Consider the following 72,089-nt stretch of genomic DNA (forward strand, 5'->3'; position numbering starts at 1 on the left):
GGGACAGGGGCAATAAGAGGCTGGAAAAGTTAAAAGGTACAAAAAAGGAACAGCTGGAGGACCAAATTGTAACTCATCTCATCTCATTATCTCTAGCCGCTTTATCCTTCTACAGGGTCGCAGACAAGCTGGAGCCTATCCCAGCTGACTACGGGCGAAAGGCGGGGCACACCCTGGACAAGTCGCCAGGTCATCACAGGGCTAACACATAGACACAGACAACCATTCACACTCACATTCACACCTACGGTCAATTTAGAGTCACCAGTTAACCTAACCTGCATGTCTTTGGACTGTGGGGGAAACCGGAGCACCCGGAGGAAACCCACGCGGACACGGGGAGAACATGCAAACTCCACACAGAAAGGCCCTCGCCAGCCCCGGGGCTCGAACCCAGGACCTTCTTGCTGTGAGGCGACAGCGCTAACCACTACACCACCGTGCCGCCAAATTGTAACTCATTAGGTCAATTGGCAATAGGTCATTAACATGACTGGGTATAAAAAGAGCATCTTGGAGTAGCAGCGGCTCTCAGAAGTAAAGATGGGAAGAGGATCACCAATCCCCCCAATTCTGCGCCGACAAATAGTGAAGCAATATCAGAAAGGAGCTTGACAGTTTAAAATTGCAAAGGAGTTTGAACATATCAGCATCTACATTCCATAATATCATCAAAAGATTCAGAGAATCTGGAAGAATCTCTGTGCGCAAGAGTCAAGGCCGGAAAACCATACTGGGTGCCCGTGATCTTTGGGCCCTTAAATGGCACTGCATCACATACAGGCATGCTTCTGTATTGGAAAATCACAAAATGGGCTCAGGAATATTTCCAGAGAACATTATCTGTGAACACAATTCACCGTGCCATCCGCCGTTGCCAGCTAAAACTCTATAGTTCAAAAAAGAAGCCGTATCTAAACATGATCTAGAAGCGCAGCCGTCTTCTTTGGACCAAGGCTCATTTAAAATGGACTGTGGCAAAGTGGAAAACTGTTCTGTGGTCAGACAAATCAAAATTTGATGTTCTTTATGGAAATCAGGGACGCCGTGTCATTCGGACTAAAGAGGAGAAGGACGACCCAAGTTGTTATCAGCGCTCAGTTCAGAAGCCTGCATCTCTGATGGTATGGGGTTGCATTAGTGCGTGTGGCATGGGCAACTTACACATCTGGAAAGACACCATCAATGCTGAAAGGTATATCCAGGTTTTAGAGCAACATATGCTCCCATCCAGACGACACCTCTTTCAGGGAAGACCTTGCATTTTCCAATATGACAATGCCAAACCACATATTGCATCAATTACAGCATCATGGCTGCGTAGAAGTAGTATCCGGGTACTGAACTGACCAGCCGCAGTCCAGATCTTTCACCCATAGAAAACATTTGGCGCATCATAAAACGGAAGATACAACAAAAAAAGACCTAAGACAGTTGAGCAACTAGAATCCTACATTAGACAAGAATGGGTTAACATTCCTATCCCTAAACTTGAGCAACTTGTCTCCTCACTCCCAGATGTTTACAGACTGTTGTAAAGAGAAAAGGGGATGTCTCACAGTGGTAAACATGGCCTTGTCCCAACTTTTTTGAGGTGTGTTGTCATGAAATTTAAAATCACCTAATTTTTCTCTTCAAATGATACATTTTCTCAGTTTAAACATTTGATATGTCATCTATGTTCTATTCTGAATAAAATATGGAATTTTGAAACTTCCATATCATTGCATTATGTTTTTATTTACAATTTGTACTTTGTCCCAACTTTTTTGGAATCGGGGTTGTATAAATAAATATACATAATATATAAAACAAACAAACAAACAAACAAACAAAAACAACACTTAAAACCTAGGAGAAGGGCTATGCCTTATGAAATTTCACTTTGTAGATTTACTTTAAAGGTCATCGGCAACGGTCGGAGGTGAAACGTAGAATATCAACTTTGTCTAGAAGAACGACCCAAAAAGCGAATTCAATCTTCCTAGTGTCTAATGTGCACCCTAAAATTGAATAAAACAGTTAAAATATACTGGTTTGCCCAATTTCTGAAGGTTTGTTTACATCTCACTTATGCGCACGTTCACCGCCAGGGGATCGTCGTCGTGATGTCACTTAAGTGAAACAGACCAGGAGCAGTTCTGTGTTTACTTGTGAACCGAGCACAAGTGTACAGACTTTAGTCGTGAGAGGTTGTGTAAAATGTCTGAAAGCAATAGCGATTTTGAAGTAGGAACTCTCCAAATTAAATATCGAGAGGTGAAACCATATATGCATGAATCTATGGCTGTTGCAAAGCAATCGGTGAATGTGGCTCACTTGTTTGACCGTACAGCTTCGGAATTAGACAGGGACTTGGCTGACTCTGATCATGGTGACCCTGGACCTCAACAAGACTCGTGCCCAAATGATTTATCCTGGTCGTTACAATAAATTCTTACTTTCATCATAATACTAAATAAGAGCCCTTCTGAAGAATAATTAAACCGCCCTCCCTAGTGGATATAGGTAACGATTACTTGAGTGCGCGCTGGTAGGCCACATTAGCCTGCCATCCGTGGCATTACTATTTATAGCCTACTCTCAGCAAGGAAATATCCCTTTGTCTCATTTCCACAATGATTGTACAGGATCCCTCAGGATTCTTGACTTGTCAATTGCAAGCAAAAGTAAAAATGTTTACCTCCAATCTTCTCCTTTTTGCTTGAGCATCGCTGGTCCGTTTCTTCTTTGACTGCTTGATTTTGTTTCACGCGCACAATCCACTCTCTCCGCCTCATCTCCTCTTCCGGAAAAAAAACCAACTCTAGCTTCACGCACACAATCCACTCTCTCTGCCTCAGCTCCTCTTTCGGAAAAAGCCAACCCACTCGCTCTGCCTCTTCTCCTTTTTCAGAAAAAGCCAACCCTCTCACTCCGCCTCTTCTCCTCTCTCGGAAAACGGTAAAAACTTCTTCCTGAACCAGTTCACTGCACAACAATAAGGCATGGTTTTTCTTTGGAAATTCCTGAACGCACATCTGCACTCAAGCCAAACGGCAATGTAAGTAAATGGAAGTGGACTCAACTCAAGCGGCTGGTTTGGCTTAAATGACGTCATGCACCGAGTGGTCACGAAAATAACCGAACAGAAATTCGCCACCATCTGCGCCAACTTATTTTAATTATTACTTATTAACAATACTTCTTGGGACCAGAAGAAAATTACAGAGGGTTTAACATATAAAGTTTCAAATGTGCATAAAATTAAAACCATTGCCTCGGAGCTTTAATAGCATTTTGGTTTGCAATAAAATACTGGCTGGAACGATTTGTCAGTGGCAATTGTAATTTGGTTTCATTTTATAATCCAAATGAATCACATGACTTTTAAAGGGGTTGAATACTTTTGTAAAGCACTGTACATGTGACGAGTCAGGGAATCCACGGACACATGTCGGCCGAAACGAACCCGAGAAAATCGCAAAAGAAGCATTAATTAATTAATTAAATCAATAAATCAATCAATTAATTCATGCTTCTTTTGCGATTTTCTCGGATTCGTTTTGGCCGACATGTGTCCGTGGATTCCATGACTCGTCACATATGGTTTGAGAAACAGCTTGTTTGCTGCGTGTGCACCATGTTGAGTGGCCATTTACACCAAGTTTGTCAAATTAGTCTTTAGTGACCGACAAAGTATGTGGTTTTAAATGGTGTGTAATAATACAGAGCTAATGCTGAATTTAAATAAGGTAAAAAGTCAATTTGCTTAATAGTCCCTTTAATTCATTACCACTGTTTAAACACTGTATTCAAACAATATTCCATATACATTAAGTGGACGTACATACATATTCCTTCAGCAACTACACCGCCAGAGGAAACAATCAAGCTGCTTCATTTCAAAATGTCTCTACATGGATATCCAAAAGCATGCAACACACAGTAATCATGAACTGTTGTTTAATTAATAACAGATTTCTTACTGAAAAAATTTAACATTATGATCAGTTGAGGGGTCATTTAATTTACATGATAATCCTGGATCTTGAGAACACTTCTTTTCTCCAAGTCGTTCATTTCTTTTAGAATTAGTGCGACATTGTACCGCAGCTCCTGGAACTTAGACAAAGAAACCTATTTAAAAAAAAAGAAAAGAAAAAAAGATAAATACATTGTAATCAAATGTAAACTAGGGTTAACCTAGTCAGGTCAAAGCTCAATACTGGGGTTCAGTATCCATGCACCTGTTAAATCTAAGGGTCTATATTTAGTACGGTTGAATGCAGGTTATACCCTTAGTTTTAAGTGATGAACAAAAAACAAAAAAAAGACATTAAATGTCAATTTTACAGATGTTCCTTCAATTTCACAAGAAACAAAAATGGTCAGATAATACGTTAGGATATTCAAAGTGGTTTATAAAAAAAAAAAAACAACCCAACCACCACACACACCTGACCATTATGTTTTTATTTCACTTGCTCTTAAAAACTGCAATTTGTTTGGACTTTAGAGCAATTCTCTGGCAGTTTTTTCAGTTATTTTTTTCATTCTTTTTCATTTTTTTCATAATCAGAGGTGAAATATGCATGCATGTTGAGGAGTTATAGGGAGATGCTGGCCAAAATTTAAACTTTAACCACAGATACAGCTGTTATAAACATGCCTAATACTGCTTTACAGCAGTGACACAGTGGGCTCAGTCGCAAGATTTTCTGGTTTGAATACTGGGGAAACCGTTCCTGATTATGCAGATTACAATGGAGATTGACACAAAATGTTAAAAAAAAAAAAAAAAAGATATGCTGGATATTTGGGTGGGGCAATGCTAACTAGATAATGGTATATTCAGGGCAGTAAGATTGCTTATTAGCAGTAACCAGCTAGCAATCACTTTACTTTGTAAAGTAATTTACTGCAATGGAGTGAACTTATTACTTAAGCAAAAGAAAATGACTCAATGAATGAGGATTTTTTTTTTTGTGATTTTTACACAGTGAAGTCCAACCATAAATGCTCAAGCTAGAATGTGTGCACAGGCTCCCCTCAGGGCTGTGTCCTGAGCCCTCTGCTGTTCACTCTGATGACACTCAACTGTGTCCCCAGGGCTACCAGCAACCACATTGTGACGTCTGCGGACAACACAACAGTGGTGGGCCTCATCAGGGACGATAACGACCTGGCCTATAGAGAGGAGGTGGAGCAGCTGGTGGGCTGGTGCAGGGAAAACAACCTGATCCTGAATGTGGACAAAACTAAAGAGATCATTGTTGACTTCAGGAAAAACCAACCCAGCCACGTTCCACTTATCATCAACAACACGGCCATGGAGGTGGTCAATAGCACCAAGTTCCTGGGGGTGCACATCTCAGACAACTTCACCTGGTCTGTGAACACCGCGTCACTGGTCAAGAAGGCACAGCAACGTCTGCACTTCCTGTGTAGGATGAAGAGAGCCCACCTGCCCCCGCCTATCCTCACTACATTCTAGAGAAGCACCATAGAGAGCGTTCTAACCAGCTGCATCTCTGTGTGGTGTGGAGGCTGCAGTGCCTCTGACTGGAAGAATGTGAGGAGAGTGGTGAGGACAGCAGAGAAAATCATTGGGACTTCTCTTCCCTCCATTCAGGACATTGCACCAAGGTGTTGCATGTCTCGAGCCAGAAACATCATCAGTGACCCCTCACACCCCCATTATGGACGGTTCTCCCCTCTGGCCTCTGGAAAGAGGTTCTGCAACATTAGGTGCAGGACCACCAGGTTCTGTAACAGCTTTCCCCCCCCCCCCCAAGTCACCAGACTGCTGAACTCCAAACCCAAACTCTAAACTTCTATTTATAACTCGAACATTCCAAATTCCACAGGTCACTTTATACTATTGCACTTTATAATATTTTTGCTGCTGCATAATTTAACTTAATACACTTCATATTTATTTCTGTGCTGAGCCAAATTGCAATGAAATTTTGTTTGGTGTACACTTGTTGCATACTGAATGACAATGAAGGTTGTCTGTCTGTCCTTGTTCAATCAGAACAAACAAACTGAGGCCATGGGGCCTAAAAGATGACTTGCAACCATGTGATCAAAATGTGCTACATCATGAGCGTCCACCATGATGCTGGATATACAGTGGTGCTTGAAAGTTTGTGAACCCTTTAGAATTTTCTACATTTCTGCATAAATATGACCTAAAGCAGGGGTTTTCAAAGTGTGGGAGAGTCAGCCCCCCCTCGGAGAGCAAATAAACAACAGCGCCCCCCCTTACAATTTTTGTTGTTGCTATACTTAAAGTTCCATTCGTATTTTTAAAAAAATGGTTGTTGTACACATTATTTTTTTCTTTTTCACATTTTAAACATCTGTGCTTTTTAAAACATCTTGTTTTACACATTTTAAACATCCCATAGCATCGTTAGCTAGCACCTCTTGGCAGACAACACACTGTGGCAGTGGAGCATCTTCAGATCCAGTCCATGAAAATCCAAACTTTAAATAATCGTGGTCATACTTCCTTCTTTTTTCAGTCCCCCCAGGATTCCGCGGGCCTTTTTTGTGATTGTTGTGGGCTAAAATGTCTGATGTTGCGGGGGTTTTTCCAAAAAATTGCGATGAAAGTTGCGGTGTTTTTTAGGTTTTTGTTGCGATTACATTGCGGGAGGAAGTGAAAGTTGCGAGAAATTGTCGAGATTTTCTCTTTTTGTGATTAAAATTGAGTGATATATTAAATATTAAGTTATTACTGAAAAACTATTGATTAAAAAAACAAAGAGAAATGGTCCTATAAACAACTTTACCAATATAAAAGATTACCAGGACTACAAAAATGCAGAAAAATAGGCTTTACTTATCCAAATGCACCTGTTGGTTCAAAAGTTAAAGTGCAGAGAACCTCACAGCACAACATGAAGTTACCTTCAAATATAATATAAATGCCTCATCTTTCATGTAAGAAAAAAAACCTATTAATACTAGTACTGTGTGCAGGCAGTCTCTCCTGAAGACTAAATTAAACAATAATTATAAACTAATAAAATAAATGGCTCAGGCTTCATAGAAGAAAAAAACAATTTGAACAGAATCTCACAGTATGATGCTGAAGCTGCCTAAACAATGGAAAATAAAATACCATTTTGGCAAAAATGTTGGCATCCATTAATTTCTTGTATTAAGGAAAAAAAAAATAAAGTGCACACAGTCCTTCACTGCAAACATAACACACTTTCAGTGTCGCCAGATACTGCTGACGTTTTCCAGTCCAAAATATGTTCAAAACCCGCCAAAATGCACTTGAAATCGTCCAATCTGGCAACACGACGCGCATGCTGCTTCTCTTGAACACACGGAAGTAAGGTGGAAGGTAGTTTGTCGACGTCACCTCAAGACGACGCCAACGATTGGTCAAATTTGCGGGAAAGTTGCGGTGATTGGATATAATTGCAACACCGCCCTGAATTCGCGGGGATTGGTTGAATTTGCGCTATAGTTGCAAATCGCAACATCCTGGAGGCTCTGTTTTTTTGCTTGGCCCAGACTTTGTCTCCTCACTCACTGTAGCTTTAGGTACTAAAAACCATAGACTGCTAAAAACCGATCCATTTTGTCTCTCACGTTGCGCCCCCCCTGAAGAACTCTGGCGCCCCCCAGGGGGGGCGCGCCCCACACTTTGAAAAGCCCTGACCTAAAGCATCATCAGATTTTTACACAAGTCCTAAAAGTAGATAAAGAGAACCCAGTTAAACAAATGAGACAAAAATATTATACTTGGTCATTTATTTATTGAGGAAAATGATCCAATATTACATATCTGTGAGTGGCAAAAGTATGTGAACCTCTGGGATTAGCAGTTAATCCCAGAGTCAGGTGTTTTCAATCAATGGGATGACAAATCAGGTGCGAGTGGGCACCCTATTTTATTTAAAGAACAGGGATCTATCAAAGTCTGATCTTCACAACACATGTCTGTGGAAGTGTATCATGGCACAAACAAAGGAGATTTCTGAGGACCTCAGAAAAAGCGTTGTTGATGCTCATCAGGCTGGAAAAGGTTACAAAACCATCTCTAAAGAGTTTGGACTCCACCAATCCACAGTCAGACAGATTGTGTACAAATGGAGGAAATTCAAGACCATTGTTACCCTCCCCAGGAGTGGTCGACCAACAAGGATCACTCCAAGAGCAAGGCGTGTAATAGTCGGCGAGGTCACAAAGGACCCCAGGGTAACTTCTAAGCAACTGAAGGCCTCTCTCACATTGGCTAACGTTAATGTTCATGAGTCCACCATCAGGAGAACACTGAACAACAATGGGTGTGCATGGCAGAGTTGCAAGGAGAAAGCCACTGCTCTCCAAAAAGAGCACTGCTGCTCGTCTGCAGTTTGCTAAAGATCACGTGGACAAGCCAGAAGGCTATTGGAAAAATGTTTTGTGGATGGATGAGACCAAAATAGAACTTTTTGGTTTAAATGAGAAGTGTTATGTTTGGAGAAAAGAAAACACTGCATTCCAGCATAAGAACCTTATCCCATCTGTGAAACATGGTGGTGGTAGTATCATGGTTTGGGCCTCTTTTGCTGCATCTGGGCCAGGATGGCTTGCCGTCATTGATGGAACAATGAATTCTGAATTATACCAGCAAATTCTAAAGGAAAATGTCAGGACATCTGTCCATGAACTGAATCTCAAGAAGGTGGGTCATGCAGCAAGACAACGACCCTAAGCACGCAAGTCGTTCTACCAAAGAATGGTTAAAGAAGAATAAAGTTAATGTTTTGGAATGGCCGAGTCAAAGTCCTGACCTTAATCCAATCGAAATGTTGTGGAAGGACCTGAAGTGAACAGTTCATGTGAGGAAACCCAGAGTTGAAGCTGTTCTGTACGGAGGAATGGGCTAAAATTCCTCCAAGCCGGTGTGCAGTTCTGATCAACAGTTACCGGAAACGTTTAGTTGCAGTTGTTGCTGCACAAGGGGGGGTGTCACACCAGATACTGAAAGCAAAGGTTCACATACTTTTGCCACTCACAGATTTGTAATAATGGATCATTTTCCTCAATAAATAATTGACCAGGTATAATGTTTTTGTCTCATTTGTTTAACTGGATTCTGTTTATCTACTTTTAGGACTTGTGCGAATATCTGATGATGTTTTAGGTCATACTTATGCAGAAATATCGAAAATTCTAAAGGGTTCACAAACTTTCAAGCATCACTGTACAAAGCAACTAGGATAGCAGCCACTGAAAGCGTGTCTGTAAACAGTGCTGAATTTTCTCAGTATTACCACAATTTGAACGATCGAGAGAAGACACAGTAGATGTGTGGTTCTCTCATCTCATCTCATCGTCTCTAGCCGCTTTATCCTGTTCTACAGGGTTGCAGGCAAGCTGGAGCCTATCCCAGCTGACTATGGGCGAAAGGCAGGGTGCACCCTGGACAAGTCGCCAGGTCATCACAGGGCTGACACAGACACACAACCATTCACACTCACATTCACACCTACGGTCAATTTAGAGTCACCAGTTAACCTAACCTGCATGTCTTTGGACTGTGGGGGGAACCGGAGCACCCGGAGGAAACCCACGCGGACACGGGGAGAACATGTAAACTCCGCACAGAAAGGCCCTCGTCGGCCACGGGGCTCGAACCCGGACCTTCTTGCTGTGAGGCAACAGTGCTAACCACTACACCACCGTGCCACCACAGTTATTTTACATTTCAGGTATTTGTTCGAAAAAAGGAGGAATTCTCAATGGAAATTGAATGAAGCAAAACATTTTTATAAAAGCAAATGAATGCCATAGTATGGATCATGTTAAATCTTTAGACACTGAGCAATGCTCTTGTGGGGGCTTCGTTTGCAAATCCCAGTCCGAGGTGCGGCCCTACTGACCCAAGGTGGAGGCTTAGAGGGAGGTGCCTGTAAAATTTAAAGCCGGTTGGATCATATTAAATCTTTAGGCGCCGAGCAGCGCTCTCACGGGGCTTTCATTCGTGAACACCAGAATACCCGAAATGCAAAATAATTGATAGTGGATATGAAAAAGGCTTTGGACAGAATGTCTTAACTGTTAAACGAAATGGTCATTGGATGAAGTGTCCTGATCCCCTTGTATCCTCTCTGTACTAAACCCCAGAGTTTCCTCTTTCCGAATCACGGACGGAATTCTAAAAAAAAAAAAAAAAAAAAAAAATCAGAAGGTGCCACAGTCACGAGTACTGTTGTGACCACAAGCATATACAGCATAAAGATATAGAACAGCTAAAAGAACAATTAAAGCAGTGGAAAAACAGAGTTGCGCACGTTACTATGTTTTGTATGGAATGTCGCTTGACCCCGCATTTGTATATCCACCAACAGCCGAGTTTCTATTTTGCTTTGACGTTACTTGCAAGTCAAGGATAGTAGGGGGTGGGTCCCGCAATAACGTGTCACAGGGAGATCCCGGTGTGGCATTGACTGGGGAAGCTGTCACAGAGCCACCTACGTCAGCACCACGTCAGGGTAATGCGAGGAGTGAGGAGCAGCTCATCCCTCCTCCCTCTCTCGGGGATTCCCTCTGGGATTTCCCATTAGAGCAGTCGTGAGACGAGACTCTGTCATGTGTTTGACATGACAAAGTGAGAGTAATCGATGGTCAAGCTCTCCAGCCAAATGCGGCACCCGCGTTCCTGTATTTCGTTATTATTAAGAATAGGTTGTATCGAGTGATGCAGGACACTCAAACTGGTGAACAGTTTAACACAATTGTTAATCCCTAAGAGCCGTGGGGAACTCGTGTTCCATGCAGCTCACTTTAATCCCTTGGCCGGACATTTAGGGCAGGATAAAATACTAGCCCGAATAATGGCCAGGTTCTATTGGCCAGAGATTCACAGGGACGTTCGTCGGTGGTGTGTGGTGTACCGCACATGCCAATTAGTAAATCCTACAAAGCAGAAAGATATGGCACAGCTAAAAGGACACTTAAAGCAGCGGAAAAACAGAGCGTTGCATACACATGACTGTTTTGTATGGAATGTCGCATGACCCCGCATTTGTATATCCACCAACATTGGGGTTTCTATTTTGCTTTGATGTCACTTGCAAGTCAAGGACAGTAGGGGGTGGGTCCTGCAATAATGCATCACGGGGAGATCCAGGTGTGGCATTGACTGGGGAAGCTGTCACAGAGCCACCCACGTTAGCATCACGTCAGGGCGATGCGAGGAGTGAGGAGCATTTGTATATCCGCAAACATCCGGGTTTCTATTTTGCTTTGACATCACTTGCAAGTCAAGGATGCAGCCTAAAACTAGCTGTAGCCCCTCCCACTGGCTTAAACCATGAACAAAATAAAGCAATCAAACAAAACCATTTCCATTCACCCAAAACCTTTCTGTACAATTAAAAACCCCACTCTGGGAATAACTACAAAAACACTCCTCCAAAACGGACCATTCCTTCAGTTCCCTGCCAAACACCCCTATTTACAGGGAATGGTATGGTCCTTCGGTTTCCCCCAGAACCAGGAAGTGGATGCTGAAATGAATGTGACGAACTCTTTACAGAGTGGTGACTATCAAGTTTTAACAGCCAGTATGTATCATTGCATTTGTGGAAACCAGACAGAGTTAATACAGATGAGTGATGAATGTATTTTAACGGAATACTATGAATGAGGAATGACAGTCTGCCAAATTTCAAAACATTTTACCATATGGTTCTATTAGTGGTCATAAACAACCTAGCCAGAAGATGATGAAGAGCAAGGTGAAATGTAGCTACAAGCAGCAATGAGTGGGCCAAGCAGCCCGCAGGATATTGCTTCCCTGGAAACATCATTGTCAATGGCATGGTTCTATGCACTCACAGCAAGTTTCATATCAACTGACCAAAGACTGGCTGAGTTATGAGCTCACTTCCTGTATGGTGGCTTTGCCATCAAATTTGTTAGGCTTTCAGAAAATGGTTTTCAGAAAATAATAAATCTGTCTGATAACTTTGGTGAAGCTTTGTCTAGAGATCATCTGTGCCAAATCTGGTGAAGATTAGATAAAATTTGTGGACTGTGAAGTTTTTTTTTTTAAAACCATTTGATGAAATCCAATATGGTTGCCAGATCAGTTATCTTGACTTAAAGTTTTTCATGTCCCAGGCCTTGGGAACTCCTATGGTATCAGCTGACACACATACATACATACACACAAACATACATTTTATATATATATATATATATATATATATATATATATATATATAAAAAAAAAAAAAAAAAAAAAATATATATATATATATATATATATATATATATATATATATTAGTGCTGTCAAAAATGTCGCGTTATTAATGCGTTAACTTGACTCAATTTTAACGGCGATAATTTTTTTATCGCGAGATTAACGCTCTGTGACATGATGTAGGTTTTTCATAAGCTTTTGAAACTGCCAGGAACTTGGAACAGAGACTTTGCTTAGAAAAACGATAGCAGCTAGACTGTAATGCCACGTCCCGCACAGCCAGAGTCCTCTGCCCTCCCCCGAAGAGCCACGGTGCTCGGCTTAGGTTTCGTTTTCCCATCGGCGGCTCCAGCCCCACTTTGCAGTGGCTGTGACAAGACGTGTTATGCTCTGCAATAAAAAAAAACAAACAAAAACCATTGGTACAACCAGTGTTCGAACTATGCCGATATTTTCGGGGGGTCCCTTTTTTTCCCTTGGGGGGTGGGGTGGGGGGGGTGCTTGCGCTTGTCTCAGAGCGCGGCTCTCCATCGCGCGCTCACTTCGGATATGCAAATGCTTCCCGTTACACACGATTGCTGTCAATAAACATCATTTTGCCAATATATTTTAGAGACCCCCCCAACATTTCCCAAATCATGTTTTCAAGGGATCTCATGTCTGTTTCAGGGGATCTCGGATCCCCCGAGTACCCCCGTAGTTCCAATGTTGAGCAAGCCCATTCACTTTTTTATGCTGATAAGAGAATTACAATGGTTTTTCATGTGACAAAAATGTGCGATTAAATTGCGATTAATCGCGAGTTAACTATGACAGTCGCGACATTAATCGCGATTAAATATTTTAATCGCTTGACAGCACTTTATATATATATATATATATATATATATATATATATATATATATATATATATATATATATATTTTAAAAGGTAAACACATCCACAATTATTAGCCACAAATGCATTTTTGCTTATTGGAACATTCCTCCAGTGGTCAAATGAGAAATTTTGATGCAATAACAATGATGCAAATGCACTTCCTGAAAATGGGGTCCTGGGTCCAAGTACCAGATTTGGTGTAAATACATCAAAGCATTTCTGAGGTATGACCTTACTTCATGTTTAGTGCCGAATTTGATTGGTTGTAATGACAATGTTTACACTCATCAAAAAGCCAACAAATAACTTTTGTGAAACTTGGTCTGAAGATCATCTGTGCTAAATTTGGGGAATATTGTACAAAATTTGTAGCCTGTGAAAATTTTTAAAACTTTTGATAAATCCAATATGGCAGCCACATCAATTAGGTTGACGTGACAAATGACCATGTCTTCCCCTTAGGACCTCTCATGGTATCATGAGAATTTTTTTTAAGGCAAACACAGCAACAGTTATTAGTCAAAATGCATTTTTGCTTACTGCAGTGCCCATAGTGGTTAAATGACACCAAGGAGTGAGCCAAGGATTCCAAATGGTACCTCATTTTCTAGAACCGGACATACAGTTCAAAAGTTACATGTATAAACGCACCTCCAAATTTGACCAGTCACTGACGTGAGAACACAAGAGGTGCAAAAATTAAACTTAATTAATCAGGGGACTGACTCCTATCAGTGGGTCAAATTTCAAAATGTTTTACCATAGGAGTTCTATGGGCTGGCATAGACACTAGCCAGATGATGATGATGATGAATAATAAGAAAAGGTACAAACACAAGGGGTGTGTTTGAAACCGGGGGGGGGGGGGATGCTCCCTCAGAAGGATATCTAACAAGACAGCCAGGCATCAAGGACCATTCGAAATGGATCAAACTCATTTCCTGTCTTCCAAGAAGCGTTCAAACTGCCCCCAGTTGAGGTCAACATTGATGTATCCTCAATGCTGTCTATTACCCAAAAGTCTGTGCAATTTGGGGGGGATGGCAGACCAAACTGCACAGTAAAGTGATTTCATATACAAATAGGTTTTTGGGCTTTTTTGGTTAGATTTTTGAAACATGACCAATAAATAAATAAATTTTGTATTCTCTTATAACCCTGTGACTGTAACAAAATAAATTTGTTTGATATGATTTGTGAGGCTTCTGTGAGTCAATGAGCTAACTCTTTAGTTACACAGTGTGCTGATGTCGTTACCATAAATGCCATCTTAAAAGGTTGTACAAACGAACATTCTTAGAAGATGCCTTCAGTTGAAAGTGCTACCTTATAAGACACCTGTCTATTATGGCAGCAAGGTAAGGCGGCAGCAACCTTTTTCAAACACAGCCAGTGGGTGCTTGTGCAGCTTCATAGCTTGGACCCCAATAAGAAAAGGTAGAAACACAAAGGGTGCCCATGCAGTTTTTCTGATTTCTATTCCCTTCTACTGGGTTTATTGAAGGCATGCAATGTTAACATCATATTGCTCATCTTCCATGTATTACACCACTCTCCCCAATGGAGAATTAGTGTGCAATATTGTTATAATATTGCACGTTGTCAAGACAACACGACATCACACGTCAGAGCTCATGTGAAGATCCAATGACAAAACTTCTGCTGTGCATGTGCACAATCATTCCTCTGTCAGCTGGGAGAGAGACAAGACGAGGTTAATTCAGTGCTCGGTTTAAGCACAAAATAAACTGAAAACTGAAACTAAAGACACGCTGAACACCCGAAAGGCTACCAAAACTTCATTCTATCTTCATGCATATTTACAAGAGAAAATCATACCAAAGGACATTGAAAAACTGGATAAAAGAGACACATTGGAGATGTAAAACTTCCATGCTAGCAAGTGACTGACAGTTTGTACACAAACATGGCTGCAAGGTTTGCTTCATTAAAAGTGGAAGATTTAAAGAGAAAGACGCACGGAACACTCGAAAGGCTACCAAAACTTCATTGGATGTTCTTCACACACATTTACAAGAGAAAAACACACCAACGGACATTGAAAAACTGGAAAAGGGAGCAATCGCGGAAATAGTCAAAATCCTACTTGGAGGTGAAAAGTGACAGACTTTTACAAGAGGACTTTGCTCTTGTAACAAAACTGCAATGTAACAATTAACTACTACCAAAATTAACTTTGAACTTGAACCATCAACCTGTATATAGCTTGTATACAAGTTGGGTTGCTGTTCAGGCTTTTTGGACTTGTATCATTTTTATTGTTAGAACTTTGACTTTGTACATTGGATTGACAAAACACTGAATTGCATTTGATCAGAATCATCATTCAATATTGGTAAGTTACCATCCTGTTCTTAACTTTTTGTAAAATCTATAATTGTTCCATCAAATATAATAATAATAATAATAATAATAATAATGGGCGGCACGGTGGTGTAGTGGTTAGCGCTGTCGCCTCACAGCAAGAAGGTCTTCGAGCCCCGGGGCCGGCGAGGGCCTTTCTGTGTGGAGTTTGCATGTTCTCCCCGTGTCCGCGTGGGTTTCCTCCGGGTGCTCCGGTTTCCCCCACAGTCCAAAGACATGCAGGTTAGGTTAACTGGTGACTCTAAATTGACCGCAGGTGTGAATGTGAGTGTGAATGGTTGTCTGTGTCTATGTGTCAGCCTTGTGATGACCTGGCGACTTGTCCAGGGTGTACCCTGCCTTTCGCCCGTAGTCAGCTGGGATAAGCTCCAGCTTGCCTGCGACCCTGTAGAAGGATAAAGCGACTAGAGATAATGAGATGAGATTATAATAATAATAATAATAATAATAATAATAGCAGCCATTATTTTTTCATGGTTATAGGATATATTCCATTCAGCAAGCAGGATATTGAATGTGTCTTCAACTCATTCAATATCATGCTAGCTGAATGGAATATATATCTGATATACCACTCAAAGCCAGCCAATATTATTTAAATATTAGACCGGGATATTAAATGTTAGATGAGATTTAGTCTAACACGTTAACATTAGTCACTAGATTTTCTACAGACCTAGAGTCTATCGAGCCTAACTTTTTGATTGAATTTGTTTAGTCCCACAACTTATAAAGCCCATTGCAACTTTAACCAACTCTTTTCTCTTTCATGCGTTTGTAGGCATTGATGCTGTTTAGACTGGTATTTATCTTGCTTCACTGACTCGTTATTTGTACACACAAGAGACAATGTTGAGGTGGCTCTTCGTTCACAAAGATCCTTATTTTGTAGCCTTTGAGGAGGAGGTTCATGACTCTCTAACAGTTTAAAAAAAAAAAAAAATGGCCCTCACGGAGATTCTTCCAGATTAAAAAAAAAAAATGATCGGGATTTATTTACATAGACAAAAATTTTCCATGGTTGACTTCAAGCAAAAATCTAACAAAATTAAGTTAAAATTCAACAATAACTTAGTGGTCAACAATCTGTCTCACTCCTTCCACACAAAGACAATGCTGTGCCCCCAGCTGACATCCATCACCCCATTATGCAAACCGGATGACCTAATGAGGAGGAGGAAAGACCGAGCCAAGATATTTATATTGTTTACTCGTATTTCAAAGCTTAAGATTTAATTGCAGATTACTTTTCTATCATTACAAAAAATAAACATATCCTTCCTATAATAATAATAATAATAATAATATTTTGTCAAATCGGCTCCAACAGGCAATTATAGGACTGTATGACCAAAATATTTGCAAGGGCACAAAAATCAACCTGAACAGAATAATAAAAAATATTAATAAAATCAGCTGAAATAATCCAGCTTCTCAACAAGACTTCAAAGTTAAGTTTGAGTGAGCTTAATTCATTCACAGGCACTGAGAATTCTCACACTGGAATTAAATAAATAAATAAATGTGATAACCTGCTATTTTGTTGCAACTTTTCCTCATGCAATTCCAAAATGGTTGTGGACTTTTATTCTGTTGTATCATTATGTCTGTAAGAAAGCAAGAAACTAGAAGAAGTATTTTTGTACAAAGCTTATGAGTACAAAAATAAAAAGTAGCAAAAAAACACTTGAAACTAATTTTGTTAGTGACCTGGATGCATGTGTGTGTCAGGGAATCCCACCAAACCACAGGATCTCAAGAGTTTTATTTTTTTATGCCAGCAGATCATCTTGGAAATTTGTGAAGGAAAAGTTGGAACAATCATGAATATTTTCCATAAAATGTGTTGGCAAATCCATGTTATTAAAAAAAATAATAATAATAAAAGGGGGGGGGGGGTGTCTCTGCTAATAAGACAGTGCATGACTATGTCCCAAGCTAATAGTATGCTGTGATTAGTCAACATGCATTACTTCCAGTGGAAATCGGCATCATTCATACTCGTTAGGGCACACTATTTCTGTGGTGCAATGTATGCCAAGGGCGCTTTTATCAGTATGACAAGTTCTGGAGGTCAGGGCACAATGGTCTACTAAAATAAACTGGCTGGAACACTGCTGTACTATAAACACTGAGGTTTTTTTTTTTTGGGGGGGGGGCAAAATGCACCCACCCTCACTCCATTCACTCCCAGTGAAGCTGGGTGTCCAGGCAGGACTTAAAATGACGCGTCAAAAGCCTGTTGTCCAATGAGCGTTCATCTTTCATCCCATTAAAACAGCAACTACACGAACACCTAACAGACTAACACACACACACACACACACACACACACACACACCTCTGAATGTCTATTAGCACTGTGTTTCATGGGCTACAAAAAGAGAGTTTCACGAAGATTGCGCTGTATGAACGGAAAACAGATTGAGCTGAATGATTGAACGTGATGTGGTGAGATATTTCATCATTTGATTCGCTAAAATATTGAATTCCACCAAGATTGATGAATAAGAGACACCGGTAAAACTTTCATAACCACATTTTAATAATTTCAGGGGAATCTGTGCTTCCTATTAATACAACCCCGATTCCAAAAAAGTTGGGACAAAGTACAAATTGTAAATAAAAACAGAATGCAATAATTTACAAATCTCAAAAACTGATATTGTATTCACAATAGAACATAGACAACATATCAAATGTTGAAAGTGAGACATTTTGAAATTTCATGCCAAATATTGGCTCATTTGAAATTTCATGACAGCAACACATCTCAAAAAAGTTGGGACAGGGGCAATAAGAGGCTGGAAAAGTTAAAAGGTACAAAAAAGGAACAGCTGGAGGACCAAATTGCAACTCATTAGGTCAATTGGTAATAGGTCATTAACATGACTGGGTATAAAAAGAGCATCTTGAAGTGGCAGCGGCTCTCAGAAGTAAAGATGGGAAGAGGATCACCAATCCCCCTAATTCTGCGCCGACAAATAGTGGAGCAATATCAGAAAGGAGTTCGACAGTGTAAAATTGCAAAGAGTTTGAACATATCATCTACAGTGCATAATATCATCAAAAGATTCAGAGAATCTGGAAGAATCTCTGTGCATAAGGGTCAAGGCTGGAAAACCATACTGGGTGCCCGTGATCTTCGGGCCCTTAGACGGCACTGCATCACATACAGGCATGCTTCTGTATTGGAAATCACAAAATGGGCTCAGGAATATTTCCAGAGAACATTATCCGTGAACACAATTCACCGTGCCATCCGCCGTTGCCAGCTAAAACTCTATAGTTCAAAGAAGAAGCCGTATCTAAACATGATCCAGAAGTGCAGACGTCTTCTCTGGGCCAAGGCTCATTTAAAATGGACTGTGGCAAAGTGGAAAACTGTTCTGTGGTCAGACGAATCAAAATTTGAAGTTCTTTATGGAAATCAGGGACGCCGTGTCATTCGGACTAAAGAGGAAAAGGACGACCCAAGTTGTTATCAGCGCTCAGTTCAGAAGCCTGCATCTCTGATGGTATGGGGTTGCATTAGTGCGTGTGGCATGGGCAGCTTACACATCTGGAAAGACACCATCAATGCTGAAAGGTATATCCAGGCTCTAGAGCAACATATGCTCCCATCCAGACAACGTCTCTTTCAGGGAAGGCCTTGCATTTTCCAACATGACAATGCCAAACCACATACTGCATCAATTACAGCATCATGGCTGCGTAGAAGAAGGGTCCGGGTACTGAACTGGCCAGCCTCCAGTCCAGATCTTTCACCCATAGAAAACATTTGGTGCATCATAAAACGGAAGATACGACAAAAAAGATCTAAGACAGTTGAGCAACTAGAATCCTACATTAGACAAGAACGGGTTAACATTCCTATCCCTAAACTTGAGCAACTTGTCTCCTCAGTCCCCAGACGTTTACAGACTGTTGTAAAGAGAAAAGGGGATGTCTCACAGTGGTAAACATGGCCTTGTCCCAACTTTTTTGAGATGTGTTGTTGTCATGAAATGTAAAAATCACCTAATTTTTCTCTTTAAATGATACATTTTCTCAGTTTAAACATTTGATGTGTCATCCATGTTCTATTCTGAATAAAATATGGAATTTTGAAACTTCCACATCATTGCATTCCGTTTTTATTTACAATTTGTACTTTGTCCCAACTTTTTTGGAATCGGGGTTGTAGAAATATAATGTTTGGCATTCTTGAAACTAGGACAGGTTGGTCTGATTGCTACTTGTTTTGGTTAATTAAATCCTTGAGATTTATCTTCGCTCACACATTCTGCTCTCTGCTTAATGAAGGTTATGTTGACCAGGAATGTCTTCTTTTCATAAGATGATGATCCTGATGGGTGATGTAATGGTACATAATATTAGGGTGACCAGACGTCCCGGTTTTACCGGGACAGTCCCAGTTTGGGGTTGTGTGTCCCGAGTCCCGACAAAAGTCTGTCGGGACACTGATATGTCCCGGTTTTCGCCACTCGCGACGTTTGCAACTGAGCAGCGTGGGAATCATTAGTGGAGAAATGTCTGCATTTACTATTTTGATGAATTGACAGGAATCGCAAACTTTCCTGGTTACTGCCCCCTGGCCCTGTGGCATGGGTGTTTATTTAGCCACATTATTCCAGACAACAGAACGTGTTGCCATGCAACAATAAAATAAACATTAACTGCCGCGAATGTTCTTTGTCTAGCAGCTAGCAGCAGTAATGCCGCAGCAATTATGCCGAAAAGAAAATGTACCTTTTCCAAAGATTTACAGGGCACCTACCCCTTCCTCTGAGAGGTGCAGAACAATGCGCATGAAGCCTACTGCACACACTAAGTGCTTTGTTCTTGTACTGAGTTGGGTAGCCTATGCTGCAAATGCTGTGCGCTCCTGTGGGGGCTTTCCTCAGGCTGTCGCCCCTCTCCTCCTTTATTGCTGTTTTGTTTGAGTGTATATTTACGGAAGCCGCGAGAGGCCCTTCATATAATCTTTTTTTATTCACCTTGTTATCCTGAGATAACGACATAATTAATTCAGGATCTCGAGAAAACAACACAACTAATTTGAGATCTCGAGAAAACAAAACCATTATTCCGAGATCTCGAGAAAACAAAACAACTGTTTCATGATCTCAGCTGGATCACTGTATCTCCGTCGGTAGAGACGAAGCCGGGCCAGTCTTCTGCGGAGGTGCCGCGGACTAATTTTGAAATTATCCCTTATTAAAAGACTTAATGCAATCTCTCCCTGTGTCAACCCCTGATCAAAATATTGCCTTATTAGGTGATCGATTATTCCAGACATTCTAATGACCAAAGTTGCATCTATACAGAATGAGAAATAGCCCCAAAGTCAGCATATCACAAGTCTCTTGGCGCACCTGAATGAACCATTTCTCAGCTGTTTACTCGAGATCTCGGAATAACGGTTTTGTTTTCTCGAGATCTCGAATTAGTTGTGTTGTTTTCTCGAGATCCTGAATTAATTGTGTCATTATCTCGGGATAACAAGGTGAATAAAAAAAAAAAAAAAAAGGATTATATGAAGGGTCTCTCTCGGCTTCCGTAGTATATATTCTCAAATCACTTGTCCCTTTTTTGTTTCTGTTTAACATACCATTTTGACAGCAATATGGCCAAACTGTGTTGAACAGCTTGTTGCACCTTCCATTAAAGTGTTCACTTTTGTACACATCATCTTGCTTTATTCATTCAGTTGTGGGGAATGGTTAGAAAGGTTGATTCTGACCTAGGCTATGTCACATATCTACTTTTTAAGTTCATGCTATGCATTCTTCTTGGTGTTCTCACAAACAGGTGAAATAAATCAGTTTAAATTTGGCCTATGGACATAGCCTGACCTATTCTCAGCCATTACAAAATCTGTTGTCTGACCATAATTTAACTGATCTGTATACCACTATGCTACTAGATAACAAAATGCCTGTTTGTTTTATTTCATGTGAGATGTTGATAAACGTGAGCTTCAACAAAATGATAAGAGCACCTCTCTGAGTGTCACGTTTACGTTAAAAAAAAAAAAAAATGCGTGCACGAGCATGGTCGCGCGCAAAAGTGTCCCGGTTTCAGACTAGGGAAATCTGGTCACCCTACATAATATGTCTCTTCTTTCATGAAGTAGTGTTGTCTAAACCAGTGATGTAATGCTTAAATCAGCCATTTACATTACCCTGTCATTCATAGATAACTTGGAGTCGTCAATCACCTCATTATCCAATCACATAGCTACAACACTCTCTTGAATCTGAATATATACACATGTTTGTCCTACAATAAACTGAGAAATCTCTGAACAGCTGTGTCTGTGTCAGTGACCGTTTGCTACCGGATCCACGAGGCAGAATCTCTTAGGCGGAAGAGGTCTACTACATTCCTAGATCATACAGTCAATTCAACCTCCTTCGGTACAGACAGATCAAAACCTAACATCCATGTTGTCTGAAATCAATTACCTCTGCTGTGTGAATATGAAAAAATAATTTAGGGGCACCACTGTAAGTGACCTCTGACAACTGCTTAAATCTAATGACATTAAAAACATGCTATTAAATTAACTCTAAAGTCAAAATAATTGCAAAATGTGTGGAAATTAAGACTGGACTCGTCCTGAGACATAAAGGGCATAAAATTAAAAGTATTCTTGTATTGTGCCCTAACTGTGCCTTAGAACAGGTTACTCAAAGTCCAATTTGGGAAATAAAATTCAATCTCAAACTCATGTTTCTACAGAAAAAAAGCTTGCTTTGTATGAAATCGTACAACCTCAATTCCAAAAAAAGTTGACACACCGTGTAAACTGTAAATAAAATTGTGCAATAATTTGGGGGGGGGGGGGGGGGGGGAATCACAGAAACCCTATATTTCATTGAAAATAGTACAAAGACAAAATATCAAATGTTGAAACTGAACTTATTGTTTTGTGAAAAATGTTTTTTTATTTTTATGTTTTGCACAGCGTCCCAACTTTTTTCAAATTGGGGCTGGAAAATAAAGCTTTTTGAGAAAGATTGTGCGTCATACCCTGACAAGAGGAAAATTCTCATGACAATTAAATCATATGTAATAATTATGCGCAATGTAATTACCTCAAATTGATGAAGATTACCATCAGAAAGCTTCAACTGCATTAGAATAGTTGGCTGTAGCGCTCGAGACAAGGAACTGAAATATACAAAGACAGTGTAATCAATAGTTTGTTAAAATGATTATAGCTTATCATTTTATTGTGTATACATTAAACTATGACATCAAGTAAGCCTTTTAATGCTACTACTGAATTATTAGGGATCCAAGCACCAAATATATTGTAGTCCTTTTGTAATTGTTAGGATTTTTCTCTCTTTTAGGAGCTCAAACACAAAGTTCTGGAAGTCTCTCGTTATTGTCAATATTTTTAGGGGTCCAAACAGTGCTGGAACCTTATTGGCTTTCTGAGGATTTGTAGTGGTCTAAGCATGTAGTCCTGGAACCCTATTATTTTAGTTATAATTTTCCTTTTTTATTTTTCCTAAGGTGGACAGTGACCATTTTTTAATGTTTAATTCCTTTGTTCAAACGATCAAATTTATTTTTGGAGAATTTAGCTCCAGGTACACAAGTTTGCATTATATGCTAAACCTACTTTTGCAAATTAGTCGGCTGATTTTTTTTTTTGCCTTCACAAAAATTGGTATCAAGATACTTTAAGTGGGGCGGCACGGTGGTGTAGTGGTTAGCGCTGTCGCCTCACAGCAAGAAGGTCCGGGTTCGAGCCCCGTGGCCGGCGAGGGCCTTTCTGTGTGGAGTCTGCATGTTCTCCCTGTGTCCGCGTGGGTTTCCTCCGGGTGCTCCGGTTTCCCCCACAGTCCAAAGACATGCAGGTTAGGTTAACTGGTGACTCTAAATTGACCGTAGGTGTGAATGTGAGTGTGAATGGTTGTCTGTGTCTATGTGTCAGCTCTGTGATGACCTGGCGACTTGTCCAGGGTGTACCCCGCCTTTCGCCCGTAGTCAGCTGGGATAGGCTCCAGCTTGCCTGCGACCCTGTAGGACAGGATAAAGCGGCTAGAGATAATGAGATGAATGAAATACTTCAAGTGAAAATAAAGGTTAAAAAAAAAAAAAGTGTTATATATGAAAAAAAAAACACTCATACACACGTATCTTCTACTAAATAGTAAAACACTAAGTAATTAATTGGTTAGTAAATTAGTAAAAATTTAAACAAGGCAGTAATCATTGGTTGAGTTGCATGGTACAGTGGTGCTTGAAAGTTTGTGAACCCTTTAGAATTTTCTATATTTCTGCATAAATATGACCTAAAACAACAGATTTTCACACAAGTCCTAAAAGTAGATAAAGAGAAGCCAGTTAAACAAATGAGACAAAACTATTATACTTGGTCATTTATTTATTGAGGAAAATGATCCAATAGTACATATTTGAGAGTGGCAAAAGTATGTGAACCTTTGCTTTTAGTATTTGGCGTGACCCCCTTGTGCAGCAATAACTGCAACTAAACATTTCCGCTAACTGTTGATCAGTCCTGCATACTGGCTTGGAGGAATCTGATGTTTTAGGTCATATTTATGCAGAAATATAGAAAATTCTAAAAAAAGAGTTCACAAACTTTCAACTACCACTGTATACACTAATACTATATTTAAAAAATAAAAACTTATAAAAAACAAACATTACACACACAAAAACAAAATTAAGAGACCACTGCAAAATTATCGGTTTCTCAAGTTTTAGGTTTTTCTGTTTTTTAGATGTGTGAGAGGAACATGAATATTTTGGTTTTATTCCAGAAACTACTGATATTTCCCCCAAATTCCATATAAAAATATCGTCACTTAGAGCATTGGGGGGGGGGGGCACCCACACAACACCCCAAAAACCCAATCCTCAGAGTTGGAGAACATTGTCAGAGCAGAAGGAAGCAAGTTTTCTTCCAGGATAACCTTGTACATGGCTTGATTAATGTGTCCTTAAAAATCTGTCCCATTCCAGCCTTGCTGAAACACCCCCATCACTGATCCTCCATAAAATTTCACAATGGAGGCAACACACTGCGGCTTGTAGGCCTCTCCAGGTCTCCATCTAACCATTAGACGACCAGGTGATGGGGAAAAAGCTGAAAATTGGACTCAGAGATGACCTTAATCCAGTCCTGTACAGTCAAATCCTTGTGGTCTTTAGCAAACCTCAGCCTGGCTCTTCTTTGCTTCTCATTAATGAACAGCTTTTTTTTTCTAGCTTTGCATGACTTCAACCCTGTTTCAAAGTCCTTGCCATGCACTTAATCCCAGCTGCCACTTGCCACTCTTTTTATAGGTCACTTGAGGTCATTGTACAGTTGAGTGACATTCGAAAGAGATGACGATCATCTTGGTCAGTGGAGAATCATTTTCGGCCTCTGGCAGCCTGTAACTTTGTTGTCCACAAGGTCTGCTGCTTGACTTTGTCCTCATGAACTGCCATCTTTGAAATTCTGAGGATGGAAGCAACCTGACACTCACTGTATGCCTCTGCCAGTTAAGCCAGAATTGAACCCTTCTTTTCCTTACTTAAAACTTTTCTTTTTAACTCTTTTTGGCATGATGAATAGATATTTTTGTATTCCAATTAAATTTAAGGTACTACTAGCACCATTTTTGCCATTCAAACTGGTCCTATTGCAAAAGGATAGTGATGGCCACAGGAATGGTTTCTATAATGTAGCAGCGAGGGTGTGAACGGTGAGGAGTCAGGGTGTACCAGCAGGTAATATGTGAGGAGTTACACCTGTGTCAAACTGCTGGCTGTCTATTAACATGCGTCTCTGTGTGCCTTCCAGATGGCAAGTAACACGAGAGAGAGAGAGAGAGAGAGAGAGAGAGAGAGAGAGCGCTGCATTCTCCTATGTGGTGGTGTTCGTGGTCACTGAAAAGTGAAAGAGATAAATAAAGAGCACCTAGAACTGTTGCACCTGTCTCAAAAGTTCCTTATTGCCCTCCGTAAAGAAATGTTACACTAGTGCTGAAACCCAGGACGGAGGAACAAAACAGTGTCACGGAGTCCGAACTAGTCAAAGAGTTCCTCCAAAACACTCGCCAACGACTTCCAATGCCAGCATCAAGAACTTGTCATGCTGTCCGTCAAGCAGCGCTTCTAGGCTCTGCTTGAGGCCCAGGCAGAGGACCAGCAGGTGATCCAGAGCTTGGTCCAGTCAACCAGGTGATCTAGAGCTTGGTCCAGACCACCTGATGGCATTTCCAGGAGCAGGCGCTCCCACAGATCCTCTCCCCCTCCCCCCTCCCAGTCCCCAGAAACCCGCTCCCTACACTCATGTCTTTCCTGGTGTCTCTTTAGGCCCCTCCCCTTCTGTATCTATGCTGCCGCTAACCCCCATCTACAGGTGGACCCGTCCCTTCACACCAAAATAAGGAGAAAGTCCGGGCAGGTCTGTCGGCATGTCAGGAAGGCTGGGATTTCCCAGAATCAACACTTTCACAATGAGGTGGGGATTCTGATTCACATTCCTGACACACCACAGGCTTCTCCTGATTAAGCAGGAATGTACTGAGTGCGAGTATTGAAGGGGGTATACGTCAGGTTTGGTGGATTCTGGTTGTAATCAGACCTCCATGCATCAAAGCCTGATTCAATGTGGGGCGCTGGGAAATGCACGATTGGTGAAGGTGAGGTGTGTACAAGGGGATGTCCACAATTATCTGCTAATGCTGGTCACTGTTCATTTCCGGGGTGAAAAGCATAGTGTGGAGGCGGTGGTTAGCCCGAGCCTCACCCATCCACTTATTCTGGGGACAGATTGGCTGGGTTTGCTAATAAAACAGTTAGTAGTGGATGGGTCCTGGATTAGCTCCCATACATAAAGATGCCGGCGGCATGGTGGTGTAGTGGTTAGCGCTGTCGCCTCACAGCAAGAAGGTCCGGGTTCGAGCCCCGTGGCCAGCGAGGGCCTTTCTGTGCAGAGTTTGCATGTTCTCCCCGTGTCCGCGTGGGTTTCCTCCGGGTGCTCCGGTTTCCCCCACAGTCCAAAGACATGCAGGTTAGGTTAACTGGTGACTAAATTGACCGTAGGTGTGAAAGTGAGTGTGAATGGCTGTCTATGTGTCAGCCCTGTGATGACCTGGCGACTTGTCCAGGGTGTACCCCGCCTTTCGCCCGTAGTCAGCTGGGACAGGCTCCAGCTTGCCTGCGACCCTGTAGAACAGGATAAAGCGGCTAGAGATGAGATAAGACATAAAGAGGCCGATTTAAGAAAAAATTGAAGTGGTCTCTTAATTTTATATGAAGACACACACACAAAAAAAAAGGAGTTGCAAAAGTCTTAGGCACATCTCATCTCATTATCTCTAGCCACTTTATCCTGTTCTACAGGGTCACAGGCAAGCTGGAGCCTATCCCAGCTGACTACGGGCGAAAGTCAGGGTACACCCTGGACAAGTCGCCAGGTCATCACAGGGCTGACACAGACAACCATTCACACTCACATTCACACCCACGGTCAATTTAGAGTCACCAGTTAACCTAACCTGCATGTCTTTGGACTGTGGGGGAAACCGGAGCACCCAGAGGAAACCCACGCGGACACGGGGAGAACATGCAAACTCTGCACAGACAGGTCCTCGCCGGCCACGGGACTCGAACCTGGACCTTCTTGCTGTGAGACGACAGCGCTAACCACTACACCACCAGTCTTAGGCACATGTTTAAAAAAATTAAATAAAAAACCTGTAGACCAAAAACGACTCAAAAATAATTAAATGAGGAGATGTTAACATTTATTTAAAAAAAAAAAATTATAAAACAGCAGTAAGCCATAATAAATGAAACTAAGTCAATATTTGGTGTGAGACTACCCTTTGCAGGGCACCTATGGATACCAGCTGTGCTGAATGGTCCACCTTGTTGAAATAAAATTTATCTATCCATCGATGGTCTCTTTGTACCCTTTTAATTGTAGTCTCAGGTATAATGGAGCACTTGCATGTGACGTCACAGCCGATCCAGATTGTGACAGACGCCATCTTGTCGGTCAAACGCCATATTCCGCCTTCTACTTCTACTTCTACCTTTTCTTCTGAAAAAACCTACTATATACAATTCTACTACAACGGCTGCGGCTACAAGCTCTCCCTACCTGTGCACGTTTATGTTTTTTGTGTGTATTTTTGCGTGTTGTTCGTCTGTACCGGACTTCAATATCCACTACAACCGTATGGACTTACTGGACATAGGTTTCCAGCAGAAAATGACGGTTTGTAGCGATTTCCATCGCATGCACAACATTCTGGACGAGAGAAGAAAAAAAAAAATTCCGGACGAGATAGCGAGACCAGCAGGGTCTCCGTGGATTGTTATCGGAAGCAAAGCGAAGGAGGCGGTGCCGGGAGCGGAAGCAAAAGCGAGGCTACAGGCAGAGCCGGCCTGTTGACTAAGCTCAGAAAACAGCCACTCAAGCCTCCACTGCCAAGCCTCTACCTCTCCAATGTCAGATCCATGTAAACAAGACGGACGATTTGGAATTACAGCTAGAATTACCTTATTCTATTCTATAATCGGCTGGTCAGTGCTATACTCAATACTTAAGTGACTTACCTGTCCAATGAGGATTCTTGTTTACAAGATGCCACATCTGAGTTGCTAACAAATCCTGAATTTCTGTAAAGATAACTGTCCAGAGATTTATAGGCACGCAGTGCTTCACCACTGAACAGCGAGGGAAAGTTAATGAGGTAATTATACACGTCTGGGTATTCCGCTGGCAGTTCAAAATCCGGTCGTGAAAACTCCGTACGGAAAGCCATAAGGGTCACAAATCTGTAGAGCGTTTATTTTAGACATATATCTAATTATCTGTTCATTCGAAAAATGAGCCGTGTAGTCCGTCGGTTGAAATTGATCCATTCTGTACACGAGTGCAGCAGTATTCAGCTGTGTTTTTGACTGACAAGATGGCAGTTGTGTACTTTCCGGTCACGTGACTGCAAGATCTCTATTAGCGCAGTTTTATAAGGAAATGAGCTGTAGGTTTTACTGAACATCTTGCAGAACCAGACACACTTCTTCTGGACACTGTTTACACTTCCATCCATCTTCTACCGCTTATCCAGATCTGGGTCGCGGGGGTAGCAGCCTAAGCAGAGCAGCCCAGACTTCCCTCTCCCTGGCCAGCTCTTCCGGGGAAATACCGAGGCGTTCCCAGGCCAGCCGAGAGATATAATCTCTCCAGCGGGTTCTGGGTCTGCCCTGGGGTCTCCTCCCGGTGGGGCATGCCCAGAAAACCTCCCTTGGGAGGTGTCCAGGGAGCATCCTAACAAGGTGCCCAAACCACCTCAACTGACTCCTTTCAATGTGGAGAAGCAGCGGTTCTACTCAGAGTCTCTACCGAATAACCAAGCTTCTCACCGTCTCTAAGGGAGAGCCCAGCCACCCTGCGGAGAAAACGCATTTCTACCGCTTGTATCCGCGATCTCATTCTTTCGGTCACTACCCATAGGTGACCATAGGTGAGAGTGGGAACGTAGATGGACCAGTAAATTGAGAGCTTTGCCTTTTGGCTCAGCTCTCTCTTTACCACAACAGACCGGTTTAGCGTCCGCATCACTGCTGACACTCTCCCGATCCTTCTGTCCAACTCCCGCTCCCCCTTACCCTCACTCGTGAACAAAACCCCAAGATACTTAAACTCCTCCACTTTAGGTATCAACTCCCCCCGACCTGGAGTAGGCACTCCACCTGTTTCCGGCTGAGCACCACGGCCACAGACTTGGAGGTGCTGATCCTCATCCCAGCCGCTTCGCACTCAGCTGCAAACTGTCCCAGCGCATGCTGTAAGTCACAGATTGATGAAACCAACAGGACCACATCATCCGCAAAAAGCAGAGACATGATCCTGATGCCACCAAACCAAACCAGACACCCTCCGCCCCTTGGCTGTGCCTAGAAATTCTGTCCATAAAAGTTAAGAACAGAACTGGTGACAAAGGACAGCCTTGGCGGAGTCCAACATGCACCGGGAACGAGTCCGACTTACTGCCGGCAATGCGAACCAAACTCCTGCTCCAGGTCATACAGGGACCGAATGGCCTACAGTAGTGGGCCTGAACCCCATACTCCCGAAGCACCCCCCACAGGGCACCACGAGGGACATGGTCGTAAGCCTTCTCCAGGTCCACAAAACACACGTAGACCGATTGGGCAAAACTCCCATGCACCCTCCAGTCCTTTGCAAGGGTAAAGAGCTGGTCCAGTGTTCCAGGACCAGGACAAAAACTGCATTGTTCCTCTTGAATCCGAGGTTCGACTATTGACTGGACTTGCCTCTCCAGCACCCCAGCATAGGCTTTCCCAGGGAGGCTGAGAAGTGTGATCCCCCTATAGTTGGAACACACTCTCCAGTCCCCCTTTTTAAAAAGGGGGACCACCACCACCCCAGTCTGCCAATCCAGAGGCACTGTCCCCGACCTTCACGCAATGTTGAAGAGGTGTGTCAGCCAAGACAGCCCAACAACATCCACTACCTTCAGGAACTCAGGACGAATCTCATCCACCCCCGGAGCCCGGCCACCGAGGAGCTTTTTAACCACCTCGGCTACCTCAGCCCCTGTGATAGGAGAGTCCTCCCAAGCACCCTCAGACTCCGTGTCCTCCTCGGACAACATGAAGGTGGGATTGAGGAGATCCTCAAAGTATTCCTTCCACTATTGGATGATGTCCCTAGTTGAGGTCAACAGCACTCCAACCTCGCTGTAAACAGTAGACAGAGAGCACCATTTTCCTTTCCTAAGCCGCCGGACGGTTTGCAAGAATCTCTTCGAGGCCGACGGAAAGTCACTTTCCATGGCCTCTCCAAACTTCTCCCATACCCGAGTTTTTGCTTCAGTGACTGCCAGAGCCGCATTCTGCTTGGCCCGTCGATATCAGTCAGCTGCCTCTGGAGACCCACAGGCTAACCAAGCCCGATAAGACTCCTTCAGCTTGACTGCTCCCCTCACCACAGGTGTCCACCAGCAGGTTCAGGGATTACCGCCACAACAGGCACCAACAACCTTGCAGCTACAACTCTGCACAGCCACCTCAACAATGGAGGTGTGGAACATGGTCCACTCGGACTCAATGTCCCCATCCTTCCCCAGTATGCAGTTGAAGCTCTGCCAGATGTGGCAGTTGAAGACCCGACGGACAGGAGCCTCCGCCAGACGTTCCCAGCATACCCTCACTACTCGTTTGGGCCTGCCGGCCTGTCTGGCCTCCTCCCCAACCATCTGATCCAGCCCGCCACCAGGTAGTGATCAGTTGACAGCTCTGCTCCTCTCTTCACCTGAGTATCCAAGACATAGTCATAGATCAGATGAAACAACTACAAAGTCAATCAATCATCGATCTGCGGCCTAGGGTGTCCTCATGCCACGTGCACTTATGGACACCCTTATGCTTGAACATGGTGTTCGTTATAGCCAAACCACGCATGGCACAAAAGTCCAACAACTGAACACCACTCAGGGTCAGATCAGGCAGGCCGTTCCTCCCAATCACACCCCTCCAGGTCTCACAGTCATTGCCCATGTGAGCATTGAAGTCCCCCAGTAAAACAATGGAGTCCCCTCGTGGTGCACTGTCTAGCACCCCACTCAAGGACTCCAAGAAGGCCGGGTACTCCGAACTACCATTTGGCACATAAGCGCAAATGATGGTCAGCAACCGTTCCCCGACCTGAAGGCACAGGGAAACGACCCTCTCATTCACTGGGGAGAACCCCTCCTTGAATCCCCACCTTAACATGGTGGAGGGGTTTGAGTGCCTCAGGGATTCTAGGAGCTATGTTGTCAGGACAACTGCCCCTGGTAGGGTCTCCCAAGGCAAACAGGTCCTAGATGAGAAGTCAGACGAAGAGCGGTTCAAAAAGGACCCTTATGAAAGAAAAAGCAGGTATCAGAGTACCCTCGCCCAGACCAGGGATACCGGGGTCCCACCCTGGAGCCAGGCCTGGGGGAGGGGCTCGTCGGCGAACGCTCTGTGGCCGGGCCTATATCCGTGGGGCCCGGCTGGGCCCAGCCTGAATGAGCAACATGGAACCACTCTCCTGTGGACCCACCACCCACAGGAGGTGCCGTAAGGGTCCAGTACACTGTGGATCAGGTGGCAGCCAAAGGCGGAGGCCCTGGCGTACTGATCCCCGGCTGACAAAACTGGCTTTTGGGACATGGAATGTCACCTCTCTGGTGGGAAAGGAGCCTGAACGTGTGCATGAGGTTGAGCGGTACCGACTAGATATAGTTGGGCTCACCTCAACGTATAGCTTGGGCTCTGGAACCAATTTCCTGGAGAGAGGTTGGACTCCCTTGGACTGTTGCACTTGCTTCTGTGGGCGCTATTGGTCTTAAGTGATCAGTCTCATTAAATCAGTCTCATTAATAATACCATTAATTTTGGTGTTTAATAATAAATTACCAAACAGCTAAATTATGGTATAGTATTCCAAATTATTATGATCACTACTGATGCAGCAATAATGTATTACTTACCGTATTACCTAGACACTACAGCCAATAGCACTCGTATACACTTGGGTGAAGGCAATTTTGGAGTTCTTTGAGATTGTGTGACTTCAAGAATACAGTAGCAAACAACGGACAAACACAGTTTAACAGAATAATTGAATTTATTATAACAATGATACTAAATGGGTAATAGCAGTTGAAATACATTCAATATGGTCATCAACGATATATATACACAAGCATAAATGGTGAGGTAGTACTATGGGTGTGTGCGTGTGTGTCTGTGTGCGTGTTTGAGAGGGGGAGCGAGGGTGTGTGTGTGTGTGTGTGTGTGTGTGTGTGTGTGTGTGTGCGCGCGCGTGTGTGTATATGAGAGGTATAGCGAGGGTGGGTGTGTGTGTGTGTTGGGGGAGGTGAGAATCACCTCATGGTCTCTTGAGACAAAGGAATTTGTCGTGGTAGCTCACCCACTCCTTATAACATTATCAAATTCACTGAAATCTTGATGAGGTCAAAATGTGTAATAATGAAGTTAAAGGATGTTAGTGAGGATAGAGGAGAGCATGCACAACTTATCTTTTTGAAACAACGGAGAGAGAGAAATGTAGAACACAAAGATCAGTATGCACAATTAAACAGTTTCTGAGTTTAAATTCACACTACTTCATAAAGCTAATTCCTAAGACTAATTTGCCCAAATGCCAGCCTTACTTCCAGTAATCGATATCTCTATGCGGGATGTGCAGAGATGTCCCGAAGTTCCGCGGAGTTTCACAGAGCTCGTGGAGGCTTCTGTAAAAATCAGAGAATTCCTGATCCGACATTTCGTCGGTCGTGAGGAAGAGTCTCTGATCAATAATGTGCACAGCGATTAAGTCAGAAGGAATCCGGTCGCTTCTAACTTTTAATTAACTGCTTGGGCGGCAGTCGTAATGTTACTCATAATAAACAAATAAAACCGGTTGTAACTCAATATGAGCGAGACGGCGCAACTTAGGTAGTTTTACCATGGCCAGTGGTATATACGAAAGCGCGCCGAGTCTTCTTTTTCTTGCAAGGCAGACGTCTTGATCTCGGATGTTCTGATGAGAGGGTGTCTCTATGTCTGTACGACACGGAGTCCACAGCGCCAAAGAGGAAGAACGTAGTGTGGCTTAGTCACTTATGGAGTCGGGGGGGATGTGACATAGGTAATCCCGCCTAGGCGTGACGTAGGTCATCGCGGAAGTTAGTTGATGGGATTTGTAGTTCTAGACGGGACAGTGGCTGTACCTACACTTCTTAATTTTGCAGCAAAACCCAGTAGCCTCATGTTTTCTTTTTTAATCTGAAAAGCAGTCTCATATGCTGCTCAGACAGAAACATCATTGATTCTCTAACATTTAATTTTGTGCTGGAGAACGAACATTTGGAACTCAAATGTTTCTGTACTGTCTTGATAATGTAAAAGTCATAAAATAGAACTAACAGTTTGTTGGAAAAAAAGGATCTCATACTTTTGCAGAGTACTGTATGTATATATGAGATGTAGTCTGTATGAAAAATACAAGTGGTGTATTTTCCAAACACTAGTTAGAGCACTCTTCTACACTATTCCACATCACTTTAGACCTATTATGCATCTGATTACTGTACCTTGTTGAAATTGCAACATCCACTCTCCATCTGAATTTTTCTAAGTCAGGTAATCTCGGGCTGTACTGTGTAACAGAAGCATCAAGTGCTGGTCGCCTGAAAGAGAAATCACAACAGCACTTGTCTGTCTCTTATGTTTAAAAATATATTTGTTGGCAACAAAAGAAAATTAACCAAGTGACCACTTGGTTTTTCTAAAAAAGAATTCAAATGTGTATAGCACAAGTCATGAAAATCAGATATTTATTCTTTAGCTTTGCTTCATACCCATTTCCAAAGACAATGCGGGACAGGTCTGCAATGAACTCCTCAAAAATCCTGTGTTTGACAAAAAGTAATGTTTAGTCTCATCATTCCAGCTACTAAACATAACTTGAATTTCACCCATTCTAACTGCAAGGGGTACTGAAAATGTTCTGCAGCCAGTTAAACCCAAGTCTGATTACAAGTTATGGTGTCAAGTCATTTCTTACCCATACTTAGTTTATAACAAGTGTGGTATAGAATTTCAGAGTGAAATTTTACGGTCATCATCCAATCAGAAACGTGATGCAACATAAACAGGAACATTACGACATTCATGATCAAGATACAGGGAAGTGGTTAGCATACGTCTTTCTCAGTCTAACATTTCCTTCATGCAAGGTGTGTCTCATGTTATAGACTTTTACAATAAATTAATGAAAAAAAAAATTCAATTCAAAATTGAGTACAAAATATCAAAATGTTTGCATCCTACACATGCTCTCAAGGTTGTGTAAATTTACATATAAAAGACTGACTAATGAAGACTGATTTGATCAACTTCAAATAAATTTGCATGGATTAGTGCCCTTTTATATATGGATAATACTATCAAATTTGATAACTGATTATTTGGATTATGGTTACAGCATTTAGCTCAAGCAAAATCATCTCAGTGCTTTGTAGTCTATCAAAAACACATGTTCATTCTAGTTTACCAATTCATTAGGACCAATTACCATGCATCTGTTCCAGATTAGAGTGCAATCACAGCATGCACGCTTATAAGGACTACCTAAACACACAGACTTTGCGAAGTGTACGTGCTGTACCTAGTGTCTCATGTTGCCAAACCTTTGTTCTGTGTATTACTTTACTGGATTTGACTTGCTTTTTTATTCTGGACTTTGCCTGTGTGATTACCTCTGATATTCTGTGTGTGCCTTGCTCAAACATTGTCCATTCCACGACCCTGCCTTTGTCTTACATTTTTTTAACTGTTTGCCTGCCCATTTTTTAAATCAACACTCTTCCTGCAATTACATCCATCATCTTCCTCTATTACATGACACTCATAAATGTAAGATACTCTCTGTCCAAGACAAACTTCATATCCTGGACCGTCTAAAGCGTGGCGAGAAAGCAACGAATTTGTCTAAAGAATAGTGTATCCCGAAAAATTCAATTTCAACTTTTCAAGGGGAGAGAAAAAAAAAAAAAAGCTCTGAGACTTCATCCATAACTGCAATCAACATGATGGGCTGAAAAGAAAAGATAATGTGGCAAGCAAATGATGACGAGTGTGACTTATTTCCTTTACTGAAAAGTGACTTACATAGTTATGAAGTAAAGGAAATAAGTGAATTAAGCACAAACAAATTACACACAGTTGGTCTTATTTTACATCAGAGTGAATGTTTGGTGTGACAAGTGGGTCCATTTCAGTATTATGAACATTTTGGTATAATGCACTATTTGGACATCCCCCAAGGAGTTTGCAATAGCGCAGTTTCAGTGTAAATGAGTGGTCATTAAATAGTGGTTAATTGTTATGGCATGGATGTCAGGAGCTTGTGTTTCCTTTGGATCAGTGGCTAAAGTGACATCTGAATTTAGATCTACAGGAAAGACAAATAAATAGAAAGGCTAGCCTGAACAACATTTTACTTGGTTGTAATATGCATTGAGGTTTCCAACAAGTACTAAAATGTAGTTCTCAAAACTAGCCTTAAAAAATAAAATTCAGAATTAACCATTTTGAATCATCTTTGCTTGTGCAGTTCAAAATGTTCTACAGGAGGTAACTAGCTATATCTTAAAGGTAATCCAACTGACCACCTATAGGAGAATTCAGAGTATCGTGTTTGATAGCATTTCCACCACCATTATCAAAACACCACCTGAGGGAAAATATTTTGGAAGAATGTTGTTCTATTGCTCCTGCACAGTTACAGATACTTGCAGAATGTATGCCAAAGCATATTGAAGCTGTTCTGCTGGCTCTTAATAAGCAGTTTCCTCATCAAGACCCTTTATTATTCCTTTGTCACCTGCCTGTACCCAGAACCTCTTACCTGAGCTCACGAAGGTCTTCTTCAAAACTCTGAAGAAAAGAAAGGCAGTAGTTAATTCAATGTGCTTTATTGTAGGCATCGTTGACAGAATAAAATGCTGCCATTTTTAGTCCTTGGTTCTCTCAAAAGGTGTGTTAATGAACCTATAGACCCTTCCCACGTGACGTCACGACAAACACGGCCGCCGTTTTGGACATGAACTACCAGTAGTCTACCACAGCCAACAACAAGGAACGACGGCGAAGCATTGAAAGGAATATAGCCATCAAAGAAAGTTTTTACTTTCAGCAAGACTTCCATCATGCCATTATATTGTGCACCTGGATGTAGTAACCATCAACACACAAGGCAAGATTTATCATTTTATTGGATCCCGACAGATGCTGACCGACGGAGAAGATGGATGGTCTCTAAAATATTGGCAAAATGTTTATTGACATAACAATCGTGTGTAACAGGAAGCATTTGCATATCCGAAGTGTTGTGTTTACATCAAAGATAAAATAAACCAATATGACAACGACTGCTGCTGCCAGGTTGGGGACACAAACTAGTAGAAAGGAAGTGTGCCAACAGACTTCCTTTGTGGTCGATTCTGCTTTAAGGTAAGATGCATTTAATTATTCGTCTGCTGTGGGTTTGGAATTGGTAGCCTGACCGATTCGTTCATGTTTGTGGTGCCATTTGTTTGTTGACGCGTGTTGAAATGGAAGATTGGTTGTTGACATGATTTCCAGTGATGCTTTGGTGCTGCTGTGGATCAGATGTGTTGAGTAGCCTGACTGGTTTTTTTTTCTTGCGTGTGGTATCATTGTTGACGCGAGGTTGTTTTTTGAACATGCCAATGCGGACACCATTTCCCCTGATGAGTTATGACTTCAGACGCGATGCGTGTGTGGAGGTGTGGAGTCTGCGTGATGTGCGCAAGATAGGCTTCTCATATGTTTGGAGAGCCGCGCTCTGAGACAAGCGCAAGCACCCCCCCAAGGGAAAAAAAAAGGGACCCCCCCGAAAATATCGGCATAGTTCGAACACTGGGTTGGAGAAAGTAATGGCAAATAGTGAGTGCACAAACCATAAAGGTAAACTGTACACAGCGCCAGGGCAGTGTGATGGTATGTCTACTTTTAGATTGTGTTAGCTTATCAATGAACACACTCGTCACTCGATGAGTTTCACGTCTTTACGACGGATACTTAAATGTGTGTTAGGTATTATTGTTGCAGTCTAAGCAGTCATTGTAGCAGCTAGATGAGCGAGAACCGAAAGGGTCTGTGCCATAAACCGTTATTTCTTCATGTCCAAAATGGCGGTCGCGTTTACGAAGGTCACGTGAGTGAAAAGGGTCTATAGCAATCACGAGTCAAAAACAAGTCCCACAGGCCATCGAGTTTCATTTGGCCTGTGTGAACTTGGTCAGGGGGGTGGGTGGGTTAATGAAACTGAAGGGGCCCTTAGTACACTACTGCTCAACATATCACACCATCCATAAATCATAGCAAATTCATAGCAGTGTTGATCTAAAACTGATGAGGCAGCACATATATAACACACACACACACACACACACACACAATATTAATATATATGAGAGTGATTCCACGCTTATGGGTACTGAAATGGGGACATGAACTTATTTTTAAAAATTCACCTAAAACCATTTCTTTTTTTTACCATCAGGTAACAAAACATGTAATCTTTAATGAACGATATGTTAAAAGATAACTTTAATTTTCTGAGATGTAATAAAAACATATTTATATGCCAAAGTCAGAACGTGACAGAAGTGTTGTGGACATCTCATCTCATCATCTCTAGCCGCTTTATCCTTCTACAGGGTCGCAGGCAAGCTGGAGCCTATCCCAGCTGACTACGGGCGAAAGGCGGGGTACACCCTGGACAAGTCGCCAGGTCATCACAGGGCATGTTGTGGACATATATATTCTCAATTTTAACAATGTAGAATTACTTTGAAACATAGGAAGGTGATGTTTTAGCAAATATAATTAATAAACATGTGTAGTAGAATAAACATACACATTCTTTCAATAAGATTAACATGGTATATAGCTAGATTGTAATTAATTTGTAACAGACGCGAGATGGACAATCGTAACAGAAGTAATGTAACAGACATCATTTTGGAACTCATAGGCTTGACTTTGGCATATAAATATGCTTTTATTACATCTCAGAAAATTAAAGTTATCTTTTAACATATCATTCATTAAAGATTACATGTTTTATGACCTGATGGTAAAAAAAGAAATGGTTTTAGGTGAATAAGTTTGTGTCCCCATTTCAGTACCCATAAGCATGGAATCACTCATATATATATATGTGCTGTCAAGCGATTAAAATATTTAATCGTGATTAATGTCGCGACTGTCATAGTTAACTCGCGATTAATCGCAATTTAATCGCACATTTTTGTCACATGAAAAACCATTGTAATTGTCTTATCAGCATAAAAAAAGTGAATGGGCTTGCTTTGTACCAATGTTTTTTTTTATTGCAGAGCATAACACGTCTTGTCACAGTCACTGCAAAGTCGGGCTGGAGCCACCGATGGGAAAACGAAACCTAAGCCGAGCACCGTGGCTCTTCGTCCTGAGGCACGGGGCTAGCGCGCCATGCCCGCGCTGGTTCTTTGGGGGGAGGGCAGAGGACTCTGGCTGTGCGGGGCGTGGTATTACAGTCTAGCTGCTATCGTTTTTCTAAGCAAAGTCTCTGTTCCAAGTTCCTGGCAGTTTCAAAAGCTTATGAAAAACCTACATCATGTCACAGAGCGTTAATCTCGCGATAAAAAAAATTATCGCCGTTAAAATTGAATCAAGTTAACGCGATAACGCGACATTTTTGACAGCACTAATATATATATATATATATATATATATATATATATATATATATTAGTGCTGTCAAGCGATTAAAATATTTAATCGCGATTAATGTAGCGACAGTCATAGTTAACTCGCGATTAATCGCAATTTAATCGCACATTTTTGTCACATTAAAAAACATTGTAATTCTCTTATCAGCATAAAAAAGTGAACGGGCTTGCTTTGTACCAATGTTTTTTTTTTATAGCAAAGCATAACACGTCTTGACACAGCCACCGCAAAGTGAAACCTAAGCCGAGCACCGGCGCAGGGCTAGCAAGAGAACCATGAGTGAAATGATCTACTGTTTGAGTTAGTCTACAACTAAAGAAAGATAGGTTACACAGTGATGGTAGGCTTGACATGCTTGATTATAATATAATAGTGTACTTTATATTAAGTTTAAGTTGTTCGTTGATAAATATTGCATTGAATCTGATCTTTACTGTTTCAGCTCACTTAACACATTTTGTACTTTTACACTTTATGCCTGTTGATGCGTCGCGCTGTCCAATCAGAGGCGGCCAAATTTGCATATTACAGGAAGGATTTCTGGGATAGCATTGAGTTTACAGTTCAGAGGGATCTGGCTTCTTTAGATGCTATCTTCTTAAAACTGAATAAATATTTAAAAAGAGCCAAATTAGCCAGTCTTTTGAACGGCTCTTTTCAAAGAACGGATCACAAAGATGCGGATCCCATCAAAGAGCCATAAATCCCATCTCTACTAGCGCGTCCTGCCCGCGCTGGTTCTTGGGGGGGCAGAGGACTCTGGCTGTGCGAGGCGTGGCATTACAGTCTAGCTGCTATCGGTTTTCTAACCAAAGTCTCTGTTCCAAGTTCCTGGCAGTTTCAAAAGCTTATGAAAAACCTACATCATGTCACAGAGCGTTAATCTCGCGATAAAAAAAAAATTTATCGCCGTTAAAATTGAGTCAAGTTAACGCGCCATTTTTGACAGCACTTTTATTTATATATATATATATATATATATATATATATATATATATATATATATATATATATATAAATCACACACACAGCCTTGCAAAAGTATTCATCCCCCTTGGTGTTTGTCCTGTTTTGCTGCATTACAAACTGGAATTAAAATGGATTTTTGGGGGGTTAGCACCATTTGATTTACACAACATGTCTACCACTTTAAAGGTGCACATTGTATTTTTTTTTTGGTGACACAAACAATAATTAGGATGAAAAAACAGAAATCTGGAGTGTGCATAAGTATCCACCCCCTTTTGTATGAAACCCCTAAATAAGAGCTGGTCCAACCAATTCACTTAAGTCACATAATTAGTTGATTAAGATCCACCTGTGTGCAAAGTGTCACATGATTTCTGTATTTTTTAAAAAAAGTTTGGGAGTTTGCCCAACAGCGTGTGGCAGATTCCTCAAACACATGGAAGATGATTCTCTGGTCAAAAGAGACAAAAACTGAATTTTTTGGCCACCCTGAGAACACCATTCCTACAATGAAGCATGGTCGTGGCATCATCATGCTGTGGGGATGTCCAGGTCCCTTTTGTAAAAGAGATCTTCGATCTCAAATGGGACAAACCTGGTTAAATAAAGGTTATAATAATAATGATAATAATAATAATAATAATAATAATAAATGTTTTTCATCTGCAGGGACAGGAAAGCTGGTCAGGACTGAAGGAAAGATGGATGGCACTAAATAAAGGGCAATTCTGGAGGAAAACCTGTTCAAGTCAGCCAGAGGTTTGAGACTGGGATGAAGGTTCACGGTCTAGCAGGACAATGACCCTAAACATGCTGCTAAAGCTACATTGGAGTGGTTTAAAGGGAAAACATATAAATGTCTTGGAATGGCCTAGTCAAAGCACAGTGCAACAGTGCTAACCACTACACCACCGTGCCGCCCCAAAATCGTCAAAATAAGTAGAGGTGAATTTTTTTTTTTTTAAATACTCCATCCGTGCTTGGGGCAGCACAGTGGTGTAGTGGTTAGCACTGTCGCTTCACAGCAAGAAGATTCTGGGTTTGAGCCCAGTAGCCGACGGGGGCCTTTCCGCGTGGAGTTTGCATGTTCTCCCTGTATCTGCATGGGTTTCCTCCGGGTGCTCTGGTTTCCCCCCCACAGTTCAAAGACATGTGATTAGGTTAATTGGCTACTCTAAATTGCCCATGGTGTGCGCGTGTGTGTGTGTGTGTGTGTGTGAGAGAGAGAGAGAAAGAAAATTGTTGAGAAGAGAATACCTCTATAATAACCTAGTAGAAGGCAACGGGAAACCACTACTGTAATGTTCCCTAAAAACTATGATAGAAGTCAGAGCAGCCATGTTACTATAGTGATATATGAGAGAGAGCGCGAGAGAGATCTATGCTTGATTGTTTTTATTTTAGAAAGAACTGTTTAGATTTTGTTGGGAAATGCCCTTCATGAAAATCTGTTTGAAAGGTACTTTGGTTTCTGTTATTCTGTTTCTTTGATATGATATACAGTACCAGTCAAAAGTTTGGACACCCCTACTCATTCATAGGTTTTTCAGTATTTTGACTATTTTCTACATTGTAGATCAGCACTGAAGACATCAAAACTATGAAATAACATATGGAACAGAAAAAAAAAATTTCATGTTTTAGATTCTTCAGCGTAGCCACCGTTTACCTTGACACTTTACGCACTATTGGCATCATCTTAACCAGCTTCATGAGGTAGTTCCCTGGAATGCTTTTCAATTAACAGGTGTGCCTCATCAAAAGTTAATTAGTGCAATTTCTTGCCTTCTTAATGCGTTTGAGCTCAAACAGTAAAGAGTAAATAGCCCTATTCCACAACTGTAGCAATCCATATGTCAAGAACTGCTCAACTAAGTAAAGAAAAACAATAATCCATCATGACTTGAAGACAAGAAGTTAATTTAATTTATATATATATATATTTTTTTTAATTAGGTGTCCCCAAACTTTTGACTAGTCCTGTAGCTCCTTGGAAAGCTGTATTTTCATTAATAGGTATATTACTTTGGTTGCTCTGTTTAGTAAATTTACACATTAATTAAAAAAAACCCACAGCATTAAAAATGATTGTGATCAAATCATGTATCATGGTCCATCCTTAAAGGGATCCTCCAGCAGATTTATTCTCAAATATATTTTCAGTAAAAGTAGTCACAGATTTAAAAAAAAAAAAAAAAAAAAAAAAACTTTCATTTTCGGAGACCAAATAGTGTTTGAGGAAAATGAATTTTCTGTAAAACTGCAGAACAGTGTCACGGTAGTGTAGTGGTTAGCACTGTCGCCTCACAGCAAGAAGGTTCTGGGTTCGAGCCCAGCTGCTGGCGGGGGCCTTTCTGTGTGGAGTTTGCATGTTCTCCCCATGTCTGTGTGGGTTTCCTCCGGGTGCTCCGGTTTCCCCCACAGTTCAAAGACATGCAGTTAGGTTAACATGGGGCGGCCTTGAACTGAAGTGCCCTTGAGCAAGGTACCTAACCCCTGACTGCTCCCCGGGGCACTGTAGTATGGCTGCCTACTGTTCTGGGTGTGTGAGCGCATGCATGTGTTCACTGCTTCAGATGGGTTAAATGCAGAGGATGAATCTCACTGTGCTTATGCTGCCCTCCCACCACGTTTCCAACTCCTGTAGCAGTAGGCAGCTAGCTAACACTGAAAAGATTTTCACATTTCTTATATTTTTTTTATTTTCATTCATTCTTCATTTACTGTAAAAAGACATAAATCGTCCAGAGCTCAAGTGTGTAAAACAAACAACAATGCATGACAGCGTGGCGTCATCAAGTCGTGGAGTCAGACTCAACAATTTAACAGGAAGTGGAACCCATGCATCCGATAGTGCTATTGCACATTAAGTCCACTAGGTGGGAGCATCCACCAGACCAAACTACATATAACCCAATATCCTTTTCAAAAGGCAGAATAGTGCTTAAAGTGTGCATGTGACAAAGGTTTCTTAAAATATGGGCTTCCTGCAGTGGTGATGTATGCGATGATGTCAGGTAGCGGTCACTTGGAGCAACTCTGCTGTTTATATTCTCCGTTTACATCGTAGCTTTACAAGTATTTCACAGAATTTATTAGTTTTTAAATAAGTATGCTTCATTGTGTAGCATATAAAATGCCACAACAATGCTAAAAAGAAAAGCACAAGCTGGAACTAGACTGCATTTCTGCAGAAAAAAAAAAGCCAAACATGTGCCATTTTTTGTGGCAAAGTGTCACCGACAGAATCTGGATCAGACATATAAGACCTCATACTGCAAAATCTTTTTTTTTTTCCCACATGATCAAGAGTGTGTGTGTGTGTAGCAGAGTGTGTCATGTTTGAGAATAAATCCGCTGGAAGATCCCTTCAATCAATACATTTAAAATTAAAAATCTGTATTTGATTTTTTGCAAATCCCCAATATTTAGTATAATTCTTCAAAGTAAAATGGGCTCGTCATGCAATTTTTTTTTTTCAGTGAAGTTCTTTTCAGGCATGAAAACGGGTCAGGGGTGAAAAAGGTGAGAAGGGTGCGCGAGTGGTGACGTGGCCTCTGGTCTTGTTTTATTTTGTTTGGGGGGTCCTCCCCCAGAATAAATATTATAGCCTCCTTACTAAGTATACTGTATTGACATTTGCACAAGGACATACAGTACAAATACATGTAGTTATAGTGAAATTGTGCCCTGGAAAAAAATGCGAATAATAGAATGAAGAAAGTGGAACACAAGGAATAGTGATCATTTTTTCCTTTTATTTGCCTGGACCACCAGTGTCTCCATGGCCCGCTTTCGCCGAGTTGCCACATGTTTCAGCCTTGCCCGCTTCTCTCCTTCAGCAGTCTGTTTCTTGGCCTGCTGAGCACTGAAAGTTGCTTGAGAGCCATACTTGCTCTGCTGCTGCTGCTTTTCCTCCTTGTTCACCCTCTGCTGGTGTTTGTATGTGGCTGCTGCAGAGTTAATGTTCTTGCACAATGTTCTGTCCACTTCCCCAAACTTCACGTCCTCCCTTCTAAAGAGCTGCATAGCTGTCTTCCCCCTGGACATCAGCGTGTACTTGACCGTCTGTATTGCATTAAATGTTTCCACATTCATGTTGCCACTTTGATCAATTACATCATTCATCAGACTAAATGAGGACTCGACTCTAGGTCCATGAAAGATGGAGAGGCAACAGTGCACCCAGGGAGGGGTACTTGTCTGGTTTGTCGAAGACATGACCCCACCACTCCACGATGCTCTCTCCCTCCTTGAAGCTGGGGATGGTCAGGTCAACACTGAACTGCACAAGTTCCCTCTGGATATCCTGGTCTGCTGGCAAGAGGTGCCCCAGCATACCACTCAGCCTGCCAAGATATGGAAGTACCTGCAGCTTTCAGCTCTTTTTAAAATCAAGGCTGAATACTTTCTTCTTTGCTGCTGTCTTTTATTAAATCAAATTTGAGACTTTTAATTTGATTTCTTTCAGCATGGACAGCACTACAAAATGGCGTCTCCACTATAGAGGGCTACCGCATGATGTCACCGCGCCGCGAGATTTTGTTAGGCGCCATATTGGAAGACCAAGTACATGCACTCACAATATAAAACAAAGTACGAGCGAGAGTAAAGTGACACGATGGATGATAATTCTGATTATGTGAGTACATTACCAGCTGCAGAAAGGGCACGGTATGTGGAGAAACTGGCTGTGATTGCTGGGTTCGACCCATATGATAAGACTCGGGGCAAGGGAGAATGGAAACATAAGGAGGACCGGACACCAATTCTGCCATCTGTTTGCTACCCAGACATTGTAAACTATTTGTTGTTTACACCCAGTGCCTACACTGCTGATGACTTGAAAGCCTACAAAGGGCTACAGGCTTACAATTATGTTGTTAGTGGCTTGGTTTGTGATATTACAGCTGTTATGAAGAATAACTTACACATAGTTATGGCCAAGGTAATCTTGTTGATATTTATCTTTTAATAATATATCTTTTCAGTTGAAAAATTAATACTTTTTGTTACTATTAAGGTATCCATAATTTAGGTTAATTTATCCAAATTATACATATGTATTTATGATATATGCCTACACAACAACTATGCTTTATTTATATAATAGGAGGGAGAGCAAGCCCCAAACCATCCTAAATTATTATTATTAAATTGTAGAAGTCTGGGAGGCTTGCTCCTCATACAGTTATCAACTTGGGGCCAATTTAGCATGTTTTAAATCTGAATTTCTTGTGTTTGCTTACCTCAAAGTGTCCGCAGATCATGCACAGACTTATCCATTATATCCACAGTTTTTTGCCAAGTCTCACACAAGTTTCTTTCAAGTCTACTGTTGGGCCAATAAATCATAAATAAAACAGCTCAGATTTGTTTAAGTCGTTTGCCACTCCACTTTATTCTCGTGGGTTCACATACCGCTGCCGTTATTTCCCCCTAATCACGAGTTTGTTGGTCTTCCAAAATGGCGCAGGGTCTGTTTACTTCCGGTTTCTGGTGACATCAGTGAAATCCCTCTATAGTGAGTAGCGAGCAATTTCGGACACTAGGGATTGTCAAAAGACGCGCGCGCCCTCTTTAGAATGCTGACGTAATCAAGCCGGAAGTTTTGTTTGTTTTGATGGCAAATCAGGAAAGTGTGAAAAAAGTAGGAAATTCAGTCCGATGACTCAATCCAGCTTCCAGCGGTCTGGTCTGCACTCCGACTCATGTATGCACGCTGTGGCCAGCAGGAGAACAGGCGCGAAATGATGCTGCTTGCCCTTCGCAGCGAGATGTACCCGTCGCTATGGCGTCAATATCAAAGCAGGAGGAGGAGGCGCAAACCGGCACGAACTGTCTATGGGTGCGAAGCGACCTCCTTACCCTTTGGGTCAATATCAACCCCCCCCCCATTTTTTTTTCTCATCGGATCTACACGATTCACGTAGGTCACCCATTTTGGTTTCAAAACGGCGAATTTCGCCGAAAGGTGAGGGATTTGCATGCATGTCTTTTAAATTGAACTGAAATACTGTCATTACATCCAGGCCACACTGATCTGCTACAGTATTTTCCAATTGCTTTCTTTGGCTTGGTGAAATACTTCACAACTGGCCTTCCAGTTAACAACACTTATTATAATTGCTCAGGGTGTAAACTCCCCACTTCTCCTCAGATGGACAATGCCAAACTGAGCTTTTTAACCAAACCTCCCGAAACCACTTAATGCAAATGACTAATAAACAACAAATGCAGAAATTATTTTTGCACAACACTTGCATGTAGACTTCTGCTTTATTTATAAAATTTCCATCCATCATCTGTAGCCACTTATCCTGTTCTACAGGGTTGCAGGCAAGCTGGAGCCTATCCCAGCTGACTTTGGGCAAGAGGCAGGGGTACACCCTGGACAAGTCACCAGGTTATCGCAGGGCTGACACAAAGAAACATCCATTCACACTCACACCTACAGTCAATTTAGAGCCACCAAATAACCAACCTGCATAACTGTGGGGGAAACCGGAGCACCCGGAGGAAACCCACACAGACATGGGGAGAACATGCAAACTCCATACAGAAAGGCCCTTACCAGCTGCTGGGCTCAAACCCAGGACCTTCTTGCTGTGAGGCGACAGTGCTAACCACTACGCCACCGTGCCGCCCAAATATATATTTAAAAAAAAAAAACACACACTATGGTGCTTGAAAGTTTGTGAATCCTTTAGAATTTTCTATATTTCTGCATAAATATGACCGAAAACATCATCAGATTTTCACACAAGTCCTAAAAGTAGATAAAGAGAACCCAGTTAAACAAATGAAACAAAAAAAAAATACTTGGTCATTTATTTATTGAGGAAAATGATCCAATATTATATATCTGTGAGTGGCAAAAGTATGTGAACCTCTAGGATTAGCAGTTAATTTGAAGGTGAAATTAGAGTCAGGTGTTTTCAATCAATGGGATGACAATCAGGTGTGAGTGGGCACCCTGTTTTATTTAAAGAAAAGGGATCTATCAAAGTCTGATCTTCACAACACATGTTCGTGGAAATGCATCATGGCATGAAAAAAGGAGATTTCTGAAGACCTCAGAAAAAGCGTTGTTGATGCTCATCAGGCTGGAAAAGGTTACAAAACCATCTCTAAAGAGTTTGGACTCCACCAAGCCACAGACAGATTGTGTACAAATGGAGGAAATTCAAGACCATTGTTACCCTCCCCAGGAGTGGTCCGACTATTACACGCTTGCTCTTGGAGTGATCTTTGTGGCCAACAAAGATCACTCCAAGAGCAAGCGTGTAATAGTCGGCGAGGTCACACAGGACCCCAGGGTAACTTCTAAGCAACTGAAGGTCTCTCTCACATTAGCCAATGTTCATGAGTCCACCATCAGGAGAACACTGAACAACAATGGTGTGCATGGCTGAGTTGCAAGGAAAGCCACTGCTCTCCAAAAAGAGCATTGCTGCTCGTCTGCAGTTTGCTAAAGATCATGTGGACAAGCCAGAAGGCTATTGGGAAAAATGTTTTGTGGACGGATGAGACCAAAATGGAAATTTTCGGTTTAAATGAGAAGCGTTATGTTTGGAGAAAGGAAAACACTGCATTCCAGTATAAGAACCTTATCCCATCTGTGAAACATGGTGACGGTAGTATCATGGTTTGGGCCTGTTTTGCTGCATCTGGGCCAGGATGGCTTGCCATCATTGATAGAACAATGAATTCTGAATTGTACCAGCAAATTCTAAAGGAACAAGTCAGGACATCTGTCCATGAACTGAATCTCAAGAGAAGGTGGGTCATGTAGCAAGTCAACGACCCTAAGCACACAAGTCTTTCTACCAAAGAATGGTTAAACAAGAGTAATGTTTTGGAATAGCCAAGTCAAAGTCCTGACTTTAATCCAATGGAAATGTTGTGGAAGGACCTGAAGCGAACAGTTCATGTGAGGAAACCCACCAACATCCCAGAGCTGAAGCTGTTCTGTACGGAGGAATGGGCTGAAATTCCTCCAAGCCGGTGTGCAGGACTGATCAACAGTTACCAGAAATGTTTAGTTGCAGTTATTGCTGCACAAGGGGGTCACACCAGATACTGAAAGCAAAAGTTCACATTCTTTTGCCACTCACAGATATGTAATATTGGATCATTTTCCACAATAAATAAATAAAGTATAATATTTTTGTCTCATTTGTTTAACTGGGTTCTCCTTATCTACTTTTAGGACTTGTGTGAAAATGTGATGTTTTAGGTCATATTTATGCAGAAATTTAGAAAATTCCGAAGGGTTCACAAACTTTCAATGTATTTTTTATTTTATATACACGAGCGCTTCACACCATCTATGAAGAACTCCGCTGTATTGCCAATGCACATTGTCTCTGTTTTCACTGTATTAATTTGCAGACCCATCCTCTTTGAAAAGTTGTTGTAAGACGTCAAAAGCAGCTGCATGCCCTCTGAAGTATCACTGAATATTGCAATATCAGCATACTGAGCCTCCCTGAGGCCATTATTAAAAAATGTTCTGTTTCCGGTCCACCGGCCGGGTGAGTGCCGTTTGTGCGGTTGAAAATTTTTTTTTAACGCCGGTTTTTCGACATTTTTTTCGGGTTCGTAAATCTAAAATTGAACTTAACATTTAGCATTCCCAGGGCTTTCCACTAAGGCTCATACTAGCCAGCCATGACAAATAAGTAGCCAGCCAGGGGGGGGGGGGGAGTAAACACAAAATAAACTCCTGTGCACGCAGTTCCCAGGATTAAATGTATTTTCCACAGACCATTTATTTATTCACTTTACTCAAATACAAAGTAAAATGGCAGTAAATCTTCCTTCTTTTCTTGAGTATTGCATCATGAGGCGTTCCTGGCTTGTAAATCTCTTATTTTCGGTGCATGACACATTCACGCAACTGAGCATGCTATGAATTAACAACGACAACGGTCTGCAGTGGTGGCTACACAATTAAACACTCAGCGAACATTTCTCCATTTGTGTATGAAAACACACTCCAGCGACTCAGTTTGGTTTCATTTACAACCAACGGTGTCTTTTGATGCCAGCACGTAATTGAATGAGAGAAGACTGGTTTACCGGAGACAAAATAAGTGTTATCTCTGCTTCTGTTCCCTCCGATGGCCCCGACACACTACTGCCTCCGCTGAGTGCGTGCACACACACCGCATGTCGGGGCCGCGGATGAGTTACTTTCCCTTGATCAACGAAGTCGGCGGGGAATTTGTGGCTATTATCGGTACAAACAGCGCGAATCACAACTTAAATGAGTGCGGTTCAGTTTGACATTATTGTCAGTCCGTTAGATAAACATTTAATTTTATTAAAATCGAAAATTAATATTTAGAGCCTGTGGGCTACAAAAATAATAGTCATTAAAGTAGTCGGCTGGACTTAGGCCCTGTCCACACGGCAACGGATTCAGGTGAATCTGATAAAATTGTTTATCGTTTCGGCCTGGCGTCCACACGGCACTGGCGTTTTGGGTGCCCCAAAACGAAATCTTTTGAGAACGGGTTCCAGAGTGAAAAAAATCTGCCAACGGTGCTGTTGCGAAGTCGTCTGGATGAGTAGAACGGATTTGTTTACGATGACGTCACAACCACATGACTGTCAGTGCTTCACGCCGGGTAGAAGTGTAACGAACTCGATGCGAGTTGTGAACAAATCCTAGAACTTGGTTCATGAAACGCGCTTACAAAATATTTTCACTGTGAATATTTATTGTGTAATGGTGCAAAGTGAGAGAGCAAGAGAGAGAGAGAGAGAGAGAGAGAGAGAGAATAGCCCTTAGGGCAGAGTCTTTAGTCCAAACACTGTGGAAGCAGAACCAAACCGCACACCGCCCGTGCACTTTCCAAAAACAAAAACAATCCCGCCAGCAAACATAGGAAAAAAAAAAAAAAAGGAGCGATCTCACCTCTTCAGATGTTGGTTTAAGTCCGACAATACATTCCTCAAAAAGGGTGTAGAAGCACAAAGTAATCCATCAACGTGTAGCATTCAATTTATTCCGGACCATTAAAGAATTCTGGAGGATATCAGAATGTTGGCGTACCGGCTTCCATCTACCCCCGTTCATTCCTCTTTCCGCGTCTTTTGTTTTACGCTACTGATTAATAATCAAAACTTTATGTGGCTAATGCTACAGAAGAAGGGGTTTATGCACATGCGTCTACTTCTATTGTTCTGGTGTCTCCGATGGGACCGTCTTACAGCGCACGTAGTGGGGTGGCATGTGTATTGCATCATTTTCAGCAAGCGTTGCGTTGCCATATGTACCTGAAATTTTACTGATCCGTTGCCCATGTGGACGCGATATTTAAAAAATAAAAATCTCGTTGCCGTTGTTGTGTGGATGTAGCCTTAATTGTGTAGTTGGCTGTATGGCCGGCAGCCGGTGCTTGTGGAAAGCCCTGCATTCCGCGCAGAATATAGAATTGAATCAGCTCTGCGCATGCGCCGTGCGGCACAAAAAAATGGCAGCCACCATGAAGGACGGAGATCCGGAGTTTTCAAACATTTGCTTAAGTGTGAAATCGCAAAATGGTATTCTAGCGAACAACAAAATAGTAAAGATTCAGAAAAACAAATCATTCAGTGATCATTTTAATAGTGTAATTTCATCCGAACTAGGCCTAACGGTCGATTTAGAACTACAAAAAGTCCGTGTGTTGGACATTTTAAGTATCTTTGTAAAAGTTTTGCAAATGTTGCAGTCAGCATTTAAAATGCTAACTTAAAGTTTTTGTACAAATTTCAGTTGATTAAACTGTCATATTTTAAATATGTGTCTGCTTTTGTAATAAAAAAGTACTGAAAGAAAAAGCAAACACAGCATTGCGATTTCTTATCCATCCATCCATATATTTAAAAAAAAAATCCCTCCCTCCCGACTGAAAAATTTTTTGCTCACCCGGTGGACAGGAAACCGATTTTTTTTTTTAAGGATGGCCTGATGAATTCTGTGAGGTCTTTAGTTTTTGCTTTGAAGTCTACGCAGATCGAAAAGATCACCATCATAGCAGAATCTACAGTAATCTGTACGCTGCATGTGTGCTTAATGTTCTTGAAAGCAAGCCACAGTAGGACTCCTGCATACATGCCAAAGAGTGTTGGTGCTAGTTTGCAGCCCTGTTTAACACTACTATTATATTGAAAAGACTGGATTAATTCACCATCCACAATAAGTCTGGCATTTACATCAGTGTATAGTTTCTTGATTATTCTTATGAACTTTGGTGGGCAGCCTAATTTGCCAAGGATGATAAAGAGCAGCTCACAATTGATAGTATCCAACACCTTAAAGTCTACAAAGGCTATATACAAGCTCCAGTGTTGCCCCCTTGCCCCCCCAAATCAGCTGTCGAAGTGTGAAAATTCCATCAATGGTGCTTCTTCCTTTCCAATACCCTGACTGGGACTGGGGGTATATACATTCCGCTAACCACTGCTGATATCATCCTCCAGAGGCTACAAAGACTTTTCCAACAGCACTTAGTACAGATATGCATCTATAATTTCCACACTGGCTTCTGTCACCCTTTTTTGAACAGAATGGTTATAATTGGATAAATCCAAATCAAGGGGAATCAGCTCTGTAGACCAAACGATGTTGAAAAGAACTAGAAGGAATGTCCTTAAGCGACATCCACCATGCACAAGCACTTCAGGAAGAATTCCGTCAGGACCTGGGCTTTTCCCCCAGCTTAGTGTTTGAAAGAGCTTGATCCAATTCCTGCTCTTTAATTAAGCAATCCATTGATTCAATGACTGGAAGCTGGTCTATATAGTCAACGATGCTGAAATCTACATCAGTTGGCTAGTGTAACAAGTCACTGAAGTACTCAGCCCATCTGTCCCTGAAGTCAGGACTAGTTAAGAACTTACTACTTCTGGATCTTATAGAGATCTTGCAGTCACGTGACCGGAAAGTACACAGCCGCCATCTTGTCGGTAAAAAACACCGCTGAATACTACTGCACTTGTGTATAGAATGGATCAATTTCAACCGACGGACTACACGGCTCATTTTTCTAATGAACAGATAATTAGATACATGTCTAAAATAAACGATCTACAGATTAGTGACCCTTATGGCTTACCGGACGGAGTTTTCACGACCGTGTCAGTGGATATTGAACTGCCAGTGGAATACCCAGACGTGTATAATTACCTCATTAACTTTCCCTTGCTGTTCAGTGGTGAAGCACTGCATGCTTATAAATCTCTGGACAGTTATCTTTACAGAAATTCAGGATTTGTCAGCCGCGGCATCTTGTAAACAAGAAAATAATCGTCATTGGACGGGTAAGTCACTTAAGTATTGAGTATAGCACTGACCAGCTGATTATAGAATAAGGTAATTCCAGCTGTAATTCCAAATCGTCCGTCTCTGGCGTTGGAGAGGTAAAGGCTTAGCAGTGGAGATTTGAGTGGCTGTTTTCTGAGCTTAGTCAACAGGCCGGCTCTGCCTGCAGCCTCACTTTTGCTTCCGCTCCCGACGCCACCTCCTTCGCTTTGCTTCCGATAACAATCGCTACAAACCGTCATTTTCTGCTGGAAACCAATGTCCAGTAAGTCCATACGGTTGTAGTGGATATTGAAGTCCGGTACAGACGAACAACACGCAAAAATACAAAAAACATAAAAAACGTGCACAGGTAGGGAGAGCTTGTAGCCGCAGCCATTGTAGTAGAATTGTATATAGTAGGGTTTTCCAGAAGAAAAGATAGAAGTAGAAGGTGGAAAATGGCGTTTGACCGACAAGATGGCGTCTGTCACAATCTGGATCGGCTGTGACGTCACATGCAAGTGCTCCATTGGGCGAGACTTTCTAGGTCTAGGACCATAAACAGCATTTAAGATGGCGTAGAACTCCCTATGGTTCTTTTCGTGGGAGTACCGCTCTGCTTCTTTAGCGCTTTGCTGGAACCTATCGTTAAAAGGTGAAGCACCTTCCTTATTCGAAACAGAAAACCCAGATTGGTCTCAAACAACTCGGGCATTTAAAAAAAAAATAAAATAAAAAAAAAAAAAAAAAAGGAGTGACGTGCGATATATCCTGAAAGAACAGAACAGATTAAGAGCAGAGAGAGTTGGAACTTTGTTTCTGTCATCAGAGGAACACAATCTTTTTTTTTTGTTTTATCATCCACCTCTAGGTTTATAAATAAATAAAAAGTAGTAGTACTACTACTCACAAAATGGGGGGGGGGGGGGGGGGGGGGTGGAATTTAAAAGTTAATGTCGAGCCCTGCTGCCTGGTATATAGTTTCACCTATCCGCATCAAATTTGGTAGGTGTGTGGAGTGCCCCTAGAAGAACAAAATTGCAATATACATTGCATCAGCCATGTTTTGTGCATTTTGACACACCTTACATTTTAACGAACTCCTCCTAGGCGGTTTGTTGGATTCATGCCATATTTGGTATACGCCGTCATGTCAAGATGTCCAAAATACTCGAAAAACTTTTTTCAGATAGATTGGACAAATTCATCGAAAAAAAACACAACCTCCTTACAGACAGTCAATATGGATTCAGAACGGACAGATCAACATCGGTGGCACTAATAGAGGAAATCACAAACTGTATAGAAAATAAAAAAAAAAATAGCAATTGGAGTATTTGTGGACCTAAAAAAAAAAAGCATTCGATACCATTGATCACAGTATATTATTAAGTAAACTAGAAAAGTGTGGTGTTAGGGGAGTTGGGTGGAGCTGGCTGTCGAGCTATCTAAGAAACAGGCAACAGTTTGTGCAGATAGGTGACCATAAATCTGATTTTATGAACATTACATGCGGGGTACCACAGGGGTCAATATTAGGTCCAAAATTATTCATATATCAATGACATATGTAGAGTTTCGCAAGTACTGAAATTTGTTTTGTTTGCAGACGACACCAATATTTTTTGTTCCGGTGAGAATTTGCAGCAGACTTTGGAGACAATCACAACTGAAATAAATAAACTAAAACTATGGTTTGACAAAAATAAATCATTAAATCTAAGCAAAACAAAGATCATGTTGTTTGGGAGACACAAAATAGATTGTAATGTAGAATTGATAATAGACAATACTAAGATAGAAATGGTACAGGAAATTAAATTTCTTGGTGTGATTTTGGATCATAAAGTCTGCTGGAAACCTCATGTAGGATACATACAAGCAAAACTGGCAAAGTGCTCGGCAATTATGGTACCAACTTCATATTTTGTGCATTTGCTAATCAAAACAAGCTCTTTCCAGTGGTATAATTGTTTTTATGGTAGACCTTGTCATACATTTGTAATATGCATTTGAATTATAGGTGCAAAATGTTTTTTTTTTTTTATAATTTTTAAAGCCTAATAAATCAGAAAGTTTGATTTCTTTTGAACACATACCTAGTTGCCTAAAGAGTACTATAACATTTGTAATAAATAAAATTTGAAAGATCTGATGTGCTTTAATGTGGAGATATGGGGCGTCAAAGTTGCTCCAAAGCACGATAGAAGACATTTTTTTATGATTTTCAGCAAGCCATAACTTGGCAAATATTGAACGGTGAACTTTCTATTTTAGTATTTAAAGGTGTCCGGCGTTGAAGAACAATCCTTGAAAATTTTATGTATCTTGCATGAATAGTTTAAAAGTAAATGACTTATGGAAGTTAGGTCCATTTTCTGTAACACACATTTCAACAGTGAAATTGGGGCCACACCCCTTTTTTTTTAAAGCCCCTATATCTCAGAAACCAGTGAAGGTACAAGCCTAAAATTTTGTACACTATTTATTGGGCACACTGACAATATTTCCAGAAAGTATGAAGCAAATCTGAGATGGTCAGTGGCGAACATTTTTCTAAATCTGGTGATTTGAGGCGGAATTACCCTTATTATTATTACTCTTTTTCTATAATTGCACACAGATTTGAGACCTTGGAAATATTTGAAAACTCAAGAAATTTTGTGCACTTGTGAAAATAGGCCAAAAGTTTATTATTCTTAGGTTATTTACCTTGGGTGAGGCTAGAAGACACCATAGCGCCCCCTAAAATGTTACATTCAAATTTGCGGCTTTGGATGCCACATTGAGATTCCTGCCTGGTTTCAAGTCTCATCTGTCCGTGTCAAATTTGGTAGATGTGTGGAGTGCCCCTAGACAAACAAAATTGCTTCTCCATTGCATGAGCCACTCTCAACAGGAAGCGAGATATTTTTGGTTTTGTGAATTTTGACTCGTCTTACATTTTAACAAAAACTCCTCCTCGGTGGTTTGTTGGATCCATGCCATATTTGGTATACATCATGTCAAGACGTTGCTGATGTTAAATTGCAAAGGGATTTGTCGCAAGATGTTGAAATGGCAAACCAATAAATTTATACGTTACACCACGCAAACAGGAAGCGAGTCATAAATTCACCATGTATTGCCTGATACAGCTAAACCTTCACAAGTTATAAGAATGTTTTTGATGATATCCACATGCTCAGAGTGACCCTCTGGTATAGCGCCATCATTTGGACCTGAACAGTAATGACTCCATTGCCAAAAAACTCAAACTCATGAAATTTGGTACACACATTAGTCCTGGCCACCACTACTCAGGGACAGAGGTGTGGCCCCAGGTGTGTCAGGATATTGAGACTCCTGCCCGGTATATAGTTTCACCTCATCTCATCACCTCTAGCCACTTTATCCTTTTCTACAGGGTTGCAGGCAAGCTGGAGCCTATCCCAGCTGACTACAGGCGAAAAGCGGGGTACACCCTGGACAAGTCGCCAGGTCATCACAGGGCTGACACATAGACACAGACAACCATTCACACTCACATCTACGGTCAATTTAGAGTCGCCAGTTAGCCTAACCTGCATGTCTTTGGACTGTAGGGGAAACCGGAGCACCCGGAGGAAACCCACACGGACACGGGGAGAACATGCAAACTCCACACAGAAAGGCCCTCGCCGGCCACGGGGCTTGAACCCAGGACCTTCTCGCTGTGAGGCGACAGCGCTAACCACTACACCACCGTGCAGCCCATAGTTTCACCTATCCGTGTCAAATTTTATAGGTGTGTCCCAAGACGAAAAACATTGCAATATAGAGATCTTGCAGTCACGTGACCGGAAAGTTAACAGCCGCCATCTTGTCGGTAAAAAAACCAGCTGAATACTGCTGCACTCGTGTACAGAATGGATCAATTTCAACCGACGGACTACACGGCTCATTTTTCTAATGAACAGATAACTAGATACATGTCTAAAATAAACGATCTACAGATTAGTGACCCTTATGGCTTACCGGACGTAGTTTTCACGACCGTGTCAGTGGATATTGAACTGCCAGAGGTGGAATACCCAGACGTGTATAATTACCTCATTAACTTCCCTCGCTGTTCAGTGGTGAAGCACTGCGTGCTTATAAATCTCTGCACAGTTATCTTTACAGAAATTCAGGATTTGTCAGTGACTCAGATGTGGCATCTTGTAAACAAGAAAATAATCCTCATTGGACGGGTAAGTCACTTAAGTATTACTAGTACTGATACTAGATGCACTGACCAGCCGATTATAGAACAGAATAAGGTAATTCCAGCTGTAATTCCAAATCGTCCGTCTTGTTTACCTGGCGTTGGAGAGGTAGAGGCTTAGCAGTGGAGATTTGAGTGGCTGTTTTCTGAGCTTAGTCAACAGGCCGGCTCTGCAGCCTCGCTTTTGCTTCCTCTCCCAGCGCCGCCTCCTTCGCTTTGCTTCCAATAACAATCCACGGAGACCCCGCTGGTCTCGCTATCTCGTCCGGAATGTTGTGCATGCGATGGAAATCGCTACAAACCGTCATTTTCTGCTGGAAACCAATGTCCAGTAAGTCCATACGGTTGTAGTGGATATTGAAGTCCGATACAGACGAACACCACGCAAAAATACACACAAAAAACGTGCACAGGTAGGGAGAGCTTGTAGCCGCAGCCGTTGTAGTAGAATTGTATATAGTAGGGTTTTCCAGAAGAAAAGGTAGAAGTAGAAGGCGGAAATATGGCGTTTGACCGACAAAATGGCGTCTGTCACAATCTGGATCGGCTGTGACGTCACATGCAAGTGCTCCATACATTGCATTATCCATACTCAACAGGAAGTGAGTTATTTTTGTTTTTGTGGGAGTGCCCTTTATCGCCGCTAGAGGCTATATTTTCTTTTTGTTTTCTGAACCCACAAGTCCATCCATCCATAAACTGTAATCGCTTATCCTGTTCTACAGGGTCGCAGGCAAGCTGATCATCACAATCAAAATAAGCCATTATTCGTGTCCGTCTACGTTTTCATAGCTTGCTGAACAGCTAACCGCAAACTAACTTTACCAAGGTCTCTTAAGATACACTTTTAATAACCGTACCTCTTGTTTCATTGAAGACGAAGGTAGACGTAAAGCTTCTTTCAGTAGCTCATACATGCCTGAAACAATGTCGCTAAGCTTTTCTTCTGAAATGGAATTTTCTTCTATAATGTCTGCCATAGACACCATGCACTCCTTCTCCTCCAATGCATCTACCACAACTGCAAAATATTATCGCAAATATAAAACCACGAGCACATTTATCGTGCAACACGTACCATGACCATTTTATTATAATCTGCCATTTCACCTCATAATGCTCTGAGAGTGAACTCACCTTGAAGGATTTGTCTGAAGAGTTGTTTATCCAGATCTTTCAAGTGTTTAGCCATGCTCACAACTTCTCTGGGAATTCTTCCTCCCATAAACCCAACATTATGATCAGCCATAATATTGTAATTTGTACAGAGTATGTATTTCCGCGATCAGTCCAGCTCTACGTCCGAAGCAAGGCACCACAAACTACTGCCCGGTGTATTCAGTCTGTTATTAAAGTTGCATTCACGACGAGGTGGGAACTGGGAAATATTTGACATCCCAGTAAGAAAGATTCGTTTGAACGGATCTCCAACTTGTAATTCTTATTCGCAAAGTAGTGAAAATTAAGAGCTTCTGTTTATATTTGAAATCGCCAAACACTGGGTGATATCTTAATATTTGGAATATTAATTCAAAAATAAATTAAGCACTAACAAGACAACTCTTTAATTTCCGATTTATAGACAGCTTGCAATGAACATTTGTTTTATTTCCTACTTCAGACGGCTGAGTTCGCGTGAACGCGCTAATATGGGAAGTAGGAGGTTGCCAGTTTCTTCTTCTTCTTCTTTCCGATTTATTGGCGGTTGGCATCCACTATGGTGCATTACCGCCACCAACTGTATTATTGCGACATTGCAATGAGGTATGGAGCTTCAATGGAGGAGTGACAAAATTTTAACTAAATCCTGTCAAAAATGCCAGTATTAGGTTGCCAGTTGTTGTAAACTCCCCTTTAATTCTGCTGTCTGAGTTCGAAACAGAAGGTTGCCTCCCACTGAGCTCGAAATAAAATCTGGAGAGCTCCTCGCCAATTCCCCGCTGGAGAGACGAGTGAAGCCATCTGGCCGCCATCTTACAACTCACATCGCGTGTATTTCGCTTGTGTGTTAAACCATCGTATCCAATCAAACTTGCACCAAGGATTCTGCTTGTGGACACACCCAAGGGAACTTGCGTTTGTGAGGCGGCGAATTTAAATCTTTCAACAATACACGATAATATTGATATCTTACTAGAAACTGTATAGTGAATGTGAGTGGTCATGGCGGAGAAGTCTGGTGGGCAATTGGGAAGTCATAATTTGTGTAATGATATGTTTTGGGAAGAAATTAGCCGAGTGAGGAAGCTGTCAGACAGAGATAGCAGTGGAGAATCGGTGGCCTCAGTGGTTAAGAAATCAAGAGTGACTAGAAGACAATCTAAGGAAGAAGTAGAGGCTAGAACATGGAAAGTAATTATTGCCTTCGAAGCAAAAGGTGGACCAGACTTGCACCCAATTCACATCACTAATGCCATTCAGAAAGAAATAGGGAAGATTCATCATGCTGCATTCTTGGGAAATGGTAGACTGTTAATCTATGCTAGCTCAGAAGAGCAACGTAATACCATTCTCAAGAAAAACACTCTTAATAAGCTTAAGATATCCTCGCACATTCCAGGAACAGCGTCCAGAGCAAGAGGGGTCATATATGGAATTCCTACGACTGTCTCTATTGAAGAGATAAAAGAGAATCTATCCAAATATGCAGTACTACAGGGGTTTTCAAAGTGTGGGAGAGTCAGCCCCCCCTCGGAGAGCAAATAAACAACAGGGCGCCCCCCCCTTACAATTTTTGTTGTTGCTATACTTAATGTTCCATTCGTATTTAAAAAGAAAATGGTTGTTGTACACATTTTTTTCTTTTTCACATTTTAAACATCTGTGCTTTTTAAAACATCTTGTTTTACACATTTTAAACATCTCATAGCATCGTTAGCGAGCACCTCTTGGCAGACAACACACTGTGGCAGTGGAGCATCTTCAGATCCAGTCCATGAAAATCCAAACTTTAAATAATCGTGGTCATACTTCCTTCTTTTTCCAGTCCCCCAGGATTCCGCGGGCCTTTTTTGTGATTGTTGCGGGCTAAAATGTCTGATGTTGCGGGGGTTTCCAAAAAAATTGCGATGAAAGTTGCAGTGTTTAGGTTTTTGTTGTGATTACATTGCGGGAGGAAGTGAAAGTTGCGAGAAATTGTTGCGATTTTCTCTTTTTGTGATTAAAATTGAGTGATGTTAAATATTAAGTTATTACTGAAAAACTATGATTAAAAAAAACAGACACTGAGAAATGGTCCTATAAACAACTTTACCAATATAAAAGATTACCAGGACTACAAAAATGCAGAAAAATAGGCTTTACTTATCCAAATGCACCTGTTGGTTCAAAAGTTAAAGTGCATAGAACCTCACAGCACAACATGAAGTTACCTTAAAATATAATATAAATGCCTCAGCTTTCATGTAAGAAAAAAAAACTATTAATACTAGTACCGTGTGCAGGCAGTCTCTCCTGAAGACTAAATTAAACAATAATTATAAACTAATAAAATAAATGGCTCAGGCTTCATAGAAGAAAAAAATAATTTGAACAGAATCTCACAGTATGATGCTGAAGCTGCCTAAACAATGGGAAATAAAATACCATTTTGGCAAAAATGTTGGCATCCATTAATTTCTTGTATTAAGTTAAAAAAAATAAAGTGCACACAGTCCTTCACTGTAAACAGAACACAGTAACAGAATTTAAGCCTACAGAAACACTGACTCGCACATCATGCAATGTTGCCAGATACTGCTGACGTTTTCCAGTCCAAAATATATTCAAAACCCGCCAAAATGCACTTGAAACCGCCAATCTGGCAACGCTGCTTCTCTTGAACATAGACATCCGGAAGTAAGGCGGAAGGTAGTTTGTCGATGTCACCTCAAGACGACGCCAACGATTGGTCAAATTTGCGGGAAAGTTGCGGTGATTGGATATAATTGCAGCACCGCCCTGAATTCGCGGGGATTGGTTGAATTTGCGCTGAAGTTGCAAATCGCAACATTCTGGAGGCTCTGTTTTTTTGCTTGGCCGTCTCCTCACTCCCTGTAGCTTTAGGTACTAAAAATCGATCCATTTTGTCTCTCACGTTGCGCCCCCCTGAAGAACTCTGGTGCCCCCCAGGGGGGGGCGCGCCCCACACTTTGAAAAGCCCTGCAGTACTAGATGCTAAGCGATTAACTAAAGGTAAGGAGAAAATAGACAGCACATCAATTCTGTTAAGTTTCAGTAAAGACCTGCCAGCTAGAGTCCAAATGGACTTTGTCTTATACAGTCCGCGAATACATCCCTCCTCCTTTAAGGTGTTTTAACCCTTTGGTGACTGACCCCTTGAAAATGGTTCCTCCAGGAACGATGACGTTTCAGTTGTCAAGACAACGGAAAAACTAAAATACAAAAACAGAAAGATACGTCACAATGCTCTTGTGCACAAAACAAAATGCTCTTGTATTTGTATTTTAGTTTTTCCGTTGTCTTGACAACTGAAACGTCATGGTTCCTGGAGGAACCATTTTCAAGGGGTCAGCCACCAAAGGGTTTTAAATGCCAAAGATTTGGACACGTTGCAAGCCAATGCAGAGGGAAATTAAGATGCGCTAAATGTGGTGGGGACCATGAATATGATAAATGTGAGACTTTAGTGTTGAAATGTTGCAACTGTGGAGGCCCACACAGTGCTGCATATGGTGGTTGTGAAAAACAGAAGGAGGCAAAGGAGGTACAGAAATACAGAGTCACACGTAATATGTCTTATGCGAATGCCCTTAAGACGGTGCAGAATGACAAGAGTATCTAGTGTTCCTACCACATTGACAAGACCTACATGGAGCCAATATGACAGAACTACTAACTTGAATGAGCAGGTATTGGCTGGAAATCATTACCAGGTTAGGCCTGGTCCTAGGCCTACGCCAACCTTGGAAAAGTGTGAATGCAGCACCAAAATTACAAAGGAAACACTACTAGTGAAGAAAAATGATTTTATTGCATTCCTTTGTACAGTAATGAATAAAACATTGAAATATTCAAGTAAAAGCGACAGGATTAAATCTATTGTAAAAATTGCCAATGACTTCTTAGGGGCTACTGCTAAAGCAGATGAGAGACATGAAATGCTAACTCTAAAATATGGCCAGACTCAAGATATATGAATCGTATATGATGCTTTTCATTTTACAATGGAACGCAAGAAGTTTAATAGCCAATGGACAAGAACTTAAAAGATACATTCAAAAGTTAACTGATAAACCAGAGGTCATTTGTATCCAGGAGACCTGGTTGAAAGCCCACTTACAATTTGTCATTAAGGGCTACAGTGCCGTTAGACATGACAGATGTAATGAGAGAGGTGGTGGATGTATAACATTCATTAAAGATGGGATTCCATATAAAATTATTAAAACAAGTAATGAACATGAATGCATTGTAACAAATATTTAACGGGCCTAAAAAGACGTATACTATAATTAATTATTATAACCCATGTAAAGCTCTAACTATTGATCTTTTAAATAATGTTACTAGGAGGAATAATGCAGAGATCTGGTGTGGAGACTTTAATGCCCACAATAGCTTATAGGGTAGCAAACACACTGACCTGAATGGTATGGTGATTGAAGAAGTTATCAATGACAGGATGTTAGTGTGTTTGAATGATGGCTCCGGTACTAGATTCAATATCCTTAAGAATGAGACTTCATGTATTGACCTAACCTTAGTTGACAGAAGATTAGCCTACAGATGTGAATGGAAAACTGACCAAACAACTAATATTGGCAGTGATCATTTTCCTATCTGGTGTAAAGTGGATGTGGAAATCAGGACTGAACCTAACTATATATATCATAAATGGCTTTTTCGGAAAGCTAACTGGGAGGAATTCCAGAACATGTCTGCAGACCTGGCTAAACTGATACCATCTGATCAGAGTGTGAATGATATGAATGACAGTATAAGCTCTTTTATTTATTCTACAGCAAGACAATTTATACCAATGAGTGAAGGTCAGAATAGCCCAAGGAATGTTCCCTGGTGGAATGATAAATGTACCCGAGCAATTAAGGACCGAAATAAAGCTTTTAAGCTATTACATAATACTCTAACATATGACAACTTATTGGATTATCAAACGAAGAAAGCATTAGCTTGAAGAATTATTAAAGAGGCAAAAAGAGAATCTTGGAGAAGCTTTTGTTCATCAATAGGCAGAGAAACCTCACTTAACCAAGTATGGATGATGATCAAAAAGATGACTGGTAGATATACACCTCATATTCCTGTCTTAACTAACAAGGATAACCAATATATTACGGATGTTGATAAGGCTAATATATTAGCTAAAACTTAGATGTTCATAAAGGTAATCATTTCGAAGACTGTTTTAAGAAAAGAAAAGAGGAAATCTTGAGTATGAATGAGAACATTTTTACCAAAAGGGAATCAAACATGTCTAGTCTAGATCTTGATTTTAACATGACAGAATTGAAAATGGCGCTAAATAATACCGCTTACTCTGCCCCTGGTAGTGATTGTTTATGCTATGCCATGTTTTGACAACTCCCCGATGAAGTTTTAGAAATTATTCTTAAGTTATTTAATAAAGTATGGAAGGAGGGCATATTACCAACTGCTTGGAAAAGATCAACAATTCTCCCATTTCATAAACCTGGTAAAGATAAAAGTGAGCCAGGCAACTATAGACCAATAGCCCTCACCTCACACCTGGGCAAACTAATGGAGAAGATGGTTGTAACTAGACTTAACTATTACTTGGAATATAATAACTTACTCCATGGTTATCAAACAGGTTTTAGAAAGCAAAGGTCAACTACAGATGCACTGGTCAAACTCACAAATGAAATAGAAAAGGCACTGACTATGAAAGAAGCTATGGTAGCAATCTTTCTGGATATTGAAAAGGCATAATACAATGTGGAGAGGAGGACTATTAATTAAACTACAGAAAATGGGCATTGAAGGGAAGATGTACAACTACATTTTAAATTTCCTATCAAAACGTACCTTGAGGGTTGGAGTTGGAGAAGCTGTGTCAGAAGAGTTCTTAGTGGAAGGTGGAATTCCGCAGGGCAGTGTTATTAGCCCAATTTTATTCAATATTATGATTAATGACATTTTTGAGAACTTGAGCAGAATCAATGATGGGCTACTGTATGCTGATGATGCTGTCATTTGGAGAAGGGGCAATAATATTCCATATATTATTAAAACAATACAGAAGGACTTATATATCCTAGAACAATGGGGAGTGGAGTGGGGTTTTAAGTTTTCTGTACAAAAATTGCAAGTGACATACTTTACACGGAAGAAAGTTCCAGAGAGACATAAAGTCCTGCTTTACAACCATCCACTCAAAAGAGGAGAGGGCTTCAAGTATTTGGGTTTATGGTTAGACAACAAACTCTCTTGGAAACACCATATTGAATATGTCGAAACAAAGTGCAAAAAGGTTCTAAACTTAATGCGAATGGTCTCTGGTCTCTGTTGGGGAGCAGATAGACAATCCTTACTTAATATTTATAAAGCATTGATAAGGTCAAATATTGATTATGGTTGTATAGTGTATGGCTCCGCCTGTAAAACATCCCTCCTGAAACTGGAAAGAGTACAGTCAAGGGCCCTGAGAATAGCACTGGGAGCTATTAAGACAACTCTCATTAGTGCATTACAAGTGGAATCAGAGGAAACCCCACTTCAGTTACGATTTACAAAACTGTCATTGACGTACTGGGTCAGATTACAGTGTAGCGTTCACAATCCAGCCATATCAGTGCTTACAAACTGTTGGGAATACTCCAAAAAAGCTACGGGCTTTGGATGGTATATTGATGAGTCTGCAAGACAGTATGGTCTTAAAAATCTTAAGTTCAACTCTGCATTGGCCATGAGTAGTGTCTCCCCATGGATCCTCCCTGCTCCAGATGTTAATACAGTATTACTTACAGCAAAGAAAGACCACTCCAACGAACAAAGCCTTACAATACATTGCAAAAATTAAATTCTACCTTCTATGATTACCTACAGATATTCACAGATGGTTCGAAAGACCCTCAAAATGGTCAGTGTGGCATAGGAATCTGCATACCAGAACTCAAGAAGACCAATGGATATCGACTGAATAACCTCGTCAATATACTCAGTAGAACTAACTGCTATAATTACTGCTTTGAGATGGATTGAAGAAGTTAAACCTTTAAGGTCAGTCATATGCACAGACTCACTCTCTGTTTTGCAAAGCTTTGTCTCTGGAAATGCAATAAGAGATGACCTAGTTCTTGAAATGAAACAGCTATTGGCTCAACTCAGAAATCTTGGACTCACTGTTCAATTTTGCTGGGTTCCAGCTCATACAGGCCTCAAGGGTAATGAAGTTGCAGATAAAACTGCCAAGGAAGCTTTAGGTCATCACTGTATTGCAATTCACATACCATTAGGAAAAGGGGAAGCCAAATCTCTCATCAAATCAGTAACTATAAGTAGATGGCAAGATGAATGGGAGACAAACCCAGAGGGCAGGCAATACTTTAATGTGCAACAACAGATTGGTGGGAAAAGAATCACTTCAATGGGGCTAGGAAGGAAGGTGGAAGTTACATACACAAGGCTGAGACTAAGACACACTGGCCTCAATGCCACACTATATGTCTTGGGGAAAACTAATGGACTTTGTGCTGAATGTCAAGTTATGGAAGACATAGAACACATTATTTTCTGCTGTAAGAAATATAACGATCATAGGGGAAAATGGTTAGAACAAGTAGGTAAAGAAGGAGACATTCATAACATTCTGAAAGAGGAGGGAATGCAGGGAAAGAGTATTAAAGCCCCTATGACACATCTGATAGACACTAGACTAATGGGAAGAATTTAGTTCCTTACACTTTCCTAATTCCCTTATATCTAATTTTTTTTTCCCCTATCATGCCGAAGACTTGACCTGACCAACTCACACACTCCTATACAGTAGGTGGCGATATACAATTAAATATTGTGAAACGCCATTAATCAGAAGAAGAAGAAGAACTTGCACCAAGAAAACTTGCACCTCGGACCTGCTTGATCCCTCCTGGTGCCCTGTGTCTGGTTGGAGTCTCATCGTATCGTAGATGTAGAGGACAGCCCCATGAGGACAGTTGAAAGTCACACCTGGAGGACGCTCTGGACTCTTACAGTAATGCTTTTATGGCTGAGGACTGCAGTTGTCATGAACAGTTTTGCACTCAAGTTTCCATCAGTGAAGAGTTATAACATCAACGAAACTGACTTCATGTTAAAACTGTTAATGTTATAGTCATGTTGTCTGTTGTTGCCCAAATGAGGATGGGTTCCCTTTTGAGTCTGGTTCCTCTCAAAGTTTCTTCCTCCCTCATGTCATCTGAGGGAGTTTTTCCTTGCCACTGTCACCACAGGCTTGCTCATTGGGGATAGATTAGGGACAAAATTAGCTCATGTTTTAAGTCATTCAAATTCTGTAAAGCTGCTTTGCGACAGTGTTTATTGTTAAAAGCGCTACACAAATAAACTTGACTTGAAAAGCATATCCTGAGTTTTTTTCCCCCCTTTCATGACCTCCTCTTATTTTTTCAACGTTCCTTACATATCTTTATCACACTCTCCTTCACTGTTATTGTTTTTTTCCCTTTTCCACTTCAGTCTCAGATCTTTTTTAAAAATGGTTCTTTCGTATATTTCTTCTTCCTTTCTATTATTTATTAGTGTGCTTGCAAAAGCACACTATTGTTCTTGTTAAGTTTTATTTTTATTATTATTCGTTTTCACCCGTTTTTTGGATCCACTACTCCTCCTAGGGCTTTTGAGATAGAGACACCGTTCCAACGCTGAAACGTAGGGCCCGGTCTGGAATGGTGTGCTTGTTAAAATGGTTGCACTACCCCTTGTCGTTCGTCCGGTATTCCCGTTTTTCGGCAAAATTCCGTGCCATTGAAATGAATGAGTAGAACTTTGGAGTGATGATGTCATAAGGAGCTCTTCCACTCTAGTATGCTAGCTGTTAGCATGCTAGCTGTTCTGCTACAGCTCAGCAAGCACACTTTGCGTTTTCTCTGTGGAAACGCAGTCTAGTTATTTATACTGTCAGACATCAATACTTCTTGATGTTCAGGGCCAATTCATTCAGAAACTGTATTGCACAGAATAAGACACCAATCCTCAATGTGTCCAGTTCTAGACCACATCCAGGTGCAAACAACACAGACGAGGAAGACATGCTTCTCATCAGAAGATATAATCTTAAAGACCGCAATCCAAGCGTGGATGATAATGACTACATGGATGTCTCCAACTTCATAGAGCTGCCTTCTGTGATTGATGCAGCCATCAGATACATCACAGGCTATGTAGTTCAGATGGCAAAATGACAAACCATCTGTCCTAAATTTCAAGAAGTATTGACATCTGAGAGCAGGCCCACCGACAGGGGGGGACAAATGGGCATGTTGTCCCGGGCCCAGGAATGGGGGGGGGGGGGGCCCAGAACTGGGCTCTCATGAAGTTGCGATTATCTTATTTCATTTCAAAATGTGTTGATTTGGGGGAGAAATGTGCTATATTTGCATTCAATAAATTATTTCTAGATCTTTTGCCTTTATTGTCTTTGAAAAAGGCGTCAAGAACCCCCTACCACCCCTAATGCAAAAATGGTTTGGTCTGACTCTTTCAGCCTGTCCCTTCTGTGTGTGTGTGTGTGTGTGTGTGAGAGAGCGAGCAGCCCCTCCCCCAACCCGCGCGCTGCGAGCAGAGTGTCACAGGATTTTCTCAGTGCGCTCCCTCCAAACAATGGGGATTTACACGAAAACGGAAGGAGATATTCACAAAATTCTTTCACAGTGAGCGCCACAAGGCTCTCCTGAACACACTGATGTAATTTTTTTTGTCTGTAGTGTAAAAATTAGGTCACTAGAGCGAGTTAAAAACGAGTGACTTTTCTGCCAAGTTTATAATGGGAGTCTATGGGGCTGGGCGCCTGTCCTCTCCTCACTTTCAGGCTTCTCATTCAAAAACTGCAAGTCCTATCGTGTAGGTAGACACATTGTGTGAATCAGGACAAGTGTGGCTACTACTTTTGAGAAAATTGTGTGTGGAGTGAAAATTGGGGCTGAAAACACAGTTTAAATGAGAAAGTTTGAGCTATTTTTCCAAGCTCTCTACACTCTAACTTAACGAGCTCCACTGGTGTGTAACGCAATAGACACCCATTATAAAGGCTGACTTTTTCAGGCTTTATAAGGGGGAGGAGGGGTGGAGATGCAGGGGAGCATGGCGGGGGCGGGCGTGTTTCTTTTCAAAATATGGCTTGCAGGAACCGTTATTCCAAAATCTCGTACTCCACCTTTAAGGGGAAAAAAACGACATCGTTCGATCATAGCCCTTTGACAATCAGCATGCGTGCCATTTGCCAACATGCACAAGTCAGGAGCACAGAAAAAAAAAGAGAAAAAGAGAGGAAGAAACCAAGAGACTCAGGGGCTCACTGCATAAATATTTTAAAAAAGATTAGGATGATGCAGCAGGTACTAGCAAAGGCAGTGGGGCAGCTGAGCCAGGTAAGACACAGCCAACTTTTTCCAGCCCCGTAAAGTAACCCCAACCAAGGCACGCGCGGCACGCAATTCATGTTACAAACGAGGGGAGAGCAAGTCACACTGAACACCATATCAAACGCACAGGGCATTGAATCATTTCATAACCACAACGGCTTAATAACATTGTGTTTCATATATCTGATTGAAGCTAAGAATATTCACATTAGCCCGCAATCATATCCCGCCGTTTCTTGAGTGGTGTGTTGTTCTCTGCTTTTCACACTGGACAGTACGCACGCACAGTATACTATGTTCGCCCCCAGCCCTGCCCGAAATCCCCCGTCCATCGCTGCTCCTTCAAGAGCACCCCAATCGCGTGAGTAGAGACTGGGATAAGAGAGGTGTGTGTGTGTGTGGGGGGGGAGTTGGCCCGGGGGGGGAGGAGTTGTTGGGGGGGCCCATTCAGAGCATTTTGTCCCGGGCCCAGCCAAAGCTGTCAGCGGCCCTGTCTGAGAGTATGGATGCCGGTGGTGGCTTCTTGAAGAAGAAAAGTTGAGGGGAACTTATCAAGCCATCAACTGATGTAGTCAAGGTGTGCCAGGTGGCTGAGCGATGCATTCAAATAATTCTCCGTTCTGCAGACAATGCTCTTCCTCAGTCAGTAGGCATCATGTCTGCTTTGTCCACCGCAGTGTTGCATGACGTTGGATTCCAGCCAGTATTCATGCAGCTTGCTGGCCACATGTTGGACTGTTCATCTGACTACTACCAATGTCTTCTTTTTCATCAAGTGCATTGCCGTATCAAGATTTGGATGCACCATCTTGCCAGATGCTTCTATGAGAGTATGACTGGACCCACACTCTGCAAACAGTCAACAAAACTCATCTGTCATAGGCATGAATGATTTCATTTTCCAATGCATACATAATTCATAATTCTGATAAAATTGTTTGCCAAGTTGTATTTCTCATAGCATTTATTTACCACATTAAAGGTTACGCCATTTGCTAAACACTGCATGGTCTTAGAAAGAAAATGCATCAAAATTGAATCATTTGTGTCTCAAACAACAGTGAATTACGTGACCAATAAATACTGTTAAGACGTGAGAATGAAGTGAAAATAATCCTGTTTCAACAACTGTCCTAAATAGAAAGGAAGTATTGTACAGCCTTTGTGTTGGTATAATATAAATAGAAAAGTATATAAAAAAGAAAGGTACACTGCATAAAAGAAAAACTGAAATAATCGCTATAAAAATAATTATACTCGTAAAAGAGATGTTAAAAAAGATTAGAGACTGAACTGAAAAAGAAAACAATAATGGTGAAGGGCAGCACTATAAAGATATGTAAGGAATGTGGGTAAAGTTGAGAAAATAAGAGGAGGTAATGAAGGGGGGGGAGTCAGGAGATATTTTTCTTGGTGCAAGTTTGATCTGATACGATTATTTAACACACAAGCCAAATACACGTGATGTGAGTGGTAAGATGGCGGCCAGATGGCTTCACTCTGATGAGCTCTCCAGATTTTATATAGAGCTCAGTGTTGCTTCCTGAGTGCCTCGCTGCCGTAATCTAGTCTGGCTAACGTGACAAAGCTCTACGAGCTATTGGTCTGGCCAAGATATTAAGCCCAACCGTTTCCCAGAGCCCGTGGTTGACCCGCCTCCCTGAAATGCCTCAGTTTGCTACTGGTCGAAGCCAGAAAAGGCTGTGACGAAGCTTAAACCAGTCACATCACTCTTTCCTCTGACGTATGCGACGCGACGGGGCTAATTGGTAGATTAAACTCTTACCGAAGCCGGTCGGGAGCAAGGCGAAAACGTCCTTCCTTTCAATAAATACCTCCAGGGATGCTCTCTGCTCCGTTTTCAATGAGAACTTCCCGTTGAATGCTTTCAATACAGCATCTATGCGTAATAGATGTGGAAGCGTGAATGAAGCGCTTCCGGCATAGATTCTGTAAACAATCTATGGCTTCCGGTCGCAGTTCTACTACGTCAGTGCCTTGAACACGCCTCTACCCAGGGCCGTTGGAGATGCTCAAAGTTGATTGGGTCCCGATTTTTCGGGAGCTTGGAAGAGCTGTAGATAGCTTGCCTGGCCAGACTAAGCTCGCAACAGGCCCTCGTGTTGCGTCACGCTTAGGATGGGCGGGCCCAGGCTAGCCGTAATCAGTCCCCCCAGGATTTCACGGGCCTTTTTTGTGATTGTTGCGGGCTAAAATGTCTGATGTTGCAGGGGTTTTTCCAAAAAATTGCGATGAAAGTTGCGGTGTTTTTTAGGTTTTTGTTGCGATTACATTGTGGGAGGAAGTGAAAGTTGGGAGAAATTGTTGCGATTTTCTCTTTTTGTGATTAAAATTGATATCATCTCATCTCATTATCTCTAGCCGCTTTATCCTTCTACAGGGTTGCAGGCAAGCTGGAGCCTATCCCAGCTGACTATGGGCGAAAGGCGGGGTACACCCTGGACAAGTCGCCAGGTCATCACAGGGCTGACACATAGACACAGACAACCATTCACACTCACATTTCACACCTACGGTCAATTTAGAGTCACCAGTTAACCTAACCTGCATGTCTTTGGACTGTGGGGGAAACCGGAGCACCTGGAGGAAACCCACGCGGACACGGGGAGAACATGCAAACTCCGCACAGAAAGGCCCTCGCCGGCCCCGGGGCTCGAACCCAGGACCTTCTTGCTGTGAGGCGACAGCGCTAACCACTACACCACCGTGCCACCCAATTGAGTGATATGTTAAATATTAAGTTATTACTGAAAAACTATTGATTAAAAAAAACAGACACTGAGAAATGGTCCTATAAACAACTTTACCAATATAAAAGATTACCAGGACTACAAAAATGCAGAAAAATAGGATTTACTTATCCAAATGCACCTGTTGGTTCAAAAGTTAAAGTGCATAGAACCTCACAGCACAACATGAAGTTACCTTAAAATATAATATAAATGCCTCAGCTTTCATGTAAGAAAAAAAAACTATTAATACTAGTACTGTGTGCAGGCAGTCTCTCCTGAAGACTAAATTAAACAGTATTTATAAACTAATAAAATAAATGGCTCAGGCTTCATAGAAGAAAAAAAACAATTTGAACAGAATCTCACAGTATGATGCTGAAGCTGCCTAAACAATGGAAAATAAAATACCATTTTGGCAAAAATGTTGGCATCCATTAATTTCTTGTATTAAGTAAAAAAAAAAAAAAAATGTAAAGTGCACACAGTCCTTCACTGTAAACATAACACACTTTCAGTAACAGAATTTAAGCCTACATAAACACTGACTCGCACATGCTGCTTCTCTTGAACGGAAACACGGAAGTAAGCAGTGCTGCCAGATACTGCTGCCGTTTTCCAGCCCAAAATATGTTCAAAACCCGCCAAAATGCACTTGAAACTCCCCAACTGGGAGGGAATCTGCCCAATCTGGCACCACTGGAAGTACGGCGGACGGTAGTTTGTCGACGTCACCTCAAGACGACGCCAACGATTGGTCAAATTTGCAGGAAAGTTGTGGTGATTGGATATAATTGCAACACCGCCCTGAATTCGCGGGGATTGGTTGAATTTGCAAATTGCAACATCGCGAAATCCTGGAGGGTCTGCGTAATAGACAGGCGTCTCATGAGGTAGGACTTTTGATTAAAGGTATTTGAAGAAAGCTTGTTTCAAATTACCTTCGAGAATAGCATTTACAGCATTGTGTGACATCATCATGCCATTCATCTCATCTCATTATCTCTAGCCACTTTATCCTTCTACAGGGTCGCAGGCAAGCTGGAGCCTATCCCAGCTGACTATGGGCGAAAGGTGGGGTACACCCTGGACAAGTCGCCAGGTCATCGCAGGGCTGACACATAGACAAAGACAACCATTCACACTCACATTCACACCTGCGGTCAATTTAGAGTCACCAGTTAACCTAACCTGCATGTCTTTGGACTGTGGGGGAAACCGGAGCACCCGGAGGAAACCCACGCGGACACGGGGAGAACATGCAAACTCCACACAGAAAGGCCCTCGCCGGCCCCGGGGCTCGAACCCAGGACCTTCTTGCTGTGAGGCGACAGCGCTAACCACTACACCACCGTGCCACCCTCATGCCATTCAGTTAAACCAAAAAGTTAGCTAGTTGGCTAACCGATGCCTCACAAATCGTATGAGACAAATTTATTTGGTTTCAGTCACGGGGTTATGT

General features: G+C 41.6%; 1 protein-coding gene across 1 annotated transcript; it reads right to left on the reverse strand.

Annotated features, from left to right (window-relative positions):
• Positions 1-3,746: 3,746 nt before the first annotated feature.
• Positions 3,747-57,948, reverse strand: commd5 (COMM domain containing 5). The gene is made up of 7 exons (XM_060927647.1): positions 57,454-57,948; positions 57,177-57,337; positions 35,931-35,959; positions 33,880-33,930; positions 33,613-33,708; positions 22,573-22,648; positions 3,747-4,119 (listed from the first exon to the last, which is right to left on the reverse strand). Exons 1-7 carry the CDS (start codon positions 57,563-57,565, stop codon positions 4,006-4,008), a joined length of 639 nt encoding a protein of 212 aa, XP_060783630.1. The 5' UTR covers positions 57,566-57,948; the 3' UTR covers positions 3,747-4,005.
• Between the last annotated feature and the right edge of the window lie 14,141 nt (positions 57,949-72,089).

The sequence above is a fragment of the Neoarius graeffei genome, chromosome 8 (genome assembly GCF_027579695.1).
Source record: "Neoarius graeffei isolate fNeoGra1 chromosome 8, fNeoGra1.pri, whole genome shotgun sequence".
NCBI classification, from domain to species: Eukaryota; Metazoa; Chordata; class Actinopteri; order Siluriformes; family Ariidae; genus Neoarius; species Neoarius graeffei.

Coding starts and splice junctions, on each gene's coding strand:
- commd5 (XM_060927647.1), bottom strand. CDS start 57,565: ATGGCTGATCATAATGTTGGGTTTATGGGAGGAAGAATTCCCAGAGAA. Junction 57,338..57,453: donor CTTCAGACAAATCCTTCAAG/GTGAGTTCACTC, acceptor AATATTTTGCAG/TTGTGGTAGATGCATTGGAG. Junction 22,649..33,612: donor GATGTTGCAATTTCAACAAG/GTACAGTAATCA, acceptor TGTATATTTCAG/TTCCTTGTCTCGAGCGCTAC.